At 41.8% G+C, this 72,089-nt stretch overlaps 3 protein-coding genes and 1 pseudogene across 4 annotated transcripts; 3 read left to right on the forward strand and 1 right to left on the reverse strand.

Moving 5' to 3' along the window:
* Window positions 1-1,103: 1,103 nt before the first annotated feature.
* On the forward strand, window positions 1,104-1,941 carry TCEAL4 (transcription elongation factor A like 4; the record flags this gene model as incomplete). The annotated part of the gene is made up of 1 exon (XM_084258078.1): window positions 1,104-1,941. The coding sequence occupies one exon, from the start codon at window positions 1,104-1,106 to the stop codon at window positions 1,800-1,802; it is 699 nt and encodes a 232-aa protein (XP_084114204.1). The 3' UTR covers window positions 1,803-1,941.
* Window positions 1,942-18,263: 16,322 nt separating this feature from the next.
* Window positions 18,264-19,101, forward strand: TCEAL3 (transcription elongation factor A like 3). The gene has a single exon (XM_084258717.1). The coding sequence runs from the start codon at window positions 18,279-18,281 to the stop codon at window positions 18,876-18,878; it is 600 nt and encodes a 199-aa protein (XP_084114843.1). The 5' UTR covers window positions 18,264-18,278; the 3' UTR covers window positions 18,879-19,101.
* A 4,333-nt stretch (window positions 19,102-23,434) lies between these two features.
* LOC311187624 (guided entry of tail-anchored proteins factor 1-like) lies at window positions 23,435-25,824 on the reverse strand (annotated as a pseudogene). The gene is made up of 2 exons: window positions 25,820-25,824; window positions 23,435-23,960 (listed from the first exon to the last, which is right to left on the reverse strand). The product of its transcript is annotated as a guided entry of tail-anchored proteins factor 1-like (transcript).
* A 23,486-nt stretch (window positions 25,825-49,310) lies between these two features.
* On the forward strand, window positions 49,311-50,628 carry TCEAL1 (transcription elongation factor A like 1; the record flags this gene model as incomplete). The annotated part of the gene is made up of 3 exons (XM_084258970.1): window positions 49,311-49,407; window positions 49,695-49,873; window positions 50,134-50,628. The coding sequence occupies 3 exons, from the start codon at window positions 49,311-49,313 to the stop codon at window positions 50,626-50,628; spliced, it is 771 nt and encodes a 256-aa protein (XP_084115096.1).
* Window positions 50,629-72,089: the final 21,461 nt, after the last annotated feature.

Raw genomic sequence — 72,089 nt, forward strand, 5'->3', positions numbered from 1 at the left:
GTCGGACCCGGAGCGGTCCGCTGAGCTCCCAGTTCTTCCTCCTGGTTCTTCCAGGTCAGTGGCGGGGGAGGAGGCCCGTCGGGGCCGCCCGCGGCCCGGGGGACGGGGGAAGAGGAGCGGGCGTGGAAAGGAGCCAGGTTGGGGATGGGGTCCGGGTAGAGGGCGGCTGGCCCGAGCTTAGATAGAGATGGCGGTGGGGAGATGGCTAAGGGGGAGCCCGCAGCCAGCGGGCGGAGGGTCTGGACGGCGGACACCCCAAGTACTCGTGCCCCCTTTCTCCGCACCTCCTCCTCTCTGCCCTCCGTCCATTTTGGAGCCGGAGATGGTAAGCTGGGGGGCGCCCCAGCAGTGAGACAGTGGAAATAAACCCCCTCTGCCACTCCGTGCGTAGAGAAAAAAGTTGACCTGGAGGGCGGAGAGGCGAGTTGCCTCCGGAGAAGGACACCGAGATCCAAAATTAGTTAGGAAAACATCCTGGTCCGGCGCCCGAGGCGTGAAAAGAAATGGCCGCTGGGGTGCTGGGGCCCGAGGAGTCGGGGGAGGGAAACGTCGGGGGAGGGGGACCGGGTTACTGGAAAGGGACCCGAGTCCGGGTGCTTCCAGCAAACGCCCAGCCCCTGTCTCCTGTCTGTCTGCAGCTCCGCGTGTCTGTTGTTCTCAGCACTCCGCTAGGCTAGAAAAAGAGGAGGAACCTGTCCAAAATCCCCTCAGGTCAGTGAAGGAGGGGACCACTGGACAGGGACCCAGAGGGGCGGGGAATGTGGAGGGCAAGGGCTCGGCCGGAATTTGGGGCCCTCACCGTCTACCTCCTAACACATTCACATGCACGACGCCACGTTGAGCAAACGCACAGAAAATGGCAGGGGCTGCCAGGGAAAGGGTTGGCTCACGTGTATGGGAGGAATGATGGGGTCCGGGGTGGGCAGAAGGCATGGTTGGAGGGCCAGCCCAGGTCAGGGGAACCCTGACTGGGGAGAGATGACATTGCTGTGGGGACCTGCATTCCACCCTCAAGCTCTCAATCCCCTTGTCTTCTTTGTCCCCTCTCCCTCCCCACCCCACCTCCCATCCCCCAGGACAGGAACAGGAGGAGAAATCTCAGCATGGAAAAGCTCTGCACTGAAGGGAAGCCTGAGAGCGAAGGAAAGATGGGAAATGAAGAACAGCCCCGGGATGCAGGAAGGCCGGAAGTAGCGTGTACTCTGGAAGACAAGAAAAAGTTAGAAAATGAGGGAAAGACAGAAGCTGAGGCAATGCTAGAGGCTGAGGGAAAGCTAGAGAGCGAGGCAGCGCCAAAAGAAGGCAAGCCAGCCATGCAGGGAAAGCCAAGAGAAGGGAGGAAGCCGGAGAGCCTGGGAGAGCCAGGGAGCCAGGGAGAGCCAGGGAGCCAGGGAAAACCAAAGGAAGAAGGAAAGCCGGAGAGTGAGGAGGAGCCCGACAGTGAGGACAATCCAAAGGAAGAGGGAAAGGCAGCCAGCGAAGCCAGGGCTGTAGGCAAGCGCCCGGCTGAGGGTGACATCCCCAGGAAAGCCAAAAGGAAAACCACCAAGGGGCTAGCTCAGTGCCTGAAGGAACACAAGGAGGCCATACACGACATGCATTTGAGCAATGAGGAGATGATCAGAGAATTTGACGAGATGGCTAGGGTGGAGGATGAGGTGAAGAAAACCAGACAGAAATTGGGGGGGTTTATGTGGATGCAAAAAAGTTTACAGGACCCCTTCCACCCCAGGGGCCCCAGGGAACTCAGGGGTGGCTGCCGGGCCCCGCAAAGGGGCTTTGAAGACATTCCTTTCGTGTAGTGCCCCTGGTTGGCATTTGCCAGGCCCTGTGCTTTGAACCTTATGCTAGTCCTTTGCTTTAGGTGTCCCTCTCGATACCCAGCTGCAGCCCTCTGTGTTTCAGTAGCAGATTTTCATCCTTTGCATGGAAAAATGTTTATGGTGCATTGTAAAATTAAAACAGAAGCAGTTTGCAGAACCATATATATGGCATGAGTCCATTTTTGTAAAACTATAAAATCATTTACCTAGAGAGCCATGTACAGAAAAAAGTCCTGAAAGCTGTGTCCACTAAAGAATTAGCAGTGGTCATCTGTGGGTGATTTTTTTCCTGTTCTTTTTTATTCATCTGTATTATTTTCTTCCCAAAACACAGATTACTTTTGGCATAAAAGTAATGAAAGATAAAAAATAGGAAAACAATATATACCAAGCAATCAAGAACTATTCAGTGAGCTTATGAAGGTAGTAGAGACACTTAAAATTCTCGGAGTCAGGATGTGGAGATGCTTAGTAAAACTCAGCTTCTCAAAGCTAGAGGAATCAACCTGGTGGTTATTATAGCTCCACTGCTGTAAGGGACAGTCTTGTCAACTGTGAAATGGGAATCTGCTGTCAAGAACCGTGTAGAAGATCAAATGAGGTACTGAGTGTGTAAACTGTGTTGGCCCCTCTCAGATGTTTGGGGGAGGACTGAGGGAGGTCCCACCTGTGTCCATGAAGAGCTGAGAGGTAGATGCCATTCTCCCCTGGGTAATGCCAGTCTGTTAGGCACTGTGCCTCTTTTCAGTGGTTCCTGTACCCTCCTCAGGCCCATACTGCTGCTGGCAGGCTGGAGACCAGGATGGATTAAACCAAGAGTATCTCAACAGAAGGGTGGAAAATTCTTATCTGCCAGCAATAGAGTTATCTTTACCCAATTGGGTAGTATGCAGTTGTAACTTGGCCTTGATAAATTTCTTGTAAGACCCTCCTTTCTAAAGTTTTTTTGTTGGTTTGTATGTGTTTTGCATACAGCCATCTCCCCTGGATTTAGAGAGTGGAGACTGAGCTAGGAGAAAAATCCGAGTGACCAGATGCTATACTACTCTCACCTGTTAATCTCTTGTCTGCTGATACTTTTTTCTTAGAAGGCCGTGTCTCTCAGGAATTCCTGTTAAGCCCTGCCTTACCATTTCAACAGATCCATCTATGTGGTGTTTTTTCATTTTTATTTGCTTATAGTGTTTTTTTTTAAATAAACGTATTTTAGGATAGTTTTAGATTTTCTATCTTTGTACTGCAAAGATAGTACAAAGATTCTGTATTCCCCATTCCAGCATCCCCTAATATTACAGATTAATATGGCACATTTGTCACAATGAACCAATGTTGATAACATTATTATTTACTAAAGTACATACTTGATTATTCAGATTTCCTCAGTTTTTCCCTAATGTCCTTTTTCTGTTCCAGGATCCCATCCAGGTTATCATCTTACTTTTAGTCGTCAAGTCTCCTTAGACTCCTCTTGGCTGTGACAATTTCTCAGACTCCCTGTATTTGATGCCCTGACACTTTTGAGGAGTACTGGTCAGGTATTTTGTATAATGTCCCACAGTCAAGTTTGCTTGATATTTTTTCCTTATGGCTACACAGGCATTAAGTACTTTTGGGAAGAGGACCACAGAGGTAAAGTGCTGTTCTATCACATCATATAAAGAGGACCTATTTTCAGTGTTGTCACTGTTGATGTTAACCTTGCTCACCTGGTTGAGGTAGTGTTTGTCAGGTTTCTCCATGGTAAAGTTAATTGTTGATATCTCCCTTCCCATACCGTGCTCTTTGGAAGAATGTGTGGACTTTGTAGTCCACCCTTAAAGGAGTGGGTGTTATACCTTGCTTCCTTGAGGGCAGAGTATCTGTAAAATTTACTTGGAATTCTACACAAATACTTGACTTTGTCTCTTATCGCTGAACTCAACTTTTCAATTTACTTATAATCAGTATGGAGTCATTATTTTATATTGTGGAATCTAATCTAAATCTAATACCACTTTATTTCCTTGTTCACATTGTTCCAGGTTTGGCCACTAGGAGCCCATTCAGTGGGCTCTTGTATCTATTTGACATATCCCTGTCATTGTGTTGTGTGTTTTTTAACAAAGTCTTACTTTATGGCACTACAAGATGTTCTAGCTCGCATAGCCCATGCCCAAGCGCTAGAATCCGCCTTCTCCAAGGGACCCTGGTACTGTTGGTTGGAGAATGGTATTAAAAACCAAGGCCTGGGCACTAAGTGTAGCATTACTATTGGCATAGTATTGCTTCCAGGCCCTCTGAGTTGACAGAGCAAAGAGAGATCTGGATATTTAATAACCGTGAATATATACATACACATCTGTATGTGTCTTTACGTATCTGCATTTACCTCTCTAATTTTTTATTAGAAAATTTGACCTTTAGTCTTAGACTCTACTCATTTCCACTTGATCTTAGCCAAAAGGCCGAGAAGCGATCTACTCATTTCCAAAGGCACCTATGTCAGCACCTAATTACATCATCCCTCTTAGTGAGGTTGTTTCATACCTTGTAATATACTCAGATTCTTCTGTCACATTCTGCATTTTGGGAGTGCAGTTGTAAATGGTATTTTTAAATTTCAAACTGCAGACATTCATTGCTGTTACATAGGAAAGCAATTGACTTGTGTAGTAGCCTTGATTCTTGTAGACTTATAACCAAGCGTTTATTAATGCTTTGGCACTTTCCATACAATCATGTCATCTCAAAACAGAAAGTTATATTCCTCATGTCGAAACAGAAAGTTATATTCCTCCATTCCAATCTGTATGTTTTATTTCCTTTGATATTGTTGCACTAGCTATAACTTCCAGCATGATGTTTAATAGGAGCAATGAAAAAAGACATCCTTGCCTTGTTCCTAATCTTAGGGTGAACTGTGCACTTCCTCAACATTATCTGAGATGTAAGTTTGTTGTAAAAATTCTTTTTTTTAAAGATTTTTAAAATTTATTTATGCATACAAGAACTGAGGTGTAGGTCAGGTGTGGGGTTTGGGTGAGAGGATTCACCAGAGACAGCGTGGGGAGCAGAACAGGCAGATCTACTGAAATACACTGCTCAAGGGGGCAGCAGGTGAGACAGGAGTGCAAGTGCGAACCCCGTGGTTACCCCTGCGCCCCCAGGGCGGCACTGTTATAGTCTTTATCAAACAGTGGAAGTTACCCCTCTAATTCCAGTTTGAGAATTTTCATCATGAATAGAGTCTGTCAGATCCTTTTTTTGCATCAAGTGAGGTGATCATATGACTTTTCCTTTTTGGCCTGTTAATGTGATTGGGTGGATTATATTGATTCACTTTCAAATGTTCAATTAGCCTTACATACATTCCATTTCATTCGTTAAGTGCATACCTTTTTATACATTGTTGGATTGGATTTGCTAAGATTTTGTTAAGAATTTTGTGTCTGTGCTCACGAGAGATCGTGATATGTAGTTTTCCTTTCTTATAATGTCTTTTATCTGATTTTGGAATTAGATAATACCTCACCGAATGAGTCAAAAAGTTTTCTCTCTACTTCAATTTTATGGTAGAAAATTGTTATTATTTCTTCCTTAAATATTTGGTAGAATTCATTGGGGAAGTCCTTTGGTCCTGTTGATTTCTATCTTTGAAAGATTATTAATTATTGATTCAATTTCCTTAGTAGATACATGGCTATTCAGGATATCTTTTTCTTGTATGAGTTTTTGTAGTTTGTATCTTTCAATGAAGTGGTTCATTCATCTAAGTTATTAAATTTGTAGGCATAGATTTGTCTATAATATTCATAATATCCTTTCATTATCTTCTTAGGATCCATAAGACCAGTAGTGATAATCCCACTTTTATTGCTGATATTGTTCATTGAATTGGGATCCTCTTTCTTTTTTCTTGGTTACCCTGGAAAGAGATTTGTCAATTTTATTTATCTTTTCAAAGATCCAATTTTTAATTTCATTGATTTTCTCCGTTTTCCTGTTTTCACTTTCATTGATTTCTATTTCTTCTCCTTGTTTTAGATGTAAATTCTACTTTCTTTTGTTTTCCTGTGAAGAAAGCAAGGTTATTAATGTTAAATCTTTCTTCTTTCCTCATATATTCATTTAAGCTAGAAATTTCCCTTTGAGCACTGCTTTTGCTACAACCCAAAACTTTTTTGGCCTTCTGAATTTCCTCTTTGGTGAATTGTCTTTTCAGATTTGCTGCCCCCAAAAGTTTTGATAAGTTGTATTTTTACTTAGTTCAAAATATTTTTACATTTCTCTTTGACTCATGTGTTATTCAAAGAAGTGTGGTTTCATTTCAGAATATTTGGGTTTACCATGTATCTTTTTGTTATTGAGTTCTAGTTTACATCCTTTGAGAACACACTTTTATGACTTTTAGTCTTTTAAATTTATTAAGTCTATTTTGTGGCCCAGAATATGAATTCTCTTAATGAATGTTCTGTGTGAGCTTGAAAAACATGTGCTATTGGATGGAATGGTCTATAGATAGCGGTTAAATCAAGTTGATTCATGGTGCCATTCAGGTCAACTGTATCCTGACTGATAATCAGCCTGCTTAATTTTCAATTACTGATGGGGGGGCATTGAAATCTAATAATGAATTTTTGTGTATCTCTTTTCACTTCTATCCGTTTTTTTTTGCCTCATTTTGACACTTTTGTTAAGTGCATACATATTTGGAATGATTATGTTTTGCTTTTCACAATTGATTGCTTTATCAGTTTGGAGTGCTTCTTTTCATCTCTGATAATTTTCCTCATCCTGTGAAGTCTGCTTTTTCTGAAATTATATATTTACTCCAACATTCTTTTCCTCCTAGTTTTCTTTTGATTAGTGTAGTGTGGTGTAGCTTTCTCAATTGCTTTACTTTCAAATCTTTGGAGTCCTTATATTTTGAAGTGGACTTGCACACACCATATAGCTGTTTGCTTTTTTTTTTTATATTCACTTTTTTTTTATATTCACTCTAACAGGTGTCTTCAATCGGTGTTTTTAGACCAATTACATATAAAATGATTATTGAGATATTTGGATTAATATCAGTCAGTTTTCTGTTTTTTGCCCGAGGTTTCTTTTCTGCCTATTCTGGTTTTCATTAAGTACTTTATGTGATTACATTTTTTCTTTTTTTAAAGATTTATTTTATTTATTTATTCATACAAGAACTAGGGTGTAGGACAGAGGTGCAGGGTGAGGGGGTGAAATGATTCACCAGAGACAAGAGTGGGGAGCAGAACAGGCAGATTAACTGAAATACACTGCTTGAGGGGAGCAGCCCGCAGACAGGAGAGGTCTGCTGAGCCGTGTGGGTCAGCTCCCTGGGGGGAGGAGAGAGGGGGAAAGCTTCATAGTGCTGAGACTTAACCCCTTGCACCACTAGGGAGGACCCTCATTTTGTTTTCTTAGTTTGTCAATTATATTTCTTTTTGAAAATGTTTTAGTGACTCCCCTCATATTTACAATGTACATTTTTACCTATGATTGCTCTCAAATAATCCTCCTCTGCTTCACATATATGTAGTACAGGTACCTTATTAGAGTCTGCAAAATTGATTTCACTTATCCATGTACTATAATTATTCAGTACATTATTATTACTTTAGCTCAGTTATCTTCTATATCAATTAAGAATAAGATAAATAAAATATTTTATTTTCTTTCATGTATTTCATTTTCATGTTGTTTCTTCACATAGATCCAAGTTGCTGACGTGTAGAAGTTTTCTTCTGTCTGAAGAAAATCTTTTAACATTTTTTCAAGGGAAGGTTTGTTGGGACTGAATTCCATCAGTTTCTGTTTTTCTGAAAAAGTCTTGTATCTCCTTCACTTTTGAAGGATAAAGTTGCTAAAATTTTATGTTGGTGGATATTTTTCTTTCAGCATTTAAAATATTTCACTCCACTCTCTTCTTGTTTGTACGGTTTCTGGTAAGAATTCCACTCTAATTCTTATCCTTAGTCCTCTACAAAGAAAGTGGGTTTTTTTCCTCTAGTTATTTTCAAGATGTTCTCTGTCTGTTTTATGAAGATTGAATATGATATGCCTAGGTGTAGGTTTTTTTTTTTTTGGTATTTATTCTGCTTTGTATTTTCCAAACTTCTTGAATTTGTAGTGTAATATCTCTTTTATTTATTTATTTTTTATTTATTTTTATTTTTATATCCCCCATACAATTGCAACCCCGATTTTGACCCCAATCCCTCCTTTCCACCCCCCCCCACAAAGAGTGTCTCTGGTTCATAGTTGTTTGTTGATGTAGTGTAATATCTCTTACTAAGTGGGAACGTTCTCAGTACTTAGTATTTCAAATATTTCCTCTACCCTGTTTTCTCATCCTTCTGGTATTCCAATCATGTACGTATTACATGTTTTAAAATTGTTCCACATTTCCTGGATGTTCTGTTCCATTTTTTTTTTCTTTTCCTGTTTGTGTTTCAGTTTAGGAAGTTTCTGTTGATATATCTTTAAATTCAGTGATCTTTTTTTCCTCAGTTGTGTCCAAGCTATTGATGACCCACCAAAAGCATTATTCATTTGTGCTTCAATTTTTTTCAATTTCTAGTAGTTCCTTTTAAAGCTTTATTGGTGTTTCCATCTCTCTGCCTATATTAATTATCTGTTCTTGCATGTTGGTTGCCAACTTTTTCCATCTTTGCCCTTAACAAATCGATCATAGTTATGGTAATTTCAAAATTTGCATCATACCTGAGTCTGTTTCTGATGTTTGCTTTGTCTCTTCACCTTATTTTTTTCCTTGCCTTTTGACATGACTTGTAAGTAAATTTTTTGTCAAGAGATGTATATGTCATATTTGGTGATAGGAACTGTGGTAAATAGTCCTCTACTGTGAGGATTTACGTTAAACTGACTAGGAGTTGGGGTTCGATTAATGTTTGTTGTTGTTTTGGATGACGGAGGCTTCAGAGTCCTTAATATTCCTTTTTTCTTTCCTCTTGATTTTGGGTTTCTCTAAGTATTCATTTTCAGAAAGAGTCTGTTTTTTGTGGCTCTTCAAGCTGTATTTTGCTTTTTTAATAGTAGAGCCCTGATGGTGTAATCGTAAAATGCGGGGGGAGATTTTTTCATTTTTTAGTGGATCTGTGTTCTGGCCTGTGACTTTCACGTATGTTTTTAAATAGCTTATATCCTCCTCTTAGGTGAGACAGGAAGTATAGAGGCAATAGAATTGGATAATGGCTGTTTCCCCCATATCCGAGACAAGTCACTGTAAAAAATCAGTGTTCCTGGAGAGTAGACATTTGTTGTGAAGAAAGTTGAAGAGTAAAGTTCTTCTGAATTACACAGGTTACTTATTGAGTGTGTTGTGAATAGCTGGGAGTCCACAAATCTGGGTTCCAGAACCAAACTGTCTCAGAACCGGTCTTTGTCTCTTTATAATGACGCCAAAAGTACCTAGCTTCCCATCCTCACCCTTACTATACACACCTCTAAGTCTGGTGATGCAGATGGATATAAGATAACTTAGCAGAATATCTAGCTCATGAACTGTTGAATCATTCTGAATTCTAAAACTGTCTCTATCACTTACTATCAGTTCTTTGATCTTGGGAACAGCTTTGCTCTCCAAAAGCCTCAAGTTATCCCCTGTTTAAAATGGGATTGATGACTCTCCTTTCACTTTAGCCCCTGCTAGTAATATTGAACCAAGTAGTGTGTCCCTTATGGGACTTGAGTTCTCTAATACCAAATCAAATTCTATGAGTACAGAATGATGGGAGAAATGATGAGAGAAAGAGGCAAAAATATTCTCACTTGTGGTAATTTTCTAGTTTTCACTTTGTTTTTAATTTCTTAAAATCAAGGTATAACTTATATATAACATCGCATTAGCTTTACGTGTACTTCATAATGATTTTGTATGAATGTGTGTAATGTTTGTACACACACACACACACACACACACATATATATATAAAGGATCACCAGAATGAAGTTTAGTTATTATACATATTTTTGAAGGATCACCAGGATGAAGTTTAGTTAATATCATCACCATAGATAGTTAGGTTTTTTTCTTGTGATGAGAAATTTTAAGATCTACTCTTTTATCAAGTTTTAAATATATAATACAGTATTGCTAACTATAATCACCCTGCTGTACATTACATTCCCAGGACTTGTTTATCTTTTAACTGGAAATTGCTATTGCTTATTGATTTCTGTATTAATATATTGTGGTCGAGTACATAATGTGTGTAATTTCAATCCTTTCATACTTGTTGAGACCTTTTATGGCCTAATATGTAGTCAGTTTCTATAAAATGTTCCATGCATGCCTATACTAAGTGAAATGTTCTGTTTATGTCCTTGGGGAAGGCTTGTTAGCCAAATTGTTCCAATCTTCTTTATGATTGTTGACTTTTTTATCTACTTGTTCTGTCAGTTATTGATGGAAATGTGTTAAAGTCACCCACTATAGTTGTGAATTTGTTTCTTCTTGTAGTTGTCATTTTACATTTTATTGTGAAAGATAGCACACATGCAGAATCATACACACACACCGCGCACAGCTAAATTATTTATTATACCGTGAGAACCTGAGTAACTACCACTTATGTCAAGAAACAGAATACCTTTAACATTCCAGAAATCCTGTTGATGTCACCTCCCAATCATTCCACCCTTTCTCCCTACTAGAGATAAAATATTATCTTGAATTTTGTGGTAATCATTTCCTTGCTTTACTTTTATTAAATTTTACAATCTAAGCAGGATAGTTTAGTTTTGCCTCTTTTTTGAACCTTATATAAATGGAGTTACACAGCATGTAATTTTTATAGCTAGTATATGTTGTTAAGTACAATGTTTATAATATTAATCCATGTTTTTGTGTTTCGATATTCATAATTTATTTTCACTGATGTGTAGTACACTATATTGAATATATAGTTTAAGGTATTGTTTTATTCTTTATGGACATGTGAGTTATTTCTAGTTTTTTGATATTATAAATAATATTACTGTCAACAGTCTTGTATATGTCCCTAGGTGCATTTGTGCACACATTTCTGTTTGGTTACTACCTATGAGTAGTTACATGTTCAACTTTAATGATGATGCCAAATTTTTCCAAAGTAGTTGTAGCAGTTTACACATCTATGTGTAGTGATGCGAGTTCTCACTGATCAATATCCTCACTGTCACTGTGATTGTCTTTTTCATTTTAGCCGTTTTGTTGAATGTAGTACATTGCAGTTCTAATTTGCATTTTGTTAATGAAGTTAAACAGATTTTCTTTTTTGGATTACAATTTGGACATCTTTATGAAATGACTTTTTTTTCATTCTACTATTGTCTTATGTGTTTTTTCACTTTGCTTTGTAGGAGTTTTTAATATATTCTGCATCTGAACCCTTTGTCTGTGAAATGTATTGCAAGTATTTCTCCCACTCTGTGGCCTTCCCTTTAACTTTCTTAATAGTATCAATTGATGAATGGAAAATCTTAATTTCACTGGAGTCAGTTATCAAATTTTTACTTATGAATAGTGCCTTTCATGGGCCAGTTTTAAAAGTCTGTTTCTGCCATGTAGTTATGCAAATATTCTATTTTATTTTCTGGAAGATAGATATAGTAATTGTTAAAAAATTTGTTTGTATGTATTATATTAGGGTTTTTCAGAGAAAAATAACTAGTAGGAGATTATACATATATGTAAGTATGTATACATATATGTGTATATATATACATATGCATACACACATGAATAGAGCTTTATTTAAAAAAAATTGGTGCTTATGGAGTCTGGGAAGTCCCACATAAGGGACGGTAATCTGCTTTATTCAATCTATGACTGTAGTGTTAATCTCATCACAGTCATAACCAGAATAATGTTTGATCAAAAATCTGAGTTTTTTGATGCATGAAATTAACCATCACATGTACAGTGAGATGTAGGGGTAAAGATTTATCTTTTCCTGGGCCTCCCCCGTGTCGCAGTGGTTGAGCACTGGGTTGTGAAGCTGCCCGCAGCCTCTGCAGCGCCGGTTTGATCCCCGGCTGCTCCCCAGCCACAGGAGGAGGGTCCCACATGGCGCGCAGACCTCTCTTGCCGCCCGCTGCTCCCCTCAGCAGTGTACTTGGGTCCTTCTGCCTGCTCTGCTCCCTGCTCTGGCTCTGGTGAATTCTCTCACCCTCCCATTCTTCGACTGTACCCAGTGCTTGTATAAATAAATAAACAAATCTTTAAAAAAAAAGATTTATCTTTTCCTTATCAATATCCAGTTTATTCAACATCATTATGGAAATCCTTTCCCCTAATGCTTAACAACGCACCTTTATTATGAATCAAATATCTTTGTGCATGGGTCTGATTCTGCTACTTCTGTTTAATTCCATTGGTCCTTTTGGCTATCCTTACACTAATATCACAGGATCTTAACTACTATGACTTTAAGTCTTAAGATTTAGACTTCAGATGTGTTAGTACTCCCTCTTTTATAATTCTCTGGAAGACTTTGGATGGATATTTTCTTCCTCAGATATCTATTAGGCAGAATTTACTGGTGAAGTTATCTAAGCCAGAAATTTTCTTAGTGGGAAACATCTTGAAAGATTTTAAATTCTGGATGTTATTTCTTTAATAGTAAAAAATCAGAATTTTAAGTTACTAAGTGTTTCAGTAAGATGCATTTCATTATGATTTCATCTTGTAATAAATCTTGCTCTGGATTTTGAAACATTTATTTACTTATTTTTGTGGGTGTTATTCCACAAAAATTCCAGAATATCTTCTGGACTTGATACTGATTTTTAAAGGTGAGAAAAATGGGCCGGTTCATGCTTCCTTTTGAGGAACAAATGTTGGTTCCTTTGCCTCAACTGATGCCATCTTCATGCCTTGCCAGCTTTCTTTTTACAGTTTTCCAATTCCTTGTCAATTGGATTCCTAAATAGGCTGTTGGTCGTACTCCCAGTTATAATCAGGATTGCCTTCCCAACTGCACTCCTCACTGGGTTGGACCTAAAGATGTTTTTCTTATTGCTTCTCTTGGGCTTTCCCAGGGGGTTCTTTTCTGGACTCTTCAATAAATGGTTCATATGAATCTTCAATGAATTCCCGGCTGAAATCCTGATCCAAAAAGTCACTGAATTCTCCACCAGTATGCCTCGATCTGTGGGCCTTGTTGCATGCAGAAGACACCACAACCCTTGGAAACAGCATCAAGGAAGACAGTGAGTGAATTCAAAAAGGGGTTCAAGGGTACCTAGCCTGTGTTTCTTGTCTCTGAACGCCGTCAGAAGTTCACTTCAGATTCTGTCACTGCCATCAAATCTGGATTAAATAAAATCCAGCTGAGTTAATGTTACAGAACTGGTTGGCTTTATTAAAAGATTCATGAATCAGGAAGCATCTCCTCTGCCAAATGGAAAGGTGTGGCTTAGGTTTTTTAAATTCATTGACATAAAGTTGTTGCAAATACATACATGCATATGCATACACATACACATATATTTATCTATATAAATATATGTACCTCAAGATTTTATTGTTTTCATAATAAAAATGAAGCTTAGATCTGGATTTGTACTTTATCTCCCAGTTCGAAGTGTTTGTATCTCTTAATAGCCAGTATTCTCTTGCATCTGCAGTTGGGGTCAACTCATTCAAGCCTTGGCACATTCTTTGTAGATTTTAGTCTTTTTCCTGAAAATTGACTTAGTCTTCCTGTCATAGTCACCATACTTCCTATCATAACTCTGCTTTTCCTAGGCATGCAGAGAATCCCTGCCCTTCTTACACTGGCTCATTTTGTGGGGTTAGCACATGCTACACTTCTTACAGAAAGTCCAGTGGGTTTCAGGAATTGTTATGTTTATGAGAGCAATATCAGCATAGAAAATACTAATATATTTTTTAATCTAGGATCTGAGGTAATATCTTATCTGGTCTTGTCATTGCTTATTTGTCCATTTTTACATTTTTTTCTAGGTCAGTCTACACATTGATTAATTTTATTACCATTTGCTAAATAGCCAACATCTAGCTTTGTTACTGCATTTTATTGTGTTTGCGTTCTATTACATTAATTTCTGTGGCTGGGTTTATATCTCGTTGCTTCCACTTTCATTGGATTTAATTTGTGTTCTGTCTCTGTGTTCTTAAGTGGGATGCTGGGTCATTGATTTTCAGTATTTTTTTCCTCTTCTAGTATGTACTTTTCAAATTATAAATAGCATGTTTCAGATAGAACCCACATATTTTTTCATTATGTTTCAGTTCACAACATTTCCTAATTTCCATTATGATTGCAATTTTATTATCACTGCTCTCATCTTAAAACTGTCTATATTCTTTAAGTAGTGGTAATGGGCCTCCTGAGGCTCACAAGTCCTCCATTAACCTCTAGTTCTCATATCAAGGTAACTAAGAGGCCTGCTCTGGCTGGGCACATTGAGAAAAATCTATCTGTCCCTCCTGGGGAGACCAACCCATAAGGTCAAGTTAATAAGTACATACAAATTGTAAAATATGAGGTAAATTTCCTTATGTCTTGTAATGCTTTTTGTTTTAAAGTCTATTTTGTTAAAAAGTTAACTATAATGACTTTCTTTTGGTTAGTGTTTGCAAGTTAATAAATTTTTTTCTTAACTTTCGGTCTTTATATTTTAGATGTCTTTTGTAAGCAGTATAGTATTTTTTTTCTGAAAATAATTTTTATACTGCTTTGTGACACTATGTACATTTAATGTACTTACTGATATTAATAGGTGTAAATTAACCATTGAACCAAATTCCTTCTTCTTTGTCCCATCTGATGTATGTTGCTTTACTTTAGGATTGATTATTTTCTTATTTTTGCTCCTCTGTTAGCTTGGAAGTTTTATACTCTTGTACTCTTCACTAATGGTTATCTGGCAATAATAGCATAGTGTTTTACTTACCAAAGGCTAATATTAATTTACACATTTACATACTCCCCAGATAATGCCAGAACTTGAATATTTTTACTCTAGCTCTGTTGACTCATGTTGTTAATATGAATTAAATGATAATACTTAACGTAGTGTTGATTTAAATATTCACAGATATTTAGCCCTTTAATTGCCGTTATTCCTTCCTTCATCTCTAATCTTCCATCTGGGATTTTTTTTTCCTGTTCTCTGAAAAATGCTCTGCAGCATTTAGTATTTCTTTCAGTTAATGTCTGCTACTAGCGAACTCTCAGTTTTAGGGTTTTTTTGTACAGATCTTTATTTCACCTTCATTTTGAAAGGTATTTTTGCTGGCTATCAGTTTCTTATTTAGCATTTATTTGCTTTTCAGACACCGAAGATATCATTGCACCATCTTTGTATTTCCATTGTTGCTGTTAAGTAGCCCAAATCAACCTAACATCTGTTCCTTTCAAGTTGCATTCTATTTTTTTCTGATTACTTTTAGGATTTTCTCTTTGTCTTTGAATATCTGCAGGCTCACTATTATGCATCTGTGTGTTTCATTTATCCTATTTGAGATTTGAACTTCTTCAGCCATTATATCTTCAAATATTGCCTTTTTCTTTTGGAACTCCAATTAAACATGTTAGACTTTGTCAGACCTTTCCATCTGTATTTTCCTTCTTTTCGACTTCCTGTACAATTTTAGTTTCTTCTGAACATAATTTCCAATTATTTGTCTTTTGAATCGCATTTAACCTGTTGTTAATTCCTTTCATTGAGTTTCTAATTTCATCTGAGTTTCTTAGTTTTAGAATTTCCATGTTTATTTTTCACTTTTTCTGGTTTATATTCCTTGCAGTTTTCAAGATAGGATTTTACTTATCAGAATACACTAAGCATTATGGTTTAATAGTCTATCTGAAAATTCAGATAATTCAAAGTTTAAGGGATCTGTTTATATTGCCTGTTGTCTCTACTGCTACTTACTTAGGATGTATCTCTTGTTTGTATTTCTGGTTATCTTTATGTGTGGGCATTGAACTTGAACAATTGATAGTTATATAATTTGAGGCCAAGGATGATGGAATCTTACTACAGAGAAGGTCGTATTTGCACTGCTTAGGCCACTAAGGGTTCTTCTTGTCTAGAATCACATAATCTATGTTCAAACCTTACAGTATACTAATCCACCTGGATGTTGCAAAGTGTAGCTAAAAAACTATGAGGGCTGGTTTATTTGAGGTTTCTAGCATCAGATGGGAATTTATTAGGAAACTCCCCTCCTTTTGATGAGGCTTGGGCTTTGATTTTTGCCACTCTAGTGCTTTGAGACTGCCATATATTCACCTTAGTCTAGCATTGGCTTATTCCTTAACCACAGATGCTTTGACAACAAATATAATTAACCATATAAGTACTAGATGGAAATATTGGTGAGTTCCTCTTTGACCTCATGTAGGAAAAGAGTTCTTAACTATGAATCAAAATTTAGATGCAATAAAAGAAAAATTTGATAAATTTTGACTGCTTTTTCTTAAATACCTGGCAGAAATATACCATAAATAAAGTCAAAAAGCAACTAACAAACTGAAAGAAAATATTTGCAACATTAATAACAGATGAGCCTGCTATAGTTAATGTATACAGAATACTTGGAAAAGACGGTAGTAGGACCAACAACTCCACAGAAAAATGGGGAGAAGATATAAACAGGCAATTCACAAAGATATTAAAATTGTCATTAGACACAGAAATGCAAAATAAAATACTGCGATGCTACTCACCTATCAGCAAAAATTTAAAAGTATACTAGTTATGTTGGAAAGGGGTTTGGGGAAACCATATTGCTGTTGGGGAAGCAAAAACCACCACTTGTCTGAGGTTCCAGGGAGGGAAAAACCCCAAGAGGTAGGTTTGGGAATCCTCTGTGCTTAGAGGGAAATGCACAAACATCACCCAGGGAGAGCCGAACCCGCGGACTGAGAGGAGCAGAGGCCCAGGCCCACCACTCCAGGAGGCTGCTCGGCTTCCCGGCGGGCACCACCACCTGGGCTCTAGGGACGCGAGTCTGTCTGGAAAGCGGCTGCGGGGCTCAGTTGCCCAGCGCACCGGGCCAAGCCTGGTACCAGCCTGTGCTCGGCCGGCACACCCGAGACACGGGGCGTCCCGGAGGGGTGCCGTGCCAGGTGCCAGGCCCCGATGCGCCAGGTACAGCACCTGCCGGCGGGGCAGGGAGCCCGCCCCAGCCGCTCTCTGCGCGACTCTCGCTTTGCCATCTCCCCCCACCCAAGTCCACAGATGCTTGGTCCCTCTGGGAGGGAGGGGGAACGGGGGAGGGGGCCGAGCTCGGGTGACGCGGCGCTCACGTGGCCGGCTGGGCGCCGACGTGGGCAGCAGCCCCCGCGCCGCCCGCCTGCCCTGCGGTCCAGTCCCGGTGCGGTCCGCTCCCGTCGCCCGCGCGGAACCGGCTCCGGGAGCTGCCCGGGCGGCGGGCGGGGGCGAGCGGGCTTCGGCGAGCCCGAGGAGGCGCAGGCCTGCCCGGGCCCCGCAGGTCAGTGCGAAGGTGGGCGCTGCCCGCGCCAGGGGCAGGGGTGGCGGTGGACAAGGGTAGGACCCGGGAGCGGGGGGGGGGGGGTGAGGACGCCTGGACACCAGTGAGGAGGGGACCCGGCGCGGGAGAGGCGGATGGGGAGGGAGGACCCCGAAAAGGACCCTCCTGCTGCCTTGACGACCCTCCCCTGCGCCCCATCCGCTTCCCAGCCTGAAATGGGGGGGCGCCCCCGCAGTGCGACAGTGAAACGCAGACACCTTCTGGAAAGAATCTCCCTCACGTTCTGTGCCTCTGAGCAAAGGCTGACCTCCAGGAAAAGGGGGTGGGGGGAGGGGGCTGCCTGCACACAAGCGGGAGACCCCCAGTGGTTGGGAAAGCAGCCTGGTCTGGCTGCAGAGGCCAGAGAAGTAATGGCGGCTGGGATGCTGGGGAGGTAGGGGAGGGAAACGTCTGCTGAAGAGCACCGGGTTCAGAGAAGGGACCCCAGTTCTCCGAGGACACAGCCCCTGCCCCCTGTCTCCCGTAGGTCTGCCTGCCTGTTTCCAGCACTCTGCAAGGCTAGAAGGACTAGCAACCTGTCCAGAGTCCCTGCAGGTCAGTGCAGGGGGTGGGGTCACTGGGCAGAGGCGGGGAGGGGGGAGTGGGGAGGGCAAGGCTTGGGCAGAACTGCAGGGCCTCACTGCCCATCCCCCAAACCACACAGCCCCACCACGCAGAAGGGTGGTCCAGAAGCTGCAGGGCCTGCCAGGGGAGGGTTGGCTCACGTGTGGGAACGGGGTGGGCAGAGGCACACTTGGAGGGCCAGGCCAAGCCAGGCCAGGCCAGGGAACCCTGACAGGGGAGAGAGGAGATTGCTGTGGGTCCCTGCATTCCACCCCCAAGCCCTCAGTCTCCCTTGTCTCCTCCTTCCCCCTAATCCCCCCCAATCCCCCATCCCCCACCCCCACCCCCCACCCCCCCAGGACAGGAACAGGAGGGGAAATCTCAGCATGGAAAAGCTCTGCACTGAAAATGAAGGGAAGCAGGAAAGCGGGGGAAAGCCCGAAGATGAAGTGGAGCCTGAAGATGGAGACAAGTCTGAGGAGGACGAAATGCCGCACATAAAGAGGAACCCAGAACACCGCAAGCGCCAGGATGAGGGACAGGCAGAGGATGGGGGACAGTCAGAAGAGGAGGGAAAGCAGAAGCAGCAGGGCAAGTCGGAGGATGAGGGAAAGGCGCACGGGGAGGGCGAGCCCGAAGCCCAGGGCCAGCCCGAGGGTGCGCTGCGGGCTGCTGAGAAGCGCCCGGCCGAGGATTACGTGCCCCGGAAAGCCAAAAGGAAAACGGACAGGGGGACGGAGGATTCCCCCAAGGACTGTCAGGAGAACGTGCAGGAGAGGCCTGCGGGCGGTGAGGAGGTGATGAGAGAATGTGGAGATGTGTCCCGGGCTCAGGAAGAGCTGAGGAAAAAGCAGAAAACGGGGGGCTTTCATTGGATGCAAAGAGATGTGCAGGATCCTTTTGCCCCAAGGGGCCAACGGGGTGTCAGGGGAGTGCGGGGCGGAGGTAGGGGCCAAAGGGGCTTACATGATATCCCCTATCTTTAATACCTTTGGCTTCGATTCCGGTGTCTCTAATGAGAATATTGCTGACCCCGCTTGCCCTGGCAGGCATTTGCCAGGCTATGTGCTTTAACCTCGTGCTGATCCTTCGCGTTAGGTGTCACTCTTGTTACCAGCAGCCTTCTGACCCAGCTAGAGTGCTCTATCAGTAGGGGAGTTTTCACCCATGTGCATGGAAGAGATGTTCATGGTGCATTGTAAAATAATAAAAAAGGACAGTTTTCAGAACCGCATATACAGCATCTGCCCATTTTTGTAAAAATGGATTCTGCATAATGTGTGAGTACAATTACCTGATGAGTATGTATCTCCATGTTTCCCTCTACAGACGTGTCCACCCCCTTCTCTTCCCTACTTGTACCAGTATCAGTAGACACTGCTGTCCCTTCCCCCCAATCCTCTACTGTCCTGTGGGTCCCACCATGTGTGATTCTTTTTTTTTTTTGAAGATTTATTTATTTTTGTACAAGAGCTGGGGGTACAGGCCAGAGGCGCGGGAGGGTGAGAGGATCCACCAGAGACAGCGGGGAGCAGAACAGGCAGAAGGAGCGAAATACACTGCTGAGGGGAGCAGTGGGAGAGACAGGAGAGGTCTGCTGCGCCATGTGGGATTCTCTCCCACCGGCCAGGATCGAACTTGCACTGCAGAGGCTGTGGGCAGCTTCACAGCGCGGCGCTCAACCCGCTGCGCCACCAGGGAGGCCCCCATGTGTGATTCTTTTTCTCTTTGCTCACTCATTTACACTTTCCCCTAAAGGATATGGATTATGTTTGTCACAATAAAAACAGATCCAGAAATCAATACATGACAAACAATGGAAATGCTCAGTGAGCTTATTAGGGCAATGAAGACATTCAAAATTCCTGCTCTCAGAATGTAAAACTCACATTATCATTAGGACTTCTTGGTAGAAGAATCAACCTATCCATTATCACAACAGATCCATTGTTGTAAGGGCCAGTCTTGTCATCTGTGAAATGGGAACAAAATTTGTCCCACAGACTGCTGAGTTGATTAGATGAGGTTCTGAGTAGAGGGGCACTAGAAGGACCACGGACCCTGTCAGACAGTCAGTGGGGAGCTGAAGGTCGATCTCATCTGTGTCCAGGAGCAAGCCCAGGCAGTTGAGAAGAGGGTGCCACCCTCCTCTGGCTACAATACATCTGGGCATTCCTGCTGTGCCCTGTACCCTCCCTCTGCTGACAGTGATTGATATAATGAGCCCTTGTGACAAAGTCCCTTGATTCCCTAGTTTTCTCAAAGGACCACAGTACCTATTTGACGTCTGTAAGAAAGTGGACAAGCCCTTCCCTCAGCTTCAGAGCTGTACCTATCCTGGTGGCACTGCCATAAGGCTTGGGCCACACTGTGTTACACAGTTAACATTCATCAATATTTTTAGTTCATTTTATATTTGACTATAGTTTTCTTTCCATAGGACTCAGACATTTGGATCCACAGGGGGCTTTGTTGGAAGACTGATTTATGGGCAATAGATTGTGATTTGAACTGCAACCCTACCACAATACCCCAGGGAAACCATAACTAAATTTATGGTTTAGTATGTTTTTCTATCTAAAAAGTCTCCTATACAAAATCAAGGGACTTGTTCATATGTAATCACAGAAGGTTACACAGCTAAGTTTCGAGTTGAAAACCATCCCTTTCCAATATAGAGAAACCAAAGGGATCAAAGACAAACTTGAAAACTGACAATATATCTGAGGCACTCATGGGGGTGCGGGGGAAGTTGGGGGAAGAGCACACAATGGACTATGGTGGAGGACCATGGGTGCTTTGGTGGTAGAAAACTATGGTGACCACAACTGAGGGGAGAAATCATATATTTTGATAAAACAAACAAGGATGTAAAATAATGGTATATCATTAAAAATAAAGTAGCAGAATTCTAAATATATCCTGGTGGGTTTTTTTTTTTCTGACTTTAAAATTAAAGCATAAATTGCATATAGTACAATGCACATGACTCAAATATTATATTTTGATAGTTTAGTTAAATGTGTATATGCTTATAGTCCACAACACTAAAAAATACAAGCTATTTATCACCATAGAGTCAATTTTCTCCCAAATCCTTTTAACTATTACAATAAATTTCAATGAGACTGCTAAATAGTGAAAATACAATTAGAAACACTGTTGAAAGATATAACTAATAACATTAACTGCAAAACATTATTTTTATGCTTTGATTCATTGCCAATGGCTTGAGGAATGATGTAACATGGAAACGCAACTAACATTCTGTATACTTGGGGGGGGGTGTCACTATCTCTGCTCTGATGCAGTCTTTGTGATAAATCTAAGAACTGGGTCATATCTTCAAGGCTGCCTTTTGTGGACATACGAGTCTGGTCAAACATTCTGTTGTTTATACTTCTGAAGGTGGCAACATAGTGTGGGTTTGGAATAATGGTGTTCTGGGCCTTCCAGATAGCCTACAGGTTTTCTTCACAACCAAACTGCTCTGTATTACTATGTGTTTTTTCTGTGCCCCAAATTGCTGCCTTCTGCTTATTATTTTCTACCACTTGTAGCTCTGCATTTATCTACATGGACTTTTTTCAATCACTGCCTGACTCCATTTTCATTTGTTTAACCTGTGTCCTCTTGGTAGCTGGTTATGTTGTTCCTGACTTCACCTGCATCCAAGTTCCTCTTGACAGAAATCTGGAAGTTATTCTTTCCTCTTGGAACCAAGCAGGAAAAAAATCCATCCCATTGCCCGGAATCATGAGTGCCAGGGACAATGGGAAGAGTGTCTGCGCTCTGAAGATTTTTAAAATTATTTTTTGCCACTATTTATGTAATGTGTTCTAGAGTTTTCTCCTAACAAATGGAAAAAGACAATTGCTAATGATCAGTTAAATGCAAACAATAAAATTTAAAATATCGCTAGGAAAAAAGATAATCTTGGGTTAGGCAAACACTTCATAAAAGGACATAAAAAGCACTAGTAATAAAAAACTGATAACTGGATGACAAATATTTTTATTATAAATTTTAATTAAGGAATAATTTTACTAATGAAGTACCATTGTTTTACATCTTTGTTAATATTTTGAAAACATAGGCTTTCTCCCCTCAGGTGTGGTCACTGTAGCTCCCACCACCACAGCACTATAGCCCTCTACCACAGTCCATTTTATATTTGACCCTTGAAAACTGACCACTCTCCTTCACTCATCCCCCTTCCTTCTTGTTATCTCAGATCTATGGTCAGTTTTCAAAACTGGTTTTATAGTTTGTCTTTTTTTGACCCTTGGTTTGGTTTCTCTATATTCTACAGTACATATAAAAGATACTATCTGGTATTTATCTTTCTCCTTCTGGCTTATTTCTCTTAGCATAAGCCCTTCCATCTCCATTCTTGTTGCTGTAAATGGCATGAGTTTCTTTTTTGATTGTTGAGTAATATTCCATTGTGTACATACCACACGTTTTTGATCCACTCATCTGTTTTGGGGCACTTAGGTTGTTTCCATATCTTGTGGGTAGTTAGGGTGATGATAAACTGAAGTACCACACTGTCATTTTACAATGCAATCCACAGAAATAATAGTGAACTACTGATTAGAGCACAAAAACTACCGTTAACATTTAGCTTGGTGGCCACTTAGTTAAGGACTAACCCCCTGGCTATTTGTCAGTATGGACGGCCATAGACAATAACTGGCTATGAGGAAGGAAGTCATACAAGCACTTGCAAACATTTTAATTAGAAAAAAGATTTTACAAAAGTGTTAGCAGAATTATGCCTTATGGACCAAACACATAGCCACTGAAATTAATTTAATCAGCCCTCCTGGTGTGTTCTTTAAACTTTGTTCTATTTTATAGAGCATAAATATTAAATGTTTATAAAACACATTTCATTTGAAATGCTTTAAGTACAAAACACACAATTCAAGCAAAAAACAATGCATTGTGGTCTCATGAATACATTTGCAAAACACAATAATGAAAAATTAACAGCCTCAAATAAGTAGATTACATTACAGAAGGATTGGCTAAAAGATTTAAATGAATAACAAAGCGCAAGCAATGTCAATTAGTGTTATTCTTTTGGTATACTGCATGAGAGTAAAGAAAACAAATGATCAAATCCTAGTAGTGGTATTAAAATCAAGTTCCTGTCTAATTTGGATTAAAAATAACACCAAGTTTTATTTTTAATAAGTTATTAGAAAATTCTGACTTTCTCATTGGCCATGTGTAAAATTATGCGAGTGCAAATCACAAGTAACAACTTGGAGACACCCAGGTCACACTTTTCTTAGCGCAAACCTGGCAGTATGCCAGCTGGTACATAAGTGCTGCAGGCTGACCTTTCTGGCTCAATACAAGTGTACAAGATCATGTTTCTCATAAGAATTTCACTTAAAGTCCAAGAACAAACATAATCAACAAAAAAAACTAACCTGTGCACTTATGTTTCTTAAAAAAAACAACAAGGTAAATCAGTTTAATCTACTAAAATCCATTTTCTTAAAGTGTCTAGCTGCATTGATCTTCTTTTTCAGCTGAAAGGGTGAAGCACAATAGCCTTGACTCTGTTACAGACCAAAATCCAACAGGTAATACCAACACCACCTGCCGCTCTAGCAGGAAATGCTACCAGGTAGTCTAGTGGAGTTAGCCATTGACTCAGCACCACAGCCACAAAATAATACTTCTAGGTGAGCAAAACCATCAGGGCAGTTTGCAATATGTAGAAGGTAACATTTAGAACCCATTTTATCTTGGCTAACTGAGCTGCCTGAGCTTTCACATGAGCGTTGAGCTTATTTGTCAGCATGCTGATCTTTCTTTCCAGCCTGGAGTCTCCGGCAAAGTCACCCATCATGTTGACAATGAGGAGCTCTTGCTTCATGTCCTGGAATCGGGCTCTCATCTGTGACTCCTGCTCTGCATCCTTTTACAACACTCTGGACAGGGAGTGGGAGGAGGGCAGGAGGAGGATCCTGAGGACCTTGCACCCAAACACCAAGATGAGCACCAGCAGCCACCAAATTACAAAGTTTAAAAGGAGGCATGGGCCTCCCCTGGTGGCGCAGGGGGTTGAGCGCCACGCTGTGAAGCTGTCCACAGCCTCTGCAGCACCAGTTTGATCCTGCCTGGCTGGCTGGGGTCCCACATGGCGCAGCAGACCTCTCATGTCGTGCCCGCTGCTCCCCTCAGCAGTGTATTTCATCAGTCTGCCTGTTCTGTTCCCAGCTCTGTCTCTGGTGAATCCTCTCACCCTCCCGCGCTTCTGGCCTGTACCCTGGTTCTTGTATAAAATAAATTAATTAATTAAAAAAAATAAAAGTAGGCAAAGGATTTGAACAGATGCTTCACCAAAGAAGAGATGAAGATCTCAAACGATCACATGAAAAGATGTTCAACATTGGGCCTCCCTGGTGGCCCGGGGGTTAAGTGTCAGCGCTATCACTGCCATGGCCTGAGTCTGATCCCTGGCCAGGGAGCTGACCCACATATAGCACAGCAGACCTCTCTTGTTTCACCCGCTGCTCCCCTCAGCAGTGTATTTCAGTCAGTCTGCCTGTTCTGTTCCCCACTCTGTCTCTGGTGAATCCTCTCATGCCCCCGCACCTCTGGCCTGTTCTTGTATGCAGAAATAAAGATGAATAAATCTTTAAAAAATTTCTTGAAAGTAAAGATAATATCTTGTGGGCACTAAAATATAAATGTGAAATGGATGACAGGTATGGTGTAAAGGACCATGAAAGATAGGAAGGGCAGAGAGGAGATAGATCTACATGGTTTACCAAGTTTATAATTTTTACATGAAGCTGTAAAATATTAACACTAAGGAAACTATAAAAAGTTAAGGATATATATTGCAATCCCTAGAGCAACCATTAAAAAAAGAAGAGGGGCCTCCCTGGTGGTGCAGGTGGTTGAGTGCCGCACTGAAGCTGTCCCCAGCCTCTGCAGTGCAGGATCCATCCTGGCCGGAGGGACAGAATCCCACATGGCGCAGCAGACCTCTCCTGTCTCTCCGGCTGCTCCCCTCAGCAGTGTATTTCGGTCCTTCTGCCTGTTCTGTTCCCCACTCTGTCTCTGGTGAATCCTCTCACCCTTCCACACATCTGGCCTGTACCCCAGTTTTGTATGAATAAATAAATCCTTAAAAAAAAAGATGAAAAAAAAAAAGTCCTTGCGAGGAGGCACAACAACTGTAACTCTCATTGTTGGTGAGAATGAAAAATGGCATGGTCACTTTGGAAAAGTCTGGCAGCGTACATTTACCATGACCCAGTAATTCCAAGCCTCGGTATTTACTCAAGTGAAATGGACATTTTAATAAGTTTATTCATAATAGCTCCAAACCGGAAATAATCGCAGTGCCCTCATATAGTGAATGAATAAACTGTGCTTTATTGGTACCTGCAAAAATATAAATGATTCAAATTCATTTGACTAAGTGAAAGAAGTCAGACAAAAAGGGTTACACTCTGGTATGGTCCCATTTATAAGACATTTTGGAAAAAGCAAAGTATAAGGATAAAAATCAGATTGATTCTCAAGTATAATTTTGAATGTTGTTCCTAATTATGGAAACTATAAGCTTTACCCTCTGTCTCTCCTACTCCTATCCCCATACCAAGGCTACCCAATACCCTTTTAATGCATCCCCTGTTTCAATTATCCAGAGCTGGTTTTTGTGACTAAGTACCCTAATACATAAAACATATTTTCCTTGACTGAACAAATGCCTAATTTCTTGCATTCCCTCCCTCCAACTTCATTGAAATTTATCACAAATAAATTCAAAGCCCTTTTTCTGTGATCAACTTACAAAATGAATCAGCCTGTGCCCTCTTTGAAATTTTTTATGTTTCCTTTGTAATTTTATTTTTTGGACCATTGATGTCTACAGACTATTCTTCAAGCTTACAACATCCGGATTGTTATTCCGGGTAGAGGAATTTGGATCACAATTTGGATCTCTGGGCCCCTCACTGTCTATATGGAAGTCTGTTAATCTCAATTACTTTTCTAAGGATAGATTTGCCCATTCAAACCCACAGAAGTTTAGAGTTTGGGAATGAGAGAGCCTACTACTAACTAGTTTTCCTGGGCTCACAGGTTAATATTTGTCAGTGGGGACTACTCTGAAGAGGCAGTGTCCGAGATCAGACCCATCCTATGTAGTATTCGCACACAAGCCCACAGAAGGTATATGGATGGTCATGAAGAAACAAGTATCAGCTGAGATAAAGAGTAAATATTCCTGGCAGTATTAAACTCTTTATTATTATTTTTTGTCCTCTTCCTTGTGAACCAAAGAATACACATGAAGTATTGAAGCCAAACCAGTAAGCCATTTTATAGCTTAACCATGGATGCAGGAGGTATCTCCAAAGGATGCAAGAGATGCAGACTTCCCACAATCTAGAACCATTTACAAAGATAATCAAAAGAAAGACTTAAGTCAATTCTCCTGAGAGCTGGCGACGTTCAATAGCATGCTAGCCATAAATGGTCACAACCTACATTTCTGTGTGGCAACATTCTTGGGTCCCTTAACCTAAAAGCAGAGTTGCCTGTACATAAAAGTACAGATAACCATGTGCCCCGATAGGAGAAAAGCCAGCTCAAGTCCTCAGGACACAAAATGAGGAAAACAACAGCTGTCCCTGCGAAGACAATTATTAATAACCAATGGGTACCCCGATACCAAATTCATAGGTCTGAATTTAGATAAGTGACAATATGAAATTTTACCTTTGTCTCACAAACCAGGCACTACAGACAGAGATGCAGGAGAGATGATATTGGTAGGAATTTTTACCTTTCACCAGCTTCTGCTAGTTTTCCTAGGGTCCCATCTGCAGGCTTCAGCAGCAAGTTAGGTAGTCCAGCAGTCTCATTTGAGTCACCAGAAATTATAGCACAGGAAAAATAATTTTCCCTCTATTATTCTGAGTTCTTGACTGAGACCATTTTCTCTAGGGCATCTTATAAATGGAGAAGTTTATCTAAGTTAAAAGTTTTCTATTGTGGGCACTATAACTCAAAATTGTCTTTGGTAAGGTTAACCCACTTGTTTAAACAAACACAGATTATGGGCCCATAATTTTTTAAACGATTTATTTTTATTTATTTCTGTATATGAGAACTGGGGTGTAGGACAGAGGTGCAGGGGTGGGGATGGTGAGAAGATTCACCAGAGACAGAGTGGGGAGCTGAACAGGCAGATCTACTGAAATACACTGCTGAGGGCATAGTGGGTTAGACATGAGAGGTCTGTTGTGCCATGTGGGTTAGCTCCCTGGCCGGGGTTTGAACTCTTGCTGCAGTGGCTGGTGATAGCTTGAAAGCACTGACTTCAACCCCTGAGCCATCAGAAAGGCACTGGGCCCATAATTTCTGTACATATAGTTAGAGTCGCGGATGGAATAATCCCAGACTCTTTGAACTTGGAGGAACCAAATTTATCTTTTTTCCCTTCGTAAGAAAATTGTATTTATCTGTGGCCTCACACTAAACCCAATCCACTTTAAGTTCATTTGGAGACCTGATCCAGAAAAAGAAAGGTTCAAGTAACTTTGGGGTATATGTGTTGCCAGATGTGGGTCTGCTCCCCAATGTTACAGAAGCCAATACCATACCACCAGCTTTTAGTGAAAGAAACAGCTGAAATCGAGGTCACCTGGCTGGAGACTGGAGGCAAGGCTCCAGTTTCTCATCATTGTCACCAAAACTTGTTACTTCCTATCCTTTTCATCTTAGCTATCATATTGGCTCATCATGTGGGTATCTAGTTTTTCCATCATGATTATTTTAAAAACTTTTCTTTTCCCCCTTTGAGTTGTCTTTGTTTATTGTCTTAGTTATTTACAATTTCCAGACACTGCAAGAAAGCAGTGAGCACGACAGACTGGGTGAGTGCCTATTCCTCATTATTCATTGCTCCTTGGGGCCACTGGAGGTCTCCTTTAGACACTATAACTGTTAAAAGACATACTGAGGCATATTAAAATTTTTAAGAGTTTATTTGAGCATACATCAATTCCAACTGGGCAGTGTAAAACTGGAAGTGGTTAGATATGCTCCATCAATAGGAGCTAAGGGCAAGGTTTTTAGGAAGATGTGGAAGCAAATCAAGGAAATGATCTGACTGGCTATATAGTTGTGATTGTTCTTTTTAACCTTGAAGCATGTACAGGAATTGACTCTGGTTAAATTTCAGTTTGTTTACATAGACTACAGGGTGTTAGAGCCACTTCAGTTTCATGGCTTCCTTGTCTGATTATTTTAACAATATAGAAGAGGAAGAAATACTTGCTGATTAAGTCTACAGTGCCAGTATCACCTTGATATCAAAATAAGACTTGGTGAAGGACAACTACAGACCAATATTTTTAATGAATATACATTCAAAATCTTCAACGATTACTTGCAAACTGAAACTAGCAATAAATAAAAAGGATTATATGCAATAACCAAGTGAAATTTGTCTGAGGAATGCAAGTTTGGCTCAACACACAAAAATCAGTTAATATAAACCATCTATTAACAGAATGAAGGTCCTAAACCACATGATCATCTCAATAAACTCAGAAAAGACATTTGAAAAATCCAGTACCTTGTCATTTAAAAAAACTAAGATTAGGGGCCTCTCTGGTGGTGCAAGATGTTAAGCACCGCACTATGAAGCATTTCACAGCCTCTGCAGCCAAGTTTGATCCCTGGCTGGCCAGGGAGAAACCCACATAGTGCAGCAGACCTCTCCTGTCTCACCCGCTGCTCCCCTCAGCAGTGTATTTCAGTCAGTCTGCCTGTTCTGTTCCCTACTCTGTCTCTGGTGAGTCCTCTCCCCCCCCACCACCCCCACATCTCTGGCCTGTACCCCAGCTCTTGTATGCATAAATAAATAAATCTTTAAAAAAATAAAAATAAATAAAAAACTAAGAATACAAGTGAATTTCAACTTGATAAATGAAATACACCAAAGACATGCAATTTACACTACACTTAATGGTGAAAGACTGAAAAATTTCCTTCTAGGAACTGAAACAAGACAAGGGTGTCCTTTCTTGCCATTTCTAGAGGTTGAACTAGAAGTTCAAGTTGGGCAACTAGGCAAGAAAAATTAATAAAAAGGCATTCATTTAGGAAACAAGAAGTGAAATGATTTCTATTTGACGATAATAATATTATATATAACAAATCCTAAGTAATCTGTTAAAAACACAATAACCAATACATGAGTGGAACAGTGTAGTAGTATACAATATCAATATATACAACTCAATTGTAGTTCTCTACACTAGAAATTAACAATCTGAAAATGAACTTGAGAAAAGTATTCTATTGACATCAAAAAACAAAAACATTTTTAGAGATATATTTAACAAAAGTAATGTCAGACTTATAAACTGAAAACACAAAATGTGAATGAAAATCAAGGAATATCAAAACAAATGACAATAAATCCTATGTTCATGGATTGAAAGACAGTATTTTTTAGATGGCAATATACATTAATTGAGCTACAGATCCAATGCTATCTTTACCAAAATTGTACCTGGCTTCTATGTAGAAAATAACAAGATGATCTTAAAATCTAGGGATCCGGAATAGACAAAACAGTCTGAAAGAAAGACACTGCTTACTTTGCACTTTCTAGGTTCAACACTTACTGTAAAATGACAGTAATCAAGACAGAATGGTATTGATATGATAGATATATAGAACAACGGAAAATAACTGAGAACTCAGAAGTAAATCCTCACTTTTAGAGTTAATGTATTATTGATAAATGTATGAAGACAACTCAAAGTGGGAAAGAATCGTTTTTAAACTAATCATGATGGAACAACTGGATATCCACATGATGAAGACTGAATCTAGACCACAGTATCATACCATATACCAAAATTAACTCAACATGGGTCAAAAATATTAATGTAAGAGCTAAGATTATAAAATTCTAAGAAATGATAGCATATGTGACCAAAGATAATATATGTTAGACATCACCAAAGTGAAATTTTTTTTTTTTTCCCTTTATTTATTTATTTTTTTTTTTTTTTTTATAAATTTTATTGTTATATTCCCCATACAATTGCAGCCCCCCATTCTGACCCCAATCCCTCCCCTCCCGCCCCCGCCCCCCTAAAAGTGTCTCTGGTTCATAGTTTTTTGTTGATTTTGATTTTCACTTTCTTATAGTTATTCATTTTCCTGGTCCCTTATTTAAGTTTTCTAGATTCCTGCTATGAGTGAGACCATCCGGTATTTTTCTTTTTCTTTTTGGCTTATTTCGCTGAGCATGATCCCTTCCAGCGCCATCCATGTTGCAGCAAATTGCATGTGTTTATCTTTTTTGAATGCTGAGTAATATTCCATGGTATATATGTACCACATCTTCTTGATCCAGTCATCTATTTTTGGGCATTTGGGTTGTTTCCAAAGCTTAGCTATTGTAAACAGTGCTGCTATAAACATAGGGGTGCAGGTGTTCTTTGGAATTGATGTTTCTGTGTCCTTTGGGTAAATACCTAGGAGTGGAATTGCTGGGTCATATGGAAGCTCTATGTTTAGTAGGTCCAGAAATCTCCACACAGCTTTCCACAGTGGTTGGACCAGTTTGCACTCCCACCAACAGTGCAGAAGAGTTCCTTTTTCTCCACACCCTCGCCAACATTTGTTGTTGCTAGTTTTTTTAATATGTGCCATTCTCACTGGTGTAAGATGGTATCTCATGGTAGTTTTGATTTGCATTTCCCTGATGACAAGTGATGTTGAACATTTTTTCATATGCCTGTTGGCCATTTGCATTTCCTCTTCAGAGAAGTTTCTTTTAAGCTCTTCTGCCCATTTTTTGACTGGATTATTTTCTTTGTTGTTGTTGAGTCTCATCAGCTCTTTGCAGATTTTTGTGATCAGTCCTTTATCATTAGTGTTGGGTGCAAAAATGTTCTCCCAGTTGGTGGGGTTTCTCTTTGTTTTTGTTATTGTCTCTTTTGCTGTGCAAAAGCTCTTTAATTTGATATAGTCCCAGCTGTTTATCTTTGCCTTCACTATCACAGCTTTGGGTGATGTGTCTGTAAAGATGTCTTTGATGTGCAAATCACGTAGTGTTTCGCCTATATTTCCTTCTATATATTTTATGGTTTCAGGTCTTATGTCTAGTTCTTTAATCCATTTTGAGTTGATTTTTGTGTATGGTGTGAGGTGGTGGTCAAGCTTCATTCTTTTGCATGTAGCGACCCAGTTTTCCCAGCACCATTTATTGAACAAACTTTCTTTGCTCCAATGCATAGTCTTTGCTCCTTTGTCAAAGACTAGTTGACCATAAACCTGTGGGTTTATTTCTGGATTTTCTATTCGATTCCATTGGTCTGTATGTCTGTTCTTGTTCCAATACCATGCGGTTTTGATGATTATGGCTTTGTAGTATAGTTTGAAGTCTGGGAGTCTGATGCCTCCATTCCCTTCTTTTTTTTTCAGGAGAGCTTTGGCTATTCGGGGTTTTTTGTGATTCCATATGAATTTCATCAATAATTGTTCTATTTCTTTGAAGAATGACATTGAAATTTTGATTGGAATAGCATTGAATCTGTATATTGCTTTTGGAAGGATGGCCATTTTAATAATGTTTATTCTTCCAATCCATGAGCAGGGGATGTCTCTCCATTTCTTTGTGTCTTCTTCTATTTCTTTTAACAGTGTTTTATAGTTTTCTTTGTATAGGTCCTTTACCTCTTTTGTTAGATTTATTCCCAAATATTTGATTTTTTTTGTTTCAATAACAAAAGGGATGGTCTTTTTGATTTCTTCTTCTTCAGATTTATTGTTTGTGTATAGGAAGGCTACTGACTTTTGCGTGTTGATTTTGTATCCTGCCACTTTACTGAACTGATTGATGAGTTGAATTAGCTTTTCTGTGGAGTTTTTGGGGTTCTCTATGTATAATATCATATCGTCTGCAAATAGTGATAGTTTGACTTCTTCTTTTCCTATTTGGATTCCTTGGATGTCTTTCTCTTGTCTTATTGCCCTGGCTAGGACTTCCAGTATTATATTGAAAAGCAATGGTGAGAGTGGACATCCTTGTCTTGTTCCAGATCTTAATGGAATTGCTTTCAGCTTTTCACCATTGAGAATGATACTGGCTGTTGGCTTGTCATAGATGGCCTTTATGATGTTGAGGTATGTTCCTTGTATCCCAAGAATTTCAAGGGCTTTTATCATGAATGGGTGTTGCACAAAGTGAAATTTTTTTGTGCCACAATTGATTGCAGTAAAAAAGTAAAAGACAATTCCCAGAAAAGTATTTGCAAAATACTTACAAATAATGTATCTGATAAGGGACTAATTTCCAGAATGTACAAAACACTTTGGAAATGCAACCATAAAAAGACAAATAACCCAATTTTTAAAAATGGACAAATGATTTGAATACAAATTTCTCCAAATATATGTAGATAACCAATCAATAGGCACAGGAAAGAAGATTGATATTCATTAGTCATTAGAAAAATATAAATCAGAACCAAAAAGGAATAATGCTTCACTCAATATAATAGCTAAAATGAAAAGGATAGGAAATAACAAGTTTTGGTGACAATGATGAGAAATCGGAGCCTTGCCTCCAGTCTCCAGCCAGGTGACCTCGCATTCAGCTGTTTCTTTTACCAAAAGCTGGTGGTATGGTATTGGCATCTGTGACACTGGGGAGCAGGCCCACATTTGGCAACACATATACCCTCATTAAATTACAGGGTTTGGGGAGATTCTGGATTGATGAACATAGCTATGTGTTAGCAAAGAGTTGTGCCTAGAGAAAGCATGGAAATCCTAAAATCGACCCCCTAAAACCTTGGCCTCTCTTTCATTTAGCTGTTCCTGAGTTGTAACCTTTACAATGAACCTATAATAATAAGTGAAGCAGCTTCTTAAGTTCTGATAGTTGTTTTAGTAAATCACTGAAATTGAAGAGGGAATCATGAAATGTCCCTAATTTATACGTATCTGGGCAGAAGTGTGGGCAGCCTGGGATTCCTGTTTGTGTCTGCTATGTGAAGTGAATGCATTCTTGTAGGACTGAGTCCTTAACCTGTGGTCTGTACTAACGCTGATGGGTTAGTATCAGAAATGAATTAAACTGCAGGAAATCCAGATGGTGCTGGAAAGTCAGAGAATTGGTTGTTATTGAAAAACATGCATTTGGTTCAGATAACATCACTCAAGGTGAAAAAACAATTGAGAGGACATCAGTAGACTAATTCGAGATAAAGACTAAATTGTAGGTAAACTCATTTATCAGAGAAAAACCTAGGAAAGGGAGATCTAGGAGGAGACCTCTCAGGAGAAGTCATCAGTAGAATAATCAGTAGAATAATCTATGTTTCAGGGCATTGTTGAAAATAATAGAGCAATCATCAAGTTATTAGTGGTGGTTAATAGGTCTGTGTGGTCAGAGACTTAGACTTGCAGAAAGCCCTGTCAAACCACTGTTACCACAGGGTGACTGTGGGCACACCTAAGACAGTGCCTACTAAGGAGCAAAACAGAGGTTCCACAATGTATGAGCACACACATTATCTGTTTAGTGATTAGATGGGTTATCTAAAATAATCTCATTTACCTAAAATAATCCAGCTAGTCATTAAACAAATATAGAAACTATAATAATGAGCCTTTGATTGGGAGGAGAGGAAAACCGAAACTACAATATATTATCTAAAATGTCCAGTTTCCAACAAAAAATTAGGAGATGTACAAAGGAATAGGAAAGTATGACCTATATATAAGGGAAAAAGTCAGAGAATAGAAACGCCCTGTGAGAATAGCCAGATGTCAAATTTAATAAAGACTTCAAAGTAGCCACTATAAATAGGATCACAGAAATACAGAAAACCATGATTAAAGGAGTAAAAGAAAATATGATGACAATGTGAATTCAAATATAGAAAGTCAAAAAAGATAATTTTTTTTTTAAAAAAAAGAATAGGGCCTCCCTGGTGGCTCAAGGGGTTAAGACACAACCTATGAAGCTATCTGCAGCCACTGCACCATGAGTTCTATCCCCAGCCAGGGAGTTACCCACATAGTGCAGCAGACCTCTCCTGACTCACCTGCTGCTTCCCTCAGCAGTGTATCTCAGTCAATTTGCCTGTTCTGTTCCCCGCTCTGTCTCTGGTGAATCCTCTTGCCCTCCACAACTCTGGCCTGTACCTCAGTTCTTGTATGCATGAATAAATAAAAAAAAATTTAAAAAGAATACATGGAAATACCGGTGTTGAAAAATACAATGACCAAAATGAAAAATTCAACAGGAAATCTGAACTGGCAGACATGTTAGTGAACTTGAACATACACTAATGGAAATTAAACAATATGAAACAGCAGAGAAAAAAAAAAGGTTGAAGATAAATGAACAGAGCTTCAGAGAAATGTGGGTTACTAATAAGTGTTATATTGGCTAAGATAATGACTCCAACGGTAACTCAAATCCAGAGGAATCAAATGAAAAGATCAAGAATAGATATAAATAAAGAGGTTAATATAACAAAAACTATTCCTTTCTTCTCTCCGAATCTTTAAAAATAAAAAGTTAGATAAAGTAATAATTATAATAGTATACGATTGAGTTTGTAAGATGTACAGATATTATACATATATGTATATATATAAAACAATAAAATGATAAAAAGGGAAGAAAGAGAATAACAATAAAATCACCAAAAAAGGAGAGGAAGGGAACAGAGCTACCTAGAAGCTGCATTTCTGTATCTCACTAGAATTAAGTTAGTTAAACGTGAAGCTGATTCTGATATGCATGTGGTATGCATTAGAGCAAACACTAATGAAGTAACTAAAAATATAGCAAAAAATCATTGATGAAATTAAAATGTGGGACTCCCTGGTGGCGCAGGCGGTTGAGCGCTGCGCTGTGAAGCTGTCCGCAGCTTCTGCAGCGCCGGCTAGATCCCTGCTGGCCTGCGGGGGTCCCACATGGCGCAGCAGACCTCTCCTGTCTCGCCCGCTGCTCCCCTCAACAGTGTATTTCAGTCAGTCTGCCTGTTCTGTTCCCCGCTCTGTCTCTGGTGAATCCTCTCACCCTCCCGTACCTCTGGCCTATACCCCGGTTCTTGTGTAAAAATGGATATATCTTTAAAAAAATTTTAAAAAATGAAATTAAAATGCAACATTAGAAAATATTCACTTAGGGCTTCCCCGGTGGCGCCGCGGTTGAGCTCTGGGTTGCGAAGCTGCCCGCGGCCTCTGCAGCGCCGGTTCGATCCCTGGCTGCTCCCTGGCCACCAGAGGAGGGTCCCACATGGCGCGCAGACCTCTCCTGCCGCCCGCTGCTCCCCTCAGCAGTGTACTTCGGTCCTTCTGCCTGCTCTGCTCCCCGCTCTGGCTCTGGTGAGTTCTCTCACCCTCCCGCGCTGCTGACTGTACCCAGTGCATGTATAAACAAAACAAACAAACAAATAAAATAAATAAATAAATAAAACATGCCTCTATAAAAAAAAAAAAAAGAAAAAAGAAAATAATTACTTAGGAGTGTTAAATACTGCAAAAGAAGAATAAAGGAACAAAAACAATAAGACATTGAAAATAACAAGTAAAATGGCAGTTGCAAATCCAACTATTTCTGTAATAAGAAAGTGTAAAGGAATTTAAACTATCCAATAAAAGGAAGAGTTGTCAAATTGGATATTAAAAAAACCAAAATCTTATGCTATGCTGTCTACAGGAAACACTTTAAATTCAAAGATACAAATAGATTGAAAGAAATGACTAAAAAATAAAAACAGCAACAAGAAAGTTGGAAAGGCTGTCACTATATCACGCAAAATTTACTTCAAAACAAAAATGTTAGTAGACGTAAGAGAGACATTTTATAATAATGAAAGGATAAATCCATCAGTAAGATTTAAGCTATAGACATGTATGTATTTAAAAATAGAAATCAACATACATGAAGAAAAACTGATTAAGATGAAGAAACAGATAGTTCAACAATAATAACTGCAAACTTTCAACTTTTAGTAATGAATAAAACTAGAATACCAAAGAGAAAATAGAAGATTTGAACAACACTATAAAATAAGTAGATCTAATAGACATTACAGACCATTTCAAACAATAGTAGGATATACATTCTTCTCAAGTGTATATGAAATATACTGCAGAATAAACAATATGGTAGGCAATAAAACAAATCACAATAAATTTGAAAAAATTAGAAGTAATGCTAAGTATGTTTTCTACTAACATGGCCTGAAACAAAAAAGAAAAACAGAAATTCAGAAATACACAAATATGGGAAATTAAACATAACACTCCTAAGTAATCAGTGGGATCAAAGAAGAAATTAATAAGGAAATCAGGAAATATATTGAGATGACTGAAAATGAAGACACAATATAAAAAACTTAGGAGAAACCACTAACGTAATGCTTAGAGGGACATTTATTGCTGCAGATGCCTATATTAAAAATAAAGATCTCAAATCAATAATCTAACCTTCTGGGCCTCCTTGGTGTTGCAGGGGTTAAAGTCTCAGCATTATCAAGCTATCACCAGCCTTTGTGGCTTGAGTTTGATTTGATCCCCGCCCAGGCAAGTGATCCACATGGCACAGCAGACCTCTCCTGACATGCCTGCTGCTCCCCTCAGCAGTGTATTTCCGTCAGTCTGCCTGTTCTGCTCCCTACTCTATCTCTGGTAAATCCTCTCACCCCCACCCTCCACACCTCTGGCCTACACCCCAGTTCTTGTATGCATAAATAAAATTAAATCTCAAAAAAAAAATCTAACCTTCTAATGTAAGACCTTGAAAAAGAGAGCAAACTAAACCTGAAGCAAGCAGGAGGAAGTAATAAAGACTAGAGCAGAAACTGATGAAACAGAGAATCAAAAAACAAGAGAAAAATCAGTAAAAACAAAAGCTAGTTCTCTGTAAAGATCAACAAAATAGACAAATCTTTAGATTGATTACCCAGAAAAAAAGAAAACTCGAATTACTAGGATCAGAAATGAAAGAGGGGATTACTATCAATTTCACAGAAATAAAAAGATCATGAATGAAAACCATGAATAATTATATGCCAATAAATTTGATAATTTAGATGAAATGGACAAATTCCTAGAAAGACAGAAACTACCAAAATTGACTCCAGAAGAAATAGCAATTCTGTACACTTCTATAATGGTAAAGGGAATAAATTAACAAAGACAAAGCTACCAAGAAGGATAAGTCCAGGCCTAGATGGCTTCACTGCTAAATTCTTTTTTTTTTTAAAGATTTATTTTATTTTTACAAGAGCCGTGGTACAGGCCAGCTGTGCGGGAGGGTGAGAGGATTCACCGGGGACAGAGCAGGGAACAGAATAGGCAGACTGACGAAATAATACACTGCTGAGGGGAGCAGCGGGTGAGACAGGAGAGGTCTGCCATGCCATGTGGGTTGCTCTGAGGCCGGCGGGCGGGGATCGAACCGGCACTGCAGAGGCTGCAGACATCTTCACAGTGCTGCGCTCAAACACCTGAGCCACCAGGGAGGCCCTTCACTGCTAAATTCTGCTAAACATGTAAAGAAGAATAAATACAAAATTACAAACTAATATCTTACATAAAATTAGATGCAAAAATCTTCCAAAAATACTAAAAAATGAATCAAGCAATATATAAAAAGAATGACATAACATGACAAAGTGGGATTTATTCCAGGAATGTAAGGTTGGTTTCACATTCAGAAATAAATATAAAATGCCATATCAGTAGAATAAAACACAAAAATCATATGACAATCTCAAAGGGCACATAAAAAGCATTTTAAAAATCCAACACATTTTCATGATAAAAACACAAAACAAACTAGGACTAGATCTTTCTCAACCTGACAAAGAACATCTCTGAAAAATGCACAACTAACATACTTAATGGTGAATGACTGGATGTTTCTCCCTTATGATCAGGAACAAAATAAGGATGTCTGTTTTCTCCACTTCTATTGTGCTAGAAGTTCTAGCCATGGAAGTTAGGCATTAAAGGAAATAAAAGAGATCCAGATTAAAGAGAACAGAAGTAAAACTATCTCTATTCACAGATGACACGGTTTTATATAGAAAACCTTAAGGAATCCACTGAAAACACCATTAGAACTAATAAATATGTTCAGAAGGGTGGCAGGATACAATTTCAATATACAAAAATAATTTTTATTTCTTTTTATTATTTATTTATACAAGCACTGGGTACAGTCAGAAGCGCGGGAGGGTGAGAGAATTCACCAGAGCCAGAGTGAGGAACAGAAGAGGCAGACTGATGAAACACACTGCTGAGGGGCGCAGCGGGCGCGGCAGGAGAGGTCTGTGCATCATCTGGGACCCTCGCTGGTGGCCAGGGATCAAACCGGCGCTGCAGAGGCTGTGGGCAGCTTTGCAACCCAATGCTCAACCGCTGCTCCACCAGGGAGGCCCATTAATTTTTATTTCATGCTTGCAATGAACAATCCAAAAAAATAAAATTAAGAAAGCAATTTCATTTGTAATATGCACCAAAAAGAACAAATACTCAGGGCCAAATTTAATGAAAGTACAAGGATTGTTCATAGATTGGAAGACTTAATATTGTTAAAATGGCAATAAATCCCAAACTGAACTAAAGATTACATGCAATCCCTCTAAGAATGCCTGAGTAAATCTTTGAAGAAACTGATGAGTCTAAATATTCAACAAAGTCACCATTTGAATCAGCAATTCCACTCCTATTTATATACTCAAGGGAAAAAAAAAAGCTTGTACATGAGTGTTAATAGCATCATTATTCATAATAGCAAAAAGTGAAAACAATCCAAACGTCCATCAAGTGATGAATGGATTAAAAAAAAAACTGGTATATCCAAATGATGAGATATTATTTGGTCATAAAACACAATAAATTATTGTTACATGTTACAACATGGACAGATCTTGAAAACATTTTGCTAAGAAGCCAGTCACAAAAGACCACAAGTTACATGATTCCATTTATATGAAAAGTCTAGAATAGGCAAATCCATAGTCAGGAAGATTAGCGGTTGCCTAAGCTTGGGGATATTGGGGATGGGGATGAGGGTTGAATAACTAAAGGACATGGGCTTTCTTTTTGAGTTGAAGGTGCTCTAATATTGATTGAGGTGATAGTCATTCAGGTTTCTGAATATACAGTTGACCCTTGAAGAACAGGGGTTTGAACTGCAAGGGCCATTTCTAAGTGAATTTTTTTTTATATTCCTGCATTTTCATTCACAGATTCAACAAACTGGGGATGTCAGTTGGTTGAATCTGCAGATACAGGATCTGCAGATATAAGGGTCAATTATATGTGACTTGAGCATCCAAGGATTCTGGTATCCTTGGGATCCTGAAACCAATCCCCTGCAGATATCAAGAGAAAACTATAGCTTAATATTGGGGTAGTCAGAAGTTATAAATGGATTTTTGACTATGCAGGGAGGTCAGCAACCCCTGTATTGTTTAAGGGTCAACTGTATTTAAAAACTACTTAACTGGGAGCCTCCCTGGTGGTGCAAGGGTTAAAGACAGCGCTATCAAGTTATCAGCAGCCACTGCAGCACAAGTTTGATCCCCTGGCTGGCCAGGGAGCAACCCACAAAGGGCAGCAGACCTCTCCTGTCTAGCCTGCTGCTCCCCTCAGCAGTGTATTTCAGTAGATCTGCCTGTCCTGCTCCCCACTCTTTCTGGTGAATCCTCTCATCCCCCCTGCACCTCTGGTTTACACCCCAGTTCTTGTATGCATAAATAAATAAATCTTTAAAAAAAACTACTCAACTGTACACTTTTAGTGGGTAAATTGTATAGTATGGGAACAATAATATCTCAATAAAACTTTTTTTAAATAAATGAAAAGGGGCCATCATTACAGATCTTCCAAACATTTAAAGGACAGATGGAAATACATGAGCAACTTTATGCTAATCAACTCAGTAACATAGATAAAATTGTCAAATTCCTTGTAAGACACAAATTACCAAATTCACTCAAAAAGCAAATAGAAAACCTGCACACAAAAAGCAGCATTTAGCCACCAGGTTTCCGGAAGAAAATAAAGCCCCTGATTCATAAGCCTATTTAATTTCCATGGTATAAACCACAGCCATTTTCAGTCTATCAATGTGACATCACTGAATAAGGATTTGTTCAGAGATGAAAACAATCAGCTCTCATTAGCCTGTACAAGGCAGCTCCAGCGTGCCACTGCCTATGTCTATGAAATAAAATCAATTTGTTATTAAAAACCTTCCAAGAAAACTCCAGGCCCAGATGTCTTCACTAGTGAATTTTGGCAAACATTTAAGGATGAAATAACAATTTTAAACAAACTCTTTCAGAAAGTAGATGAAATAGTCTATTCTATGTATAATGAGGCCAGATTTATCCTGATACTAAAACAAAAACATTGTAAGAAAATGAGGACCAATATACCTCACGAATATAAATGCAAAAGTTCTTTTTTTAAAAAAAAGATTTATTTATTTATGCATACAAGAACTGGGGTACAGGCCAGAGGTGTGGGGGGGGGGTGACAGGATTCACCAGAGACAGGGTGGGGAACAGAACAGGCAGACTGAAATACACTGCTGAGGGGAGCAGCGGGTGAGACAGGAGAGGTTGCTGTGCCATGTGGGTATAGCTCCCTGGCCTGGGATCAAACTTGTGCTGCAGTGGCTGCGGATAGCTTCATAGGTTGTGTCTTAACCCCTTGCGCCACCAGGGAGGCCCAAATGCAAAAGTTCTTTTAAAATTTTTGGAAATTGAATCCAGTGATCTATAAAAACTTTATAAATACATCATGACCAAATAAGGTTTATCCCAGGAAAGCAAAGTTGGTTGAGCATTCAAAAGTCAATGTAATTCAATATATTAACATAATAAAGGAGAAAATTATGACCATCTCTCAGCAGATATAGAAAAAGCATTTGATAAAAGACAAATCACCCCCATTTATAATAAAATCTCTCAGGAAATTATGAACAGAAAAGAAAATCCTCAGGCTGAAATAAGGCATTTATGAAAAAACCACAGCAGACATACTTAAGAATGAATAACTGAAAGATGTGTGTTCTCACCACCGCTGTTCAACAATATAATGGAAATCCTAGTTAGTACAACAAGGCAAGGGAAAATAGGTATGTAAATAGGAAAGGAAATAAAAATGCCCTTATTTGCAGGGATAGCATGAGAATGTAAAAAGAATGCCCTACTAGAATTTAGTTATAAAAATAAGTGAATTGAGTTGTAATGACATCAAAACACAAGAATTAGGGATAAATTTTATGAAATATATGAAGACTTGTACACCAAAAACTACAAAATTACTGAGGGTAATTTGGAAGATCTAAAACAATGATAAAGTATACCATGTTCATGTAGCAAAGACTCAATACTATCAAACCTGTGATCATGTACATTCAGTGTAATTCCAATTAATATCCCAGTTGACTTTTTTTGGTGAAAAGCAATAAGCTAATTCTAAAATTTGAAAGGAAATGCATGGGATCTATGAAAGTCAAAATAATCTTGAAAAAGAACAATATTGGAGGACTTAAACCTAAACTTGAGCCTTCATGGAAGGCTGCAGAAATGAAGACAGTGTGGTATTGGCAAATGAATAGGAAAGGAGGTATAACAATATATGTGTGTGCCATCCTTACTGCCCCGCTTATATTCCTCATGCTCCGTGAGCACAAAACTCCCTCGATACATGGGATTTCAGCAAGATTCAGAACAAATAAAAGCAAATTACGTCTATGATTAATGATAACCAGAAGAGGCCCCCCCCTTTTGGTTCCATTGAGAACTTATTACAAACACAGAATCACATTATAAAAATCACAAATCACCAAGAAACCAAGCCATATCTTTTCTTATATGTATCACTTTCCTGTATTCACCAACCAGTTATGTTGAAAATGATGACAAAGAAGAGAAAGGAAAACACATCCCACAGTTCCTTTTCCTGTTAATCCTTCCTTATTCATCAGCAAGACAATGGTAGAAGATGTTTACAGACTGTGCACATATCAAGAACTGAAATAAAAACAGATGAGTTAGTTTTGTGTAGCATTTCCATTATCTGCTAAGAAGGAAATATAGGGCCTCCCCGGTGGCGCATCAGTTGAGCGCTGGCTTGTAAAGCTGCCCGCAGCCTCTGCAGCGCCAGTTCGATCCCTGGCTGCTTCCCGGCCACTGGAGGAGGGTCCCACATGGCGCTCAGACCTCTCTGCCGCCCGCTGCTCCCCTCAGCAGTGTACTTTGGTCCTTCTGCCTGTTCTGCTCCCCACTCTGGCTCAATGAATTCTCTCACCCTCCCATGCTTCTGACTGTACCCAGTGCTTGTATAAATAAATAAAAAAATCTTAAAAAAAAAGAAGGAAATACATATGCATGTACAAGCTAGAAGATATGAATTATGTAATTTTGGTGATTCTCCATATGAGTCAAATGCTCTTGTAATTGCATTTAAAGCTAGCATTATACAACATAAAGATGAACTATATAATTCAAGTTAATACTTTAAATGTTTTTCCTTTACTTAGAATAACATTAATAAAAATCATGTCAAATTCAACATCAGTGGTATGAATCACATTAATAGTATGTAGCCTTGATATGTAATGAAATGGATCTTTATCTCTGGGATATTCCTCCCCCAAACCCATAACTCCAGTCTAACTCAAGAGGAAAACACCAGACAAATCCCAATAGATGTGTATTCTACAAATACTTGACTATGAATTATAAAGGTCATCAAAATTATACAAAGTGAGAAACTGTCATAGCCAAGAGGAACCTAAGGAGACATGAAGCTAAAAGTAATGTGGGATCCTTGATGGGATCCAGAAGTAGAAAAAGGGTATTAGGTAAAAACAAGAACATTTCAGGCAAGTATAGGCTTAGTGACATAATATTGGTTCATTAATTATAACAAATGTACCATACTACAATGTAAGATGCTACTGGGTAGGAGTATATGGGATTTTTCTATACCATCTTCTTAATTTTTCTTTAAATCTAAAACATTTTTTAATGATGTCTATTAAAAAACAAACTTCTGGGCCTCAATGGTGGTCGAGGGGTTAAGTCTCAGCGCTATCAACAGCCCACTGCACTAGAGTAAATTTGCCTTGATGTAGTGGGTGGCAGTTTTTAGTTTTTAGAGCGGACAGTTTTGGGATTCTGGGATGCCCTTCATTTTGCCCTGCAACAGCACTTTTGAAATCGCTTTTCAACGAGGGCCCCATAAATTACATAGACTACCCTGGCTCTATCCCAAACTCTGTTACCTAGATCCTCCAGGACAACTGAGTCATGCATCAAGTGAATACAAAAAGAAGCAAAAACAAACACTCATGAAATATAAGTTCGTTAAATCAAATAACCAAGATTGTGACTCTGTCTCCTCTGTCCCAACTTCTGTCACCCAGACCTCAGACTGGGGTTGTTCTAAAGGTTGTTCTCAGAGGCCCTGGGGCCAAGAGGAGGGCTGTGAGTGTGTGGGAGCCCAGCAGGGAAGGCCAGCCTAAGAGGAGCTCTGAGTTCCCTGCTCTGAGCTTACCTGGATTCTGGGGAAGGTAGCAGCAGCCACAGTCTGGAGCCATGCCCACTCAGGCCAAATGGAGCTCCTAAGAGCAGCCCCACTCACCGTGGAGGGCACTGTGGAGGATGGAGCAGAGCTGGAAGGGTCCTCAGTCACTCTCCCACACCCCGTGCCCCCACCTTTCAGGGAGGAGAAGGACACAAACAGAGGGAGCCCTCCTGTGACAGGGACAGCATGAGTCCTGCCCAGCCCAGAGCCTGGCACCACCTGCCTACAGCCCAGGACCTTTCCCTGTCCCTGTGTGGCCCAGCAGCCTGAGCTGCTACCTCAGAGTCCCTGGTTTCTCAGTGCTTGTTTGGGGTGGGGGTGGGCTCACCCCTGGGCCCTGGTGCAGGAGGAGAGTCTGAGAGCCACAGACTGGACAGAGCCTGCTGCAGCCAGTCCACAGCAGGACCTGGGGAGCAGAGGACTGCCATGGGTGTTATCAGGGGCAGCTGCAGCTCAGGGGACCTCTGGGCAGGGCAGGGCAGAATCCCTCAACTTCTGGCAGACAGACCCCGCTAAGTGAAAGCTGGCCTCTGTCAAACGTGCTGTAAAGGTGTTGTGGGATGGAGGGAGCACTTTGCCTGCCACAGAAGGGCAGCCTCACCAGGAAACAGGAATCCCTGAACAAGAAAAACAAGAAAAACTCCCCCAAGGCTGCCTCAGAACCCCCCCCCCAAGGCCACGCCCCTGGAGACTGTTGTCACGGCAACAGCTGCCAGGGGCTGGCTGCTCTCCCCTTGTCTGCCTGGCTGTCCTGCCTTCTGGTACCTTTAGTTCTGCCACCTGAAAAGCCTGTGCTGCCTGCCCTCCCTGGCTGAGCAAGCATGTGCCTGGAGCACACTGCCCAGGATGTTTTACAAAGTGATTAGAAATATATACTCTCGGGCCTCTCCGGTGGCGCAGCGGTTGAGCGCTGGGTTGCGAAGCTGCCCGCAGCCTCTACAGCTCCGGTTCGATCCCCGGCTGCTCCCTGGCCACTGGAGGAGGGTCCCACATGGCGCGCCCTCTCCTGCCGCCCGCTGCTCCCCTCAGCAGTGTACTTCGGTCCTTCTGCCTGCTCTGCTCCCCGCTCTGGCTCTGGTGAATTCTCTCGCCCTCCCGCGCTTCTGACTGTACCCAGTGCTTGTATGTATGTATGAATCAATCAATCAATCAATCAATCTTTAAAAAAATATATATATATATATATACTCTCAGGGCCTCCCTAGTGGTGCAAGGGGTTAAGTCTCAGCACTATGAAGCTATTAGCACCCACTGCAGCACGAGTTCCATCCCCAGCCCACATGGTGCAGCAGACATCTCCTGTCTTGCCCGATGCTCCACTCAGCAGAGTATTTCAATAGATCTGCCTGTTCTGCTCCCCACTCTGGCTCTGGTGAATCCTCTCGCCCTCCGCCCCTGCACCTCTGGCCTGAACCCCAGCTCTTATTTGCATAAATAAAGAGATCTTAAAAAAAAAAGTAATATATACTCTCATGTCGCATTGCCACTTTTAAATCCCATCTCAACTACTTATTATCTCTTTTGCCTTGAAAACAACTTGCAAACCCCCCCATAGCCTTAGCTATCTCACTTTTTTTTTAAAGAATTTTTTTATAGAGGCATGTTTTTATTTATTTATTTGTTTGTTTTTGTTTATACACGCACTGGGTACAGTCAGAAGCGCGGGAGGGTGAGAGAATTCACCAGAGCCAGAGCGGGGAGCAGAGCAGGCAGAAGGACCGAAGCACACTGCTGAGGGGAGCAGCGGGCGGCAGGAGAGGTCTGTGCGCCATGTGGGGCCCTCCTCCGGTGGCGGAGGAGCAGCCGGGGATCGAACCAGCGCCGCAGAGGCCGCGGGCAGCTTCGCAAGCCAGCGCTCAACCGCTGCGCCACCGGGGAGGCCCAGCTATCTCACTTTTAAAATGGAGTTCCTGTGGCTTACACCCTCACTGACCACAATGAGCCAAGCAGCAGGCCCTTACGGGACCCTAAATTACCAGTATCAAATCCAATCCAGTAGAAGAATAATCGCACAGTCCCCACCTGAACCACGTACAAAGTGGCAGACCACATTCCTTTATAACAAGGGCTTGTTGCCATGGCAGAACCACTCCACCTTATTCCCTCTTGAGAGCACTTTTTCTTAAATGAGCTCCATATCAGCAACTGTCAGGAAGACACAGAACAAGTAGGAAGTTACTGTCTTCATTCTTCTACTCCTGGTACTAATTCCTCATAACTCCCTTGTCTGCCCCCATGTTTACCAAGTTCTCACCAAGGACTAATTTATGCTGGCTTGGGAACATTCAGCAGCAACTGTGTTTTCTGCCAGCAGCACTAGAAAATATCTCCACTCTGAGAAGTCTCACACGGAGAGCGGAAAAGAGGGGAACTGGCTGGCAGGCACACTCCTGGCTGGCAGGCACACTCCTGGCTGGCAGGCACACTCCTGGCTGGCAGGCACACTCCTGGCTGCCACACCCAATAGCAAAAAGGAATTTTTCATTTGAAGTAGAGCTCTCTGATGCAATCTCCCCTAGATATTTCCTGAGCTTGCTGAATTTATCATCTTATTTAGTACAAATAGCATGATTTCAGTGAACACTTTGTAGCTAATAAACTGAACAATAGGCTCTGGATTCAAAGATGAGGGAGTGAATCTAACCAGACAACTAAAATTTAACCCAGAAAAACAGAACTTCTGTATTTGAATTAAAATAAAATGATTTACGGAGGTGCATTAACAGAGATGTATGAAACAGATTTGAGTGTGTCAGTTGACTGCAGCTTAAAAGTGAATTCAAATGTGTGATATGGCAGTCACAAAATCTATGATCTTAGGACTCATCTATAGATGCACAGGAGGTTATTCTAGAATGAGGGGTTTGATAAGGTCCTTCCATGCCACACTACACAGAATATTCAATATTTTCAGAGATAATTACAAATACACGGCCATGTAGTGCGGTAACTGGAAAAAAAATCACATTAGAAAGAGCTGAAATAACAGGAGAAGTTAAACCTAAAAAAAATGTTGGTAAGAACATCATCAATTAGGGGTTTCCCTCATGGCACAAGGGATTAAGTCCAACACTATGAAGCTATTGGCAGCTGCTGCAGCAATGAGTTCAATCCCCAACCAGGGCGGTAACCCACATGGTGCAGCAGACTTCTTTGAATTTACCCGCTGCTCCCCTCAGCAGTGTATTTCAGTCAATCCGACTGCTCTGCTCCCCATTCTGTCCCTGGTAAATCGTCTCACCTCCCCCCAACTCTCTGCACCTCTGGCCTACACCCCAGCTCTTATATGCATAAATAATCTTTTAAAAAGGATATCATCATTTAAGGATTAAATGAGATAGCATATTAAAAGTGCTTAGTGCAGTGCCTGACATAAGTATTCAATTAATGTTAATCACAAAAGAATGATAATTAGTATTATTAGCACTATGCCATACTATTACATTACTACTACTATTATAGTTAAGGCTTCTAGAGTGCATTGTATGTGCTTGGCACTATTCCAGGTCATTTCCATATGCTTGCTCATTTATTTATTATTCTTCCCAATCCTAAGAGATAGGTACCATTATGCCTCTAATTTTGTCAATGAGGAAACTGAGTCACAGAAGATCAAGTAGATTGCTCAGTGTGTCTCAAAGATGGGAAGAAGAAATAGAACCTTAACTCTTGTAGTTTCAGGCTATCAAGGGTAAAAGGCATTTTCCTAATTTATATTTGTTTTGTGCTGTTGAGAGGGAAAAACCAGGACCACTGTGTATAAACTATTGGGAGGTAGATTTCAGTTCAACAAAAGAATAAAGTACTCCGAATGATTAGAACTATCTGAAATTTCAACAGGGTATCTTTTAAGACAGTGAGTCCTCCATCACAGAATGTTAAGGGAGGGGGAATGGACAGAAATGAAAAAATGAATGAAAAGAGACTCCACTTGAAAAGAAACTATAAAATGATGAAGCCAACCCTTAGTGGAAAGAACAAAGTATCATGAAAATTGGTTAAAAATACACCCATCACTGAAAAATTTACAAAATAGTTATGGAAAATATATAAAAGTAAACAAATCCATCTAAGTGTTATCTCAACACAAAGAAAATTAGATGTTGGAGAAAAGTGATAAAAAGTTCTTTGAAAGGCAATTTCAGGTATGAATTTGTTTGGAAACTTACTAGACAGCCTGGGTTTGAAGAAACAATCTAAAGATCCTCACGGAGACTTGATGGCTACCCACCCTGAAAGTGAAAAATACAGAGAGAAGTATAGTGTGCTTTCTAGAAGAAAATGGACCCCCAGGGATAAAATAGCATCCAGGCTGATGTAATTAAAATGTAAGCATTAGGTTGAAGATCTTAAAACACCATTTGATGGAAAAGCACTTGCAATGACAACTGAGTATGTTAGCATGATTTTAATCCTGCTACAGTGTGCACAGTGTGGTCAATAAAATTACTGCATAGTTTAATACTGAATGTCCCCTGCTATGCATCCATCTTTTGGGGTCTAGCAGTCCCAGGACACAAATAATTCTTGATTTAATGAATATAAACGTTCTCAGCCAGCAGTAGCAAGAAGTGGCTGGTTAAGGAATTAAAGCCCCAGCAAAATCTTCCTTCTATTATGAGTAACTACTGATGAGTGTGTGTGCACACACACACACACAGGGACATAAACATATATATGCTATATATAATGCCACTGCCCATGCCCCCATATAAGATAGGCTTTCAGACTATTTGTACTTAGATGGACAAATGTGTTTTCGTTTTTGAAAATCAAAATGTTTTGTTGTTTTCTATTTCCATAATTTACAAATTTAATTATGCATGGGGTGCTAAAACTGAATGACTACTCATTTAGACTGGAGCTTCTTTTTGTGATATAGGTCTGGGGTCAAAAAAAATACTAAAATCGGGGCCTCCCTGGTGGCGCAAGGGGTTGGGACACAACCTATGACCCAGCCACAGCCAGGGAGCTACCCACATGGCACAGCAGAGCTCTCCTGACTCAACCGCTGCCGCTGCTCCCCTCAGCAGTGTATTTCAGTCCGTCTGCCTGTTCTGTTCCCCACTCTGCCTCGGTGAATCCTGTCACCCCCTCCCCACACACACACCTCTGGTCTACACCCCAGTTCTTGTATGTATAAATAAATAAATCTTTTTTAAAAATACTGAAATCTTGGAAAAGTAAAAGATTGTCTCCCATGAAAGTGACAAGAGATGAAAACCGTGTTGACAGAGCCTAAATGGACACCATGGGGTTAGGTATGTGGATTACAGCTGGGAAGGACGGCAGGTGACAAAACTTCATTAAGGTGAAACAGTTAAATTTCAGCGCAGGATCAGCACTGTAGGGACATACTGGGCCTTGGAGGCCAAGGAAGGGAGAATGAGGGAGAGAGGCGGTATGGGGGAAGCCGCAGAGACGAAGAGGGGCTAAGCTCCAAGACAGGTAACCAGGAAAAAGCAAATATAAACAAAGAGAGGTGAGTGGTGGTGCCCGGTGTGTTGTGCGTCAGGAAACACCCGCAGGTTGCAGCAGCACGGCCGCCGGTCAAAGTGGTAACTGGGGATCTGAGCTCGGCGGTGACGCGCGGCCCTCACGTGACCAGGAGCCTATGTCTGCCCAAGTCCTTCTCGTCCTGGTCCTTTTTGCATGTCCAGACAGCGTCTCCCTATTGCCCTTCGGTCGAGGGGGAAACAGAGGAAGTAAGTTCCCTCGCTCCCCTTAAATCGCTTTGCAGCCGCTGCTGCTCGACACTCGGGGTCCGGATGGCAGAGAGTCCAGGCCTTTCCCTAAGCCCGGCCCCGCCCCCCCGCGCCCACTTTTCGGTGCAGAAAATGGTGGTCTTGGGGAGTGGGGAGGAAGGTGAGTTGTGGGGGTGGGGATGTCCCCCTGGGAGGGAGACTGACGCGCTGAGACCTGTCTCCAAATCATCCTTCGCTTCCATCCCCCGCCTGAAAAGAAATGACGAACACTGCGGGGAAGGGGGGCTGCCAAAGGGCCGCAGCGCGCAGCCAGACAGGGGGCATGGGGTGGGGGCTAACCAGAGAGCCTGGCGTGGGGGTGGTGGCTGGTGCCCAGGAAAGGGGCGTGGGTGGCAGTCAGCCCGTCCCTCCTCCCCGCCCCCTACCCTGTCTCGCGTCTGTCTGCAGGTCTGCCGGGCACAGCGGGGCACCTCGAGGACAGAACGGCCGAGAGCAAGCTGCCGGGCGAGGTCCAGGTTGGGGAAAGGGTGGGCAGTGGACCGGGATGGGGTGCCCGGGAGGATGCTGACGGGAGCGGAGTCCGCGGCCCCACCGCCCCGCCCCTGCCCCTGCGGGAGAGGCCTATGGCAAGGCCTGCTGGGAAAATGGTGGGCTTTCGGGAAGGAGGGGGCGGCTATCGGGGTGGGGGGGAGGCGTGGGGGCCTGGGGAGGCGTGAGGGCCAGGCGCGGCGGGGTCCTGGAGCCCGGAGCGCCTCTGGGTCAGCGTAGGGGTCCCCGATCACGTAGAGGCGGGCTTTGGCACCGGTGGCCGGAGTTGCGGTCCAGCCATCAAATATCCTGACTCCCCTGTGCCTTTCTTGTCTCCTGTGCATAACTGTGCTTAAAGGAGACCATTCTCAACATGGAAAAATCCTGCCAAGACAACGAAGATCAGCCCCAGAGCGTGCCCGAGACGGAGGAGGCGCGGCCTCCTCCTCCTCCCTCTCCCGGGAAGCCGGTTCTGGAGGACCCGTCATCGGAGGAGCAGTCCTCGGAGGAGGAGTTCTTTCCCGAGGAACTGCTTCCCGAGCTCCTTCCCGAGATGCTCGTGTCGGAGGAGCGCCCTCCGCAGGAGCGCCTTTCCAGAAAGGACCTTTTCGAGCAGCGCCCTCCCATGGAGCAGCCTCCGTGCGGGGTGGGGAAGCACAAGCTGGAAGAAGGAAGCTTTAAGGAGAGGCTGGCCCGCTCTCGCCCGCAGTTTAGAGGGGACATCCATGGTAGAAATTTAAGCAACGAGGAGATGATAAAGGTGGCAGAGGAGATGGAAGAGATGAAAAGAGTACGAAATAAACTGATGATAATGCATTGGAAGGCAAGACGTAACCGCCCTTATCCTATTTAACTACTGGGCCTTTGCTTCTAGTTTGCCTGATATAAGTGTTGCCACCTGAACTTGGCATTTTCTTAAATACCTTTCCCGTCTTCTTAATTTTTCAGTTTTGGTGTGACTTTATTTTAGGTGTTTCGCTTGTAACTGGCCTAAAATTGACACCTCCCTCCATCTGCAAGTCTCCCTCTTTCAATCATAAATCTAACCCATTTGCATGGAAAGATGTATATTATATATTGTGAAGTGAGAAGGGCAATTTTCAAAAAGTATATGTAGTGTCCCATTTTTGTAAAAAAATATTTATATATTAATATACAAGGAAAAAACTAAAGTGTATATACTTCAGGGGCTTAACAGTGGCTACCTGTATGATAAGATAATGGGTGATTTTTATTTTTTCATTTTTGCTTTCTTGGAATTTCCCACTTTTCCAAGACAAACACGTTTTACTTATGTTGCAAAACAAAAACAAAAAACCAAAAAAAAAAAACCAATAAAACAACAAAAACCACAACAATGAAAAAATGTAAAGCAATTTAAAAGACTGTTAATCAACTTATAAGGACAATGTGGCACTTAATAAACACTTGTCATAACTTAAAAAAAGTTAATCCTATGTTTCTTCTGAACCTCTTAGGCAGAATTTAACGAGGTACTAATTGTATTTAAGGGTCATTCTCTTCCCATTTAAATAGGAATAATACAGGGCTGCTGTGGAACCCAGTAAGATAAAAAGATCTTGTGAACTGTTTCCCCCCCACCTGCACATGCAGGACCCCAAACTTTAATTCCCTTCCAGATAGGGGATAGTACCCAAAGGAGGTCTCACTTACGTTTTCAGACAATTCCTGTGAGATTACAGATGAGTGACACATTCTATCCCTGTCCAGCTCTTTTCTTCCCTTGGATACTGACAAGTCTACTGGGTACAGCTGCTCTCCTGGGTCCTGCTCCTTCTATGGCCCCTCCATCAAGGTCAAAGTGCTGGAGTCCTCCAGGTGCAAAGCCTCACTTGCTCTGGAGTCCATGATGGGTCAAAGCTGAACCCTATGACCTATAGGTCTACAGAGAATGTCCCTCCTCCAGCTTTAATATTGTACCTATCCAGCTGGATATTATGCCAGTTCTGCTTAAACCTCAATGTCTTAAAGAATTCTTAGCAAAATAGTCCTTCCTGTTTTTTTTTTTTTCTTTTTTTCTGAAAGCCTCTCTTTTCTCCACTGGATTCAAACATGGAACCTGGGTTAGGAGACTAATTTGTGAGCCAGACAATGCTGTGTATTCAGAATTGGAATCTTCCTCCGAAATAATCTCCAAGGATAACTTCGGTTTTAATTACCTAACTTGCCTTACGGTGGGTTCTCTTCCAAGGGCTTCCAAGGGCAGCCTTGCCTTACCAGTTCAACTGTCTTGCTCAACTTGTATAAATTGAAGAGGAAAATAAGACTTAGGTCGTTCCCCTTGAACCCCACCCCACATCAATAAGAAACATGCAAATGTACTTTATAATTCATTAAAATGCTATATATGTATGTGCATATACATATATATGTGTATCAGATATTATGATTTCTCTATTAAAATAACCTTATAAAACCTAAGACTTTTACTGATCTTGTTAATTCTAGAAACACGGTGGTTCATTTTTTTAAATTATGTGATTAATTTTAATTTCTGCTTGATTGACTAAACAAGCTTCAATAAGTGTTCACTTCTCTAGAAAGCACGGTTAGCAATTCCGAAAGGATCAAAGTGGGGAGAGGGATTGTTTCTCCAAATTCAACATTAAAATTATTTAAATATATATTTGGGGGTTTCCCTGGTGGCGCAAGGAATTAAGTCTCAGCACTGTGAAGATATCCACATCCACTGCAGCACGAGTTCCATCCCTAGCTAGGAAGCTGACCCACATGGCACAGCCGACCTCTCCTGTCTCACCCGCTGCTCCCCTCAGCAGTGTATTTCAGTCGATCTGCCTGTTCTGCTCACTTTGTCTCTGGTGAATCCTTTCACCCCTCACACCTCTGGCCTGCACCCCAGTTCTTGGATGCATAAATAAAATAAATCTTTATATATATATATATATATATATATCTGTTTCTCTTATTAAAAAGGCAGACCTGAGCTCTACCCCAGACCCACTTTGTTTTTCTGTATAGCAGAAAGCCACTGCTATATGCAATAGGCTCCTGCCTTTAGTAAGAATAAATTATGTCATAAATAGAAGAAAGTACAGATCACTGCATCAGAATTTAAAGGGTGAAAGACATTTTTAAGAAACTAAAAGCATCCTCATTGATACTGCTAAACTCTAGATTTCTGGCAGCAAAACAACACCATATACGGAAATAAGGTGAAGGTAGATGACAAAATGACAAGATGTATTTTCCATAATTGATATTATATAATGTCATTATTTCCAATATGAGTAAAATGCATCAGATATAAATTCAAAGTTCTTTGGTAATTAGCTCACAAAATAGTAAGTCAACCCTGTGCCGTTGACTTTTCATTTTCACTGTATATGCCATTTTGGGGGATCTTCATGTTTCAGGCAATAGCCTGATGGTCACTGTTTGTACTGGTTTCCACCTGGAGTGAGATGTGGGTCCAGAGGCACCCTATGCTAGTTGGACAAGACAGGATGAATCCATCCGCCTGGAGCCCAGAGGGGTGCCGCCCAGGCAGGATGTAGAGGGGCTCCCCCAAGACCCACTCCTCTCCAGGAGGTTCTGACTTTGGCTTCTCTGCTCCAGCCTGCAGCGGGCACCAGACCCTCCTAAGCAGTGGCCCGACCTGTCCTGACATACATATCTGTAGGATGATGACTGTCCCCACTGTAGGTCAGAGCACTTTGCCTTCCCCTCCTTTTCCCTTTCTCTCTGGGGCAGCCCTTCTTGGGCGGGACATAACACCCAGGGGTTCCTAACAGAACCATGATTGGGATAGTCTCTGAGCAAGCAGATGTCTGACCTGGGCCTGACCAGGTAACTTGGGGTTGAATAGACGGAGCTGGCCCTTCATTCAGAGTCCAGGGAAGTAGTCCCCTCCACGGGATTAGACCTCAGGTAAGTCAGTCCCCTCCCATCCCTCTCCTATCCCCTTTGCTCAGACTCCCATAAGGGCCTTGACTGAGCCCCTGCCTGTCTGGATGGTTCTGTGGTAACTTAGCTCTGTGTGTGCCTGGTGCAGTGCTTCTCATGTCTGCGTCAGCCCAGCCCCAGAGGCACAGAGACCCCAGGTAAAGGGAGTGCAAAGGCATGTGTTCCCATAGCTCAGGAGAAAGGGGGTTTCACCCCCTGTGTGAACACTCCTGTGCACTGCAGGCCTGTCTATGATTTGGGGGTTAGGAGGGCAGTCAAGCTGTGTGACAATACTTTTGAAGGCATTGATGATATCTGCTGGAGGATTAGCAGCATCCGGGGCCTGCTTCTCTGGCCCTCACCATCTCCGTGCTAACACACAAGGCTGGTATCCCAGTCACATGTGCAGGAAGTGGCTTGCCTCCCCAAGTCCAGAGCAGAAAGCATTGAGCTTCCAAGACCCTGGAGAGAACCCTCTTCAACCAGGAACCCTGGCTCTTAGGAGATAGCATGAGAGTGGGAGACCCTCTGGGGAGGCAGCTTAGAGGGATCAGGCCTATATGTTCTTGAAAAAATGCCCAGTCTTCTCCTCTTCCCATTCAGAAATACCAATTAATCTAATTATTTTTACAAATAAATAAGAGATTCTGTGTTCTAACTCAGATGTGTTTGAATCAAATTCTATGTTCTCTGATATGGTGAAGAAATAATTTGAACTTTAAATAGTGAACTTATGTAGCATAAAACATATTGAATTCTCAATGATGCATGCCTGAAACATACATAGTGCTATGATGAAATGTCATTTTAATAAAAAAAAGAAATGGTTTTAATGCAATCCATATCCCCTCAATTGCAGTAGAGGAGCTCTATTATTTTTATAGGCTAAAATCAAGACTACTCCATAAGTTCCAGGTTCTCTGTATCAATTCTCTCATTTTTTCATATTTTACATGTACTTTATATGCATATATTTACATGTACTTTATATTCAGTTATATTCAGTTAATGAAAAAGAAATTATCTTGTAAACTTTACTTAGTATTACAAATAGTAATCCCAAGTGAAGTTTTTGCAAATATCAAAGCATACTAATCACTCTTTTGAGGAAGCCAATCTGAAAATGAGGGTGATTTTTAGTTGGCCATATTTATATCATTAAATTGTTACTAGGTCAAGCAAATAAACATATAAGAATTTATGCAAATGAAACGAAATGCTTTTCACTAGGATCAATGCAATCACTGTCACTTTCTGGTAAAATGCTTTCAAACTATTGCCTAAAAAAATCTCTGTAGATATATGCACTTTTTTGCCATAACCTGACCTAATTCATTTTGAGTGTAAATTTCATATAACGAGAAAGAAAAGATGTTGGTTCCAACTTTATTTTCCCAACCTAGGCTGAGATACTTACTTTGATTTCAAAGGTGAAAATTATTTAGATTAAATTTTCTTTTGGTTTATGGGATGTTTAGATATCCAATTTATTACGAACTTATGACATGAGTAAAGAAGTATTTGGGCACAACAAGATTACAGAAAATACGTGCTAGGATTGAATAATGTGTGCAACTTTATTATATTAAAAATATTAATCATTGCATCATTGCACCCCTATGTTTATAGCAGCACTGTTTACAATAGCTAAGCTTTGGAAACAACCCAAATGCCCAAAAATAGATGACTGGATCAAGAAGATGTGGTACATATATACCATGGAATATTACTCAGCATTCAAAAAAGATAAACACATGCAATTTGCAACAACATGGATGGCGCTGGAAGGGATCATGCTCAGCGAAATAAGCCAAAAAGAAAAAGAAAAATACCGGATGGTCTCACTCATAGCAGGAATCTAGAAAACTTAAATAAGGGACCAGGAAAATGAATAACTATAAGAAAGTGAAAATCAAAATCAACAAAAAACTATGAACCAGAGACACTTTTAGGGGGGCAGGAGGGGAGGGATTGGGGTCAGAATGGGGGGGCTGCAATTGTATGGGGAATATAACAATAAAATTTATTAAAAAAAATAAAATAAAAATATTAATCATTTAAAAAAATTCTATGTTCTCCCCATTTTCCACCCTCCGATTGAGACTGAAACTTTCTGGTGCTTAGGGGATAATGAATTTAGTCTTGCTAAGTATGGTATTTTTGTTGGGTTGTGCTTTTGGATGAGTTTCTACATTATTTTCTTTCTCTGGACTGAAATGTCTGCTAGGCAGAAAGATACAAGTGTCTAGAGTTTGGAAAAAAGAGTTTGGCGTGGAAATACGTAGCTGGCATAATAAACACCCTGTGTATATTTGTTGAGTTAGATGAAGAATTCAATTATATATCCTCTCTTTTTCTATGAATATTTTTTTTTTATAGTGCTTTTTGTAGTTCACCACCACCACCACCACCACCACTGTTAGGGGGAACATCCCAACATCCATATATTCAATCTTCATCGCCATGGAAATGGTGGCATAAAGTGAAAGGGGGGAATGTTAGGGGGAAAAGATGTCCTAAAGCTAATTCCATACAGGCTTTGTGGACTCCATCCCCACCCCAGGCCAAAGCCAAAGACACTGGGAACTCCAAATCCCATCACCACCAAAGGGAGGGTGGCTGGGACCTGAGGGTGGGGTTAAGCAGCCAGGTTGGTATAAAGGCCAGACACGTGGGCTTTGGAGGGGATCCCCCATTTTGGCTCTCCACCAGCTCGCAGCATCTGGCCAGCTCTGAGAGTGCCTTTGGGTTTCCAGGTCAGCGGATCAGGTAGAACGCATTAAAGACTTTATTTCCCTATTTTCGCCCTGAGTTGTACATTTTTCTTATTTCCTTTTCCCTTGTAAATAAACCTTTTATTAACCTTTGTGTGTGCCTGTAGTGGAGTATTAATAAGTCCCTTTTAAGCGCGCGGGTGAGGACCCACAGCCAGGAACCCGTTCAATATCGGGGCTGTCCTATAACACCACCACCACCACCACCACCACCACCACCACCACCACCACCACCACCACCACGGCACCCACAGTCCATCTTCCCTTGTGCTTTTCCACCATCACCGCCCACAGCACCCCAAGCCCCACTTTCCCCTCCTGGTCTGTGAATATTTTAAATAGAAGTGGGATTCCCCTGGATGTACTGATTTATAGCCTGTATGTAGAAAATGAACTTTTTTCATCAAATCTAACAAGACAATACCTGGTTTGAAGAGTATTTAGAAACTCGAGGTAAGAGTGTCCTCTTGTGGCTGGAATTAGAACTGTGAGTTGAACACAGCTAACAAAAAGAGTGGGAAGGCTTGAAGGAAGGAGAGATAGATACTACAAGGGAGTAAGAGGAGATTTCTTTTTTTTTTAAAGATTTATTTATTTATGCATACAAGAGCTGGGATGCAGGCCAGAGGTGTGGGGGGTGAGAGGATTCACCAGAGACAGAGTGGGGAGCAGAACAGGCAGACTGAAATACACTGTTGAGGGGAGCAGCAGGCAAGTCAGGAGAGGTCTGCTGTGCCATGGGGGTAGCTCCCTGGCCGGGGATCGAACTTGTGTTGCAGCGGCTGCAGATAGCTTCATAGGTTGTTTCTTAACTCCTTGTGCGACCAGGAAGGCCCGAGGAGGAGATTTCTTATCGGGGAGGGAACTGCCTCAACCCTGACACACTGGACTGATTAAGTATGAGCCTCTTCCTAGGGGTTGGGGTGAGGTGCCACAAGAATCAACATATAGTTGAATGGCTTCTCCCTGTATCAAGCCAAGATAAACATGTGTGCATATGTGTTTAAACTGAATGGTCTTATATTTTTCACTTTTTCTCTGGTTGTAGAAGTTATACATTTCTGCTAAAAATATCTTTAGTTCCTCTACCCAGAGAAAGTAATTGACATACATCAAGTATCTGTATAGCTCCTTTTACATAGGCTGCCAATTTACTTTTTATATAGTATATATGTATAGTACTTTATAAATGTATATATTACATATTCAAATACCTTTATGTATTTATACATTGATAGTTATATCTTATATAGCAGATATTTAATTTATTCCTTTATTATTCTTTGCATACATGCCATGCCATTCATCCATATTGGTATTCCATCAACCACACCCCTTGCTGGTAAGGTCTCTAATGAAGATAAAGTTATTCCCTTTGATCTCAGAACTACATCTAAAAGCCACATGAATGCGGAGATCCTCAAAAACACATAAGACAGAGAAAGAATACTAGCTTCATTTGGAGTTGGGGAAAGAAATTCAAAATGATCAAGAAGAGGCCTCCCTGGTGGCGCAAGGGGTTAAGATGCAACCTATGAAGCTGTCTGCAGCCACTGCAGCATGCATAAATTTATACATGCATACAATCCCCTGGCCGGCCAGGGAGCAACCCACATGGTGCAGCAGACCTCTCCTGACATGCCTGCTGCTCCCCTCAGCAGTGTATTTCAGTCAGTCTGCCTGTTCTGTTCCCCACTCTGTCTCTGGTGAATCCTCTCACTCCCCACACCTCTGGCCTGTTCCCCAGCTCTTGTATGCATAAATAAATCTTTTTTTTTTTCCTTTTTACGGCGGCAGGAGAGGTCTGTGCGCCATGTGGGGCCTTCGCCTGGTGGCCGGGGATCAAACCAGCGTTGCAGAAGCTGCGGACAGCTTTGCTACCCAGTGCTCAACCACTGTGCCACCGGGGAGACCCTGCATAAATAAATCTTAAAAAAAAAAAAATCAAGGACTTTGGGCCAGCTACTTTCTATTTGGGATCTTCTTTAATCCTTACAACTCTTTGGAGGAGGCATTATTACTTTATTACACATGAAGAAACTGAAGCACAGAAAGTTTGGGTGACTTATCCAGGGTCACACAGCCAGTAAGTCCAGGAACCTGAATTTGAAATCAGATTTGTCTAACTCTTAAGTCAGATCTCTGTGCAAGAATTTTTTTTAAGATGTATTTATTTATGCATATAAGAGCTGGGGTACAGGCCAGAGGTGCGGGGGGTAAGAGGATTCACCAGAGACAGAGTGAGGAGCAGAACAGGCAGACTGACTGAATTGCACTGCTGAGGGGAGCAGCGGGCGAGACAGGAGAGGTCTACTGTGCCATGTGGGTAGCTCCCTGGCTGGCAGGGAATGGAACTCATGCCGCACAGGCTGGGGATACCTTCACAGTAATGTGCTTAACCCCTTGTGCCACCAGGGAGGCCCTTTGCAAGAAATTTGCAAAGTTTGGGCACAATGTACAAACAAAGTGACCTGCAGAGGTTTGAGTCAGTATATCAAAGGGATTTGCTGTGAGAGCACCCTGCGGCTTGCTTTGCCTGCTGTGGTCCTGAGCAGAACCACCACCTTAAAGAGATAAGAGTCCCTATCTAACATATCTGAAACAAAGGCATTTCCTTATGATAGATTTTATCTCTTAAGTTTTTGCCTTCTTCACACACCTATTGCTTCTCACATAAAGGTAACAACCCCCTGCATTTAAGTATACATATCCTACTCTGCCAAGTTTTTAGAAAATGATCGTATGAAAATGAAACAAATGCTCTGCTACTCTAACATTATTGACTTACCGTAACTGTTTTTCTACTTAAAAGAGTCTGTCTGCGCCAATGGTATATAACCTGGATCCTACCTTGGATGGTGGCGGGTAGAGGGGACAGGGAGTGATAAAAGCAGTTGGCGGGGGCATTCTGCATTCCTGGACGGCTTGCTTTCTCCTAGGTTAACCCTCAGTTTTGATTCTGGAAATAAAAGCTTTCCTTTTCCTCCACACAGTGGTGATTGCTTTGCAGTCGACACTTCTTAGCCATTATGCCTTGCTTACTCCTAAAATTACACGCCTTCTCTCTATTTGCTGAGTCCAGAGGCATTCATCTTTCAGATGTCAGAAAAGTATTGAACATTCTCCTCGTGCGCTACTGTTGCTGAGTTTGAATTTTTTTATTATAATAATGCTTTTGCAGTCAGAAAAAATCATAAAGAATTCTCTTTCAAAGTCTATAAAGCAAAAACATCTCAGAGAATATTAAATGGCACAAGAGAAACTGGAATGAAATATTTAAAACATGTTACAGATTTAGAGGTATCTTTGAAAATCATTAATGTCTCTTCACCCAATAGAAATTGAATAAAAAACAGAGAAGTAATTCACATAAAAAGGAACACCTCTCTCTCTCTCTCTCTCTCTCTCTCTCTCTCTCTCTCTCTCTCTCTTTCACACACACACACACACACACTCTCATAGAATCCAAATGACATTACATACATGGCATTATACCTTACATTCATTACACAAAATGTTCTTTTATTCAATCAGCAGTATTTCTTGGAAATCTGTCTATGTTGTTACCTATTGTCTCATAATAAAAAATATATTTGATCTTCCTTCCTGACACAAGGCTCCTCAAAGCCTTGGAATTTTCTAGGTGATAAGGGCATCTTTTGTCATTCATAAGGAACCCCTTTTGAGCTTATTATAATAAGGTAACCTGGAGCCAGTCCCCTACATGTCCTTAGAACAGAGCTGGTTACCAGAAAGAGCAAGTGGAACTTCCATCCCCACCCACTGACCTCTGCCAGGGGAAGTTGGGGAGAACTGCAGATTAAGTTCTATAAAACTCTTCAAGAGGAGAAAAATTTGTTCACCCTCAAATATTTTTCTCTTTGGCATAAGGATAATTTTATGCTGATTTAATTTGAAGAAACAGCAGACATAGGAAAAGCGGAGTACCTCTGCCCCCAAGAAATGACCCTTTTGTAAGAGACATTTATTTGCATGTTTGAGGGAAAGTCTCCATTTAGAAGGGTGTCTTCTTCTCTGGACCAGGAAGTGGAGGATGACCAAATGTCTAGGAACTCTTCTTCTTTAAAAAAAAAATTATGCATACAAGAACTGGGGTACAGGCCAGATGTGGGGGGGTGTTGAGAGGATTTACCAGAGACAGTGAGGGAAGCAGAACAGGTGGATCTACTGAAATACACTGCTGAGGGGAGCAGCAGGCAAGTCAAGAGAGGTCTGCTGCGCCATGTGGGTAGCTCCTTGGCCGGCTGGGGATCAACTCATGCTGCAGAGGCTGCGGATAGCTTCACAGTGCTGTGCTTAACCCCTTGCGCCACCAGGGAGGCCCTAGGAATTCTTCATTAATGGAGAAGTCACCCATTACACAACTACCACACGATTTACTATGCCTGTTTTGGTAGCCTCCCACAATTGGCTTTCCCCTCCCCACAACAACTCTGTTCTTAGCTGAAAATAATGTTTAAAATGATGGCTGGGGCCATTTCAACTAATTATTTGGTTTACTTAGGTCTCTCCCATTTATTCAGGAGGTATGCATGTTATCAAACTTTTGTTTTCCTATTAATCTTATTATAGATGGTGTCTCAGCCAAAAACCTAAGAAAGGTAGAGGGAAAATGAACAAGATTTGATGAACTTACAGGTTGATGAAGTCATTCATGTGAGGGGAGGGTAGCACACCCAGTTCTATGGGGGACAGGACACTTCTAGACCTTGCCTTTTGTCCCTTTTCATCTGGATATTCATCTGTATCCTTCACAATTAACTGGTAAATGTAAGTAACCATTTCTCTGAGTTCTGTGAGTCAGACTAACAAGTTAATCAAACCTCAAGGGGGTTGGAAGACACTGCCGATCTATAATCAGTCAGTCAGTCAGAGGACACAGCTGACAGCCTGGTCTTGAAATTGGCATCAGAAATGTTGGGGGGAGGGGTGGGTTTCACTCTTGTGAGACTGAGCCCTTATCTTTTGGGATCTGGCACTATCTCAGTGTCAGAATTGTGTTAATTGCTTGGTGTGTAAAACACACATACATACATTAGACCTGTAAGACTAGTTCACATGTAGCTGCTGCATATATTATACTGCGAAATACTGTAGTTTTCTTGTTGATAAGAGGTTTAGATGGTTTCCAGTGCTATTACAAACCTGCTGCAATGGCCTTTTACATGCACGTGTACCTCCTCGTGCTAGTGTAGTATTTCACCGGGATTGCTTACTACAAGTGGATTGTGGGTCATAGGGTATATTTAGGATACACTGTCAAGCTGGACTGTGTAATGGACATTTGTCAACTAAATTCTTAGTAGCTATTGACTGGTCTGGTCCAGTCAGACCCTTGAGGCCAAGCCTCCATGCCCTTGCCTCAAGGTTTCTTATGTTCCTCCTCCGATCTAAATTGCCCTCCCCTTTCCTGTTAAGCAAAATCCTATTCAATCATTAAAATCCTTCTTAAGTATCATTTACTCCCAGAGGACATCCCTGACAGTCATTAGAGCAAGCTGAATTAGGTGTCCTTTCCTGGTGTGCCTAGTCGCCAGGCAACACAGATTTATTATCATCATGTGTTAAAAACTATGTTTAGAAATTTCTTTCCACTATAAGTCAATGAGATCCTCCAGGACATTTGTGTCATGCATCAGTGCATACAGAAAAGAAGCAAAAATAAACACTCATGAAATATAAGTTTGTTGAATCAAATAACCAAGATTGTGACTCTGTTTCCTCTGTCCCAACTTCTGTCACCCAGACCTCAGACTGGGGTTGTTCTAAAGGTTGTTCTCAGAGGCCCCGGGGCCAAGAGGAGGGCTGTGAGTGTGTGGGAGCCCAGCAGGGAAGGCCAGCCTAGGAGGAGCTCTGAGTTCCCTGCTCTGAGCTTGCCTGGATTCTGGGGAAGGTAGCAGCAGCCACAGTCTGGAGCCGTGCCCACTCAGGCCAAATGGAGCTCCTAAGAGCAGCCCCCCTCACCGTGGAGGGCACTGTGGAGAATGGAGCAGAGCTGGAAGGGTCCTCAGTCACTGGTCTCCCACACCCCATGCCCCCACCTTTCAGGGAGGAGAAGGACACAAACAGAGGCCTGGAGAGGAGTAGAGGCTCCTCAGCCTGCAGAGCCCTCCTGTGACAGGGACAGCATGAGTCCTGCCCAGCCCAGAGCCTGGCACCACCTGCCTCCAGCCCAGGACATTTCCCTGTCCCTATGTGGCCCAGCAGCCTGAGCTGCTACCTGAGTCCCTGGTTTCTCAGGGCTTGTTTGGGGTGGGGGTGTGTGTGGGCTCACCCTGGGCCCCGGTGCAGGAGGAGAGTCTGAGAGCCACAGAATGGACAGAGCCTGCTGCAGCCAGTCCACAGCAGGACCTGGGGAGCAGAGGACTGCCATGGGTGTTATCAGGGGCAGCTGCAGCTCAGGGGACTTCCGGGCAGGGGGGACAGACCCTGCTAAGTGAAAGCTGGCCTCTGTCAAACATGCTGTGGAGGGGCTGTGTGTGGGGATGGGCAGGGGGCACGCTGCCTGCCACAGACGGGCAGCCTCACCAGGAAACAGGAATGCCTGAACCAGAAAAACTCCCCCAGGGCTGCCTCAGGCCCCTTCACCCTGGCAAAGGCCACGCCCCTGGAGACTGTTGTCATGGCAACAGCTGCCCGGGCTGGCTGCTCTCCCCCTTGGTCTGCCTGGCTGTCCTGCCTTCTGATACCTTTAGTTCTGCCACCTGAAAAGCCTGTGCTGCCTGCCCTCCCTGGCTGAGCGCGCCTGTGCCTGGAGCCCGCATCTCTAGGAGCTGCTTTCACCGAGGGAAGATGTCGGTAACATATTCTGAAAAACTCTTGAGGGTGTGATATGCGGAGTAAATCCTTCATGAAGGCATCTAGTGAGAACAACTGGGAGTCCACAGATGCGGGTTCGGGGCCAATCTCTTCTCTGGCTGGCTAGATGAACTTAGTAATATATTAAGTCTTTCTCTGTCTATTTTCTCCTCTACAAATTGAATCAAAAGGAGAATTAAGGAGGAATAAAGACCTCCCCTGGTGGCGCAGCGGTTGAGCGCTGGGCTGCGAGGCTGCCCGCAGCCTCTGCAGCGCGGGTTCGTTCCCCCGCCGCTGGCGAGAGTCCCACAAAAAAAAAAAAAAAAAAAAAAGGCAGAATTATAAGATTGTGCCCTTAGAGTACTTTCAAATATATATTTATAAATGTTCAGCCTAGTCTGAATTCAGAGATGTACAGAAATAACACTTTGGACTTGATTTAAAGTGGTGTTAAAGTTGGTTATTATTAAAGTAGCAAATATACAATGTGAAGGATATAATATAAATGACAGAGCAAATGATTAAATGCAGCAACTCATTCTATGTCCTGTACGTGAAGGGGAGCAACATTTGTCACCTCATAATGTGTCTTTTGGCATAAGGTTTATTTTGAGCTGGTTATTTTTTTTTTTTGCATTTTTCTTTTTTTCCTTCTCAAATGTTACTGATTTGCCAATCACTTACATAACTAAGTAATTCTGGAAGAACAACCACACCATCCAGATGTGCACAGGCTTCACTCACTCTCCATCAAAACTCCAATGTCAATACGCTATCATTTTCCTCCACTATCCACCTCACTCTTCCCCATCTCTTTTGTTAAACTGTATATTTTTCAGTCTAAGAATTATACTTACTGTATTTTGCCAGTTTGTTTTCTTTGGTTATTTCTATTCCACAAATGAGTGACACCATCCAGCAACAATCTTTCATTTTTTTAGTTATTTCACTTACCATAGCCACCTCAAAATCCACCCATTTTGTCCCAAAAGGCACCTTTTCATATTTTTAAAATACCAAGCTAGTTAATTTTAAGAAACAGCAGACAGGGGGCCTCCCTGGTGGCGCAGGGGTTAAAGACACAGTGCTATCAAGCTATCAGCAGCCACTGCAGCACCAGTTGGATCCTGGGCCAGGGAGCTGACCCACATGGCACAGCAGACCTCTCCTGTCTCACTCACTGCTCCCCTCAGCAGTGTATCTCAGTAGATCTGCCTGTTCTGCTCCCCACTCTCTCTGGTGAAACCTCTCCACCTCTGGCCTATACCCCAGTTCTTATATGCATAAATAAATAAATTTAAAAATAAAGAAACAGCAGACATAGGAAAAGTTCTTAAAACCCAGTAGAAATTACTATTAAGGCACAAAAGATATCAACCCATACCCCTGTGGATCCTTCTTGGGCTGAAGAAGTAATCAGAGATCAGATGAGTTAGCAAAGGACAAACAATAACATATATGTGAAAATTTACATGGTTATAAATTCTAAAGAATAATATAGTGGACCAAGATATTTATCCTTCATTCTGTGACCAAGAGTGTCATAACAGAGAGGGGGAAACTTCACATGACAGACAAGGAGGGGGTGATCTTATCCTTACTCTGAGAGTAAAGAAAGTCTTTTTTTTTAAAGATTTTATTATGCATACAAGAACTGGGGTACAGGCCAGAAGTGCGGAGGGTGAGAGGATTCACAAGAGACAGCGTGGGGAACAGAACAGGCAGAATTACTGAAATACACTGCTGAGGGGAGCAGCAGGCAAGTCAGGAGAGGTCTGCTGCACCATGTGGGTTGCTCCCTGGCCGGCCGGTGATGGAACTTGTGCTGCAGTGGCTGTGGATAGCTTCATAGTGCTGTGTTCAACCCCTTGAGCCACCAGGGAGGCTCCAGTAAAGAGATTCTTAGCTAGCAAAGGTGTAGTTACTGATAAACGTAGCCTAGAACTGGATAAGACCTTCCAAACTACATTCTGCTAGGTATCTCTTCTTTGGTTAGGTAGGGGCTGAGGACTTAGGTAAGGTCAGAAGCTTCCCCTATCATTTAGGGCCCTCTCTGCTCTTAACCTAAAATATTCTGCATTTTTTAAGTAATGGTAATATACTTCTGGAAGCTCTCTAAGCCTTGAGAGCTTCTCTAATTAGAGCCTCTCTAATTCCCATACCAAGGTGACAGGAGACTTACTCTGGGCATATTGAATAGTCTATCTGGCTCTTTAGGGTGGGACCAAGCCCACATTACCCTTTTTTTAAAAGATGTATTTATTTATGCATACAAGAACTGGGGTACAGGCCAGAGGTGCGGGGGGTGAGGATTCACCAGAGACAGAGTGGGGAGCAGAACAGGCAGACTGACTGAAATACAATGCTGAGGGGAGCAGCGGGCGAGACAGGACACCTCTGTTGCATAATGTGGGTCACTCGCTGGCTGGGGATAGAACTCGTGCTGCAGTGGCTTAGGATAGCTTCACAGGTTGCGTCTTAACCCCTTGCACCACCAGGGAGCCCCCACATCACCCTGTTGTAAGGGATATTTGTGTGTATGCGGGAACTCTCCATTTGTGATGGTGTCTCACTTGCTGTACCAAGAAGAGGGCATTGACTCAATCTCTAGACATTCCTATCATTAAAGAAGGCACCGACAAATCCGAGTAACAACCACACCCCTTTTAATTGTCCAGGTAACCCCCAACATCTTTTTTTTTTAATATTTATTTACTTATTTATTTATATAAGCACTGGGTACAGTCAGAAGCGCGGGAGGGTGAGAGAATTCACCAGAGCCAGAGCGGGGAGCAGAGCAGGCAGAAGGACCGAAGTACACTGCTGAGGGGAGCAGCGGGCGGCAGGAGAGGTCTGCGTGCCATGTGGGACCCTCACCCGCCATGTGGGACCCTCAACCGGTGGTGGGGGATCGAACCAACACTGCAGAGGCTGCGGGCAACTTTGCAACCCAGCGCTCAACCACTGCGCCACTGGGGAGGCCCCAACATCTTTCTTTTTTTCTTTAGCTGAAGATAGTATTTAAGGTGATGGTTTGGGCCATTTCCAGGTGTTACTCAGTTTACATGTTATTAAATTTCTGTTGGCTTTTCTTCTGTTAATCTTTTATTACAGGGGTTCTCAGTCAAGAACCTAGAAAGGTAGAGGGAAAATTTTATTCCCTTGTCTAGATGTCACTATGGTGTGGCCAGAGCTCAGTGGCGGCTTACATGATATTATAACTGTGAGGTAGATATGTTAATAGAATGTTTGCATCAAGCTGTGTCTTTTCACATGAATGTGAAATAGGGGAGTGGTAGCCACAGGCTTGATTAATTTCTTGGCGATTTGGCATAAATACTGACATTGACTAAGATACTATAAAACTCAAAATACACTATATAATGAGGACATTGACATCAAACTAGTTTGTGTCATTCAGATTCCTTAAGAATCTACACCCAGGGCCTCCCCTGCTGGCGCAGCGGTTGAGCACTGGGCTGTAAGGCTGCCTGCAGCCTCTGCAGCACTGGTTCATTCCCCGGCCTCCGGTGAGGGTCCCACATGGAGCGCAGACCTCTCCTGCCGCCCGCTGCTCCCCTCAGCAGTGTATTTCGTCAGTCTGCCTGTTCTGTTCCCCACTCTGGCTCTGGTGAATTCTCTCACCCTCCCACGCTTCTGACTGTGCCCAGTGCTTGTATAAATAAATACATCTTTAAAAAAAAAAATCTACACCCAAAAGAACCTTTAAATCTTAAGCCCATGTAAGAAAGAAACTTGTCTCCTATTTGACAATACTGAAAATTTACCCATCACTAATAATGATTTGTAAAGTTGAAATTTATCAATAGTAATAAAAATTATTAACAGTGCAAAGGAAAGATTGGATTCTCTACATTTTCTCTAGGAAAAATTGTATTACAAAAATGTCATATGAAGAGAGGATCAAAGCATTTGAAGAGAGGATCAAAAAACGTGGGGGAAAAAATCATAGAAATGTGTGAGGCAGTTAATTAATAAATTAATAAAAATGTTATTTGCCTGGAAATTGGGATGTTTTATCTATGTCAGCTGTTCAAATGCTATAATTTGTTGTGACTTCTTTTCTCATAAACATTAACTTAACAGCTAACATGAATACTAACAGCTAACATGAATATTAACTTCGGTCACTGCCTGCACTACCCATACCTTTTTACTATCATTTTTATTAAAGACTGTCCCCCAAACTCTAAGTTTCAGGCCCCACAACCTAGAACTATCTTTGATGGGTAAGAAATAGCAGTAAAGTTTTGGTTGCAATTGGAGAGGGATAGTAGGATGTGAAGGGGATAGGGAACTAGAAAATAGAGCAATTGTGAATGCTGAGTTAATAATTTTGAAGACCAGAAGTTCCTCCATGTTCTCCTAAGTGTAAGATTATGTGACCTCAGAGTTTGATTTCATGGTAAGCCCCCGCACATACACACAAACAGGAGCCTCCAGCTGCTCTGTGTATTTCAAACTTCAAAAAAAGCAACTGTCTGGAGAATCTATATTTGTAGTCACTGAGCAGTAAAAACAGGTGGCTAGGTTATTTGTTTATTGCCTCCCTCCCAAATTGAATTCACTTCCGGCTTCCCAAGTGACAATAGATAGTTCTTTTGTATTTTTTCATAACGGGATGTAGGCTGATAGTAATAAACTGCTATCAGCAATTGCTAAATGATCAGCATAAGAAACAGAGCTGACAAATATTAAAAAGAGCTACTAAAAAACTCTCTCTCACTTCCAGCTTCACTTCCAAAGTCCAGTGTCAATGCTTGGACAGGACTGCAAAAGAAACAGTAAATCTTAGGGTCTTGGGGGAAGTGTAGTGGAGAGTCTCGGAAGGAGAAAAGGGGACATGATCTATTAACCCCAAGGGGCTGATCCTCCCTGATAATCTGAAAAAGGCAAATAGAAATCCCAGGGGGATGATATGCTTTTCATGTTTCTGGCAAAGAAGGAAAGGATTAATAGTGTTAAGTGGGTTTGGGGGGGTAGAGTTGGGCTGGGAGGGACCATCCAGCCCCTGCTGCAGTGCTGTTGGGTTAATTGGGGCCTCAGCTCACTTTGTCCAGGCCTTGCTGGACAAAGGGCTGATGTGAATTTATATCACTGTGTAGTCCAAGTCCTCTTTCCCACCTTAGCACCATCTCTGTTACTTTGGATCAAAAGGGCACACTTTCAGATGCTAGACCCAGGAGGAGACTTCCCCGAGGGCAGAGGCTATGCAAAGTCTAGGGCAAACACCAAGGCAGGACCAGGCCTGCATTGCCTATACCCCTTTCGTGCCATTGCTCTGGCCCATTCGGGGGCGAAAAATGGTGGGTTCAGGGGAGGGCATGGCATTGCAGTTTTGGGTACCAGCTCCTTAATGCACTGAAAGCAGGCTGGCCTCTGAACTGGAAAATAGGAGGAAGAGCAGGTGGAATATGCCTGTGATACCTTCAAGTCATTGTGAGGGTGGGAGTCACCTGCCAACCACAGGAAGGAAAGTGGATACTGGGACCCAGTGCAAGTCCTGTGGGGCTTATGTCACACCAGAACCATCCATTTCCAGGACTATTATTCCCTACTATTATTCCCTATTTCTCTCTCTCTCTCTCTTGCTCTCTCTCTGTGTGTGTGTGTGTGTGTGCACGCGCGTGTGCGTGTTTATGTGTTTGTTCAGGGGAGATAATGGAGTTTCAAAAGAAGTACTGTGGATTATTTTTATCCATTCCTCTTTTGTAGGGAAAATTCTTGACATAACATACTAGAAGGTTAGCTGTATCTCTGATGTTGCTGGCCACAGTAGCAAGGGGAGATTGTCACAGAGTTCTGTCACCCATTCTTCCAAGGTAACTTTAGAAGTGATGTAAGTCAATACAGTGCCTGGCTGATTGGCCCAAACTAGTCACATGGTCTCACCTAACAGCAAGGGGCTTGGGGCAGGGATATGGGACTAGAAAGTACAGTCTGTGTGTGTGAACTATTAAGAGAGAAAAAGAAACTGTAAGAAAATATTCCTGGGCCTCCGTGGCGCAGGGGGTTGAACACAGCACTGTGAAGATGTCCGTGGCCTTTGTGGCGCGAGTTCAATCCCTGGCCGGCTGGGGAGCAACACACATGGCACAGCAGACCTCTCCTGTCTTGCTTGCTGCTCCCCTCAGCAGTGTATTTCGGTACATCTGCCTGTTCCGCTCCCCACTGTCTCTGGTGAATCTTTTCACTCCCTGTGACTCTGGCCTGTACCCCACTTCTTAAAAAAATATTCCTAAGACCTCAAGGGGGGATGCCTTTCCAAAATACACACACACAACAAATTTAAAAATTTTAAGGGAAAAGTGACAAGTGTAATATAAGAAAATTAGGCTCCTGTGAAGCAAAGCAAGAATGCATGTGCTCTTGGCTCTTTGTTTTCTGTGATGCCATTTTGGAGGATCTTCATATCTCCAGTCCTTTCTTCAAGGATGAAATGGCCTGGTGGGTACTGTTTGTACTGTTTTCCACCTGGAGTGAGATGTGGGTCCAGGGGCACCCTATGCCAGTTAGACAAGACAGGATGGATCTATCAGCCTGGCGCCCAGAAGGGTGCCACCCAGGAAGGATGTAGAGGGGCTCCCCCAAGACCCACTCCTCTCCAGGAGGCTCTGACTTTGGCTTCTCTGCTCCAGCCTGCAGCAGGCACCAGACCCTCCTAAGTGATGGCCCGACCTGTCCTGACATACATACCTGGAGGATGACGACTGTCCTCACTGTAGGTCAGAGCACTTTGCCTTCCCCTCCTTTTCCCTTTCTCTCTGGGGCAGCCCTTCTTGGGGGGGACATAACACACAGGGGTTCCTAACAAAACCATGATTGGGATAGTCTCTGAGCAAGCAGATGTCTGACCTGGGCCTGATCAGGTAACTTGGGGCTGAACAGATGGAGCTGGCCCTTCTTTCAGAGTCCAGGGAAGTAGTCCCCTCCATGGGACTAGACTTCAGGTAAGTCCTCACTACCTCTGTGCCCACAGAAGGCATCCCAATCACTTGTCCAAGAAGGGACCTGCAGAGTAGGAATTATGTTCCAAAGCAGAAATCATTGAGGGTCCAGGACCTTGGAAAGGGCCCTCAGCAACCAGGATGCCCTACCTCTTAGGAGACAGCAAGAGTAGAACCCCACCCTGGTGGTGCAGGGCTTAAAGACAGTGCTATCAAGCTATCACCAGCTATTGCAGAGTTCGATCCCCGGCCAGGGAGTAACCCACATGGTGCAGCAGACCTCTCCTGCCTCGTCTGCTACTCTCCTCAGAAGTGTACTTTGCTCTATCTCTCTGTTTTTGTTCCCCACTCTTTCTGGTGAATTCTCTCACCCCCCACAACTCTGGTTTATACCCCAGTTCTTGTATACATAAATAAATAAATCCTTTTAAAAAAAAAAAAGCAGAACCCCTCTGGTGAGGTGGCGTAGAGTCTCAGGTTCAGGTCACTGGGACTGTGGAGGCCATGGAGTCACATCTTTCAGATATTTTCTCAAAAGAACCTTTGGAGCTCCCCTGACCTTTACGATAAAGGCACACTTGCCCTGGACTGCTCCCATACCATGGCTGTGCAGCTGGGTGGCTAGAGCTGGGGCATTTGTGCTCATTTCAGGACCCCTTTAGTCCTGCTGGGACTCTCCATTGGCCTGGTGTCTACTTTTTCATTGCACTGCAGTCTGAGGCTTTTTTAAAAAAAAGATTTATTTATTTTTATACAAGAATTGGGGTACAGGCCAGAGATGCATGGGAGGGTGAGAGAATTCACCAGAGACAGAGTGGAAAACAGAACAGGCAGACGGACCAAAGTATACTGCTGAGGGTAGCAGTGGGTGAGACAGGAGAGTTCTGTCCCGCCATGTGGGTTTCTCCCTGGCTAGCCGGGAATAGAACTCATGCTGCAGTGGCTGCGGATTGCTTCACAGGTTGTGTCTTAACCCCTGCACCACCAGGGAGGCCCAGTCTGAGACTCTTTCTGCCTGATTCTACTTCCTTTCCTGTCTCCTTTTACAGGTGTGAGACATACATCACTGTCTGAAGGCTTACCCCATCTCCTCCTGCACCTTCTCCCTTTATCTGTCATAGATATTTCCCCAATAAATCTCTTGTATGTCTGATCTTGTCTTGGTACCTGCTTCTATGAGAGCCAGAAATGATATGGAATCAGGGTGCATTCACAGATAAAATCTCAAATTTCACATTTTTTAAATAACTTATTTTCCAGAGAGGCAATATAATATAATAGTTAAAAGTTAGACTAAACAGATACACAGACCAATGGAATCAAATAAAAAACCCAGAAATAAAGCCACTCATATACAGACAACTAATCTTTGGTAAAGGAGCAAAGAACATACAATGAAACATGGACAGTTTGTTCAATAAATGGTACTGGGAAAACTAGATCACTACATGCAAAAGAATGAAACTAGACTTCTACCTCACACCATGCACAAAAAACAAAAACCAACTCAAAATGGATAAAGAATTGAACATAATACCGGAAACCATAAAATATATACAAGAAAATACAGGCAAAACACTACATGACATACATCTCAGTAACATCTTTAAAGGCTCATTCCCTAAAGCAAAGAAAGTGAAAGAAAAGATAAACAGCTGGGAGTACATCAAACTGAAAAGCTTCTGTACAGCAAGAGACATTAACCAAAACAGAGACACCCCACTGATTGGGAGAAAATATTTGCACTCCATTCAACTGATAAGGGACTGATCACAAAGATCTATAAAGAGCTCACATGACTCAAGAACACAAAGTAAACAATCAAGTCA

The sequence above is a fragment of the Talpa europaea genome (assembly GCF_964194135.1).
Source record: "Talpa europaea genome assembly, chromosome: X".
Taxonomy (NCBI): Eukaryota; Metazoa; Chordata; class Mammalia; order Eulipotyphla; family Talpidae; genus Talpa; species Talpa europaea.

What these genes read in the sequence shown, in the direction of transcription:
- TCEAL3 (XM_084258717.1), top strand. Translation starts at nt 18,279, where the DNA reads ATGGAAAAGCTCTGCACTGAAAATGAAGGGAAGCAGGAAAGCGGGGGA.